General features: G+C 37.4%; 2 protein-coding genes across 4 annotated transcripts; one reads left to right on the top strand and one right to left on the bottom strand.

Moving 5' to 3' along the window:
- The first annotated feature begins 21696 nt into the window (after positions 1 to 21696).
- LOC131164881 (uncharacterized) lies at positions 21697 to 23446 on the top strand. Of its 2 annotated transcripts, XR_009139364.1 has the most exons (4): positions 21703 to 22050; positions 22167 to 22211; positions 22310 to 22544; positions 22730 to 23446. XR_009139364.1 is itself a non-coding variant. In XM_058122406.1 (3 exons), exons 1-3 carry the CDS (start codon positions 21780 to 21782, stop codon positions 22456 to 22458), a joined length of 465 nt encoding a protein of 154 aa, XP_057978389.1. In that variant the 5' UTR covers positions 21697 to 21779; the 3' UTR covers positions 22459 to 22690. The 2 variants fall into 2 exon arrangements, 1 of the variants encoding a protein (XP_057978389.1); XM_058122406.1 differs by lacking the exon at positions 22730 to 23446 and having other exon boundaries at positions 21697 to 22050; positions 22310 to 22690.
- A 7309-nt stretch (positions 23447 to 30755) lies between these two features.
- On the bottom strand, positions 30756 to 56946 carry LOC131164880 (binding partner of ACD11 1-like). Of its 2 annotated transcripts, XM_058122405.1 has the most exons (6): positions 56551 to 56923; positions 39476 to 39579; positions 39312 to 39387; positions 32495 to 32578; positions 31850 to 32417; positions 30756 to 31102 (listed from the first exon to the last, which is right to left on the bottom strand). In XM_058122405.1, the coding sequence occupies exons 1-6, from the start codon at positions 56554 to 56556 to the stop codon at positions 31098 to 31100; spliced, it is 843 nt and encodes a 280-aa protein (XP_057978388.1). In that variant the 5' UTR covers positions 56557 to 56923; the 3' UTR covers positions 30756 to 31097. The 2 variants fall into 2 exon arrangements, with proteins under 2 accessions (XP_057978388.1, XP_057978387.1); XM_058122404.1 differs by lacking the exon at positions 30756 to 31102 and having other exon boundaries at positions 31660 to 32417; positions 56551 to 56946.
- Between the last annotated feature and the right edge of the window lie 15143 nt (positions 56947 to 72089).

Below are 72089 nucleotides of genomic sequence, written 5' to 3'. Positions count from 1 at the left end.
AGGCGGCTCTAGAATGGCTGTCTGGGATTCGTGGCTTTTGTGAAGGAAATGTCAGAAAATGAATTGAAACTTATCAATACGCCTGTGGTGAAAGAATTTATGAATGTGTTCCCAGATGAATTACCAGGTCTACCACCTGATTGTGACGTAGATTTCCCTATTGATCTGCTTCTAGGTACAGCGCCGATCTCTAAAGCACCATACCGAATGGCGCCAGCAAAGTTGGTAGAATTAAAAGATCGGTTGTAGAATTTGCTTGATAAGGGCTTCATACGACCTAGTGTATCTCCGTGGGGAGCTCCAGTACTGTCTGTGAAAAAGAAGGACAAGTCTATGAAGATGTGTATAGATTACAGAGAGATTAATAAAGTAACAATCAAGAACAAGTATCCACTTCCCCGTACAGATGACTTATTTGACCAGCTCTAAGGTACACGGGTATATTCTAAGATTGACCTCAGGTCAAGTTACCATCAGGTAAAGGTGAGAGCAGAGGATGTATCGAAGACAACTTTTAGGACCAGGTATGGGCATTACGAGTTCCTCGTTATGCCATTTGGCCTGACGAATGCTCATGCAATATTTATGGATTTGAAAAATAGGATCTTTCATCCATATTTAGATCAGTTTGTGGTTCTTTTTATTGATGATGTACTGGTCTATTCGAGGAGCTATGAGGAGCACGAGATACACTTGAGGCAGACCTTATAGATGCTTAGGGAGAAGAAGTTGTATGCAAAATTCAGTAAATGTGAATTTTGGCTCGAGAAAGTTGTGTTTTTAGGACATGTTATCTTGGGAGATGAATTTCTATAAACCCTAGCAAGATTGAGGTAGTAGTGAATTGGGCTAGATCGAGGAATGTCCAAGAGGTCAGGAGTTTCTTGGGGTTAGCCGGATATTACCGTTATTTCGTTGAGGGGTTCTCAACTTTATCAGGGTCTCTGACATAACTAACTAGGAAGAATGCTAGATTTGAATGGGATGACAGTTGTGAGCAGAGTTTTAAGGAATTGCAGCAGAGACTATTCACAACACCAGTACTGATCATCCCATCTATGGGTAAGGGTTATACTATCTACAGTGATGCGTCATTGAAATGACTTGGATGTGTATTGATGCAGCATGGCAGGATAGTGGCGTATGCGTCTAGGCAGTTGAAAGAATATGAAAAGAACTACCCTACCCATGATCTTGAATTAGCTGCAGTGGTACACGCATTGAGAATTTGGAGGCATTACCTATACGACGAGCAGTGTGAGATTTTTTCTAACCACCAGAGCTTAAAGTATTTCTTCACCCAGAAGGAATTGAATATGAGACAAAGAAGGTGGTTAAAGTTAATTAAAGATTTTGATTGTACTATCAGTTACCACCCAGGGAAAGCAAATGTGGTAGCTGATGCACTGAGCAGGAAATCTAGGAAACCAGCATTGGCAGCTATGGAGATCTAACGTCCGATCATGATGGATCTAGAGAAACTCAGCATTGAATTGATGGAAAGTAATACTCCAGTATGTATCGCCAGCCTAGTGGTACAGCCTACTTTGTAGGAAAGAATTAAAGCCGCCCAGAAAGAAGATCCAAAATTGGTTAAGGTAATGAACAGAGTGCAGAGTGGTCAGGGAGAGGAATTCTGCATTTCAGATGACGGAGCTTTGCGATTTCGTTCTAGATTATGTGTTCCTGCTAATGTTGACATTAGGAGGATTATTTTAAAGAAGGCTCACAGATCCTTGTATACGGTCCATCCGAGTAGTATGAATATGTACAGGGATCTGCGAGAGTTTTACTGGTGGAATGGTATGAAGAAAGAGATTGTCGAGTATATAACCCAATGCTTGACGTGCCAGCAGGTAAAAGCTGAGCACCAGAGGCCAGCGGGTCAGTTGCAGCCGCTATTTATCCCAAAGTGGAAGTGGGATCATATATCTATGGATTTTGTCTCAGGGCTACCGTCGACATCACATGGCCAAAATGCAATTTGGGTGATAGTACACCGGTTAACTAAGTCCGCCCATTTTCTCCCTATCAAGATCAGTTATTCCCTCAGTCGATTGGCAGAGATTTATGTCTAGGAAATAATTCGATCTCATGGAGTGCTAGTATCCATAGTGTCAGATCGAGACCCGCGATTCACGTCACGATTTTGGATGAGCTTGCAGGAGGCTCTGGGGTCTCAGTTATCGTTTAGCACGATATTCCATCCTCAGTCAGACGGATAGACTGAGAGGATGATACAGATACTAGAAGATATGCTCCGAGCATGTGTTTTAGATTTTGGGGGTAGTTGGACTCAGTTCATGCCGCTGGTAGAGTTCGCATATAATAAGAGTTACCAGTCCAGTATTGGCATGGAACCGTTTGAGGCACTGTACGGTAAGAGATGTTGAACTCCTTTATATTGGGATGAGATGGGTGAGCGAAAGCTGAGAGCTGGCGAAAAAGTTATGCCGATAATCGTCGCATGAATTTGGAATTCGACATTGGTGATCATGTGTTTTTGAAGATAGCTTCGTTAAAAGGAGTTATAAGGTTTGGTAGGAAGGGTAAACTTAGCCCTAGGTTTATCGGTCCATTTGAGATTTTAGAGAAAGTGGGACCGGTGGCCTACAGGCTAGTTTTGCAACCTACACTATCCAGGATGCATGACGTATTCCACGTATCTATGTTGAGGAAATACGTCCCAAATATTTCTCATATTATCAGTTATGGTGAATTAGAACTTAGTGACTCGCTAGTCTATGAGGAGGTACCAATGTAAATTTTGGATAGAAAGGAACGGGAACTACGTAGTAAGAAGATTCCTCTAGTAAAAGTTCTATGGAGGAATCATGCGATAGAAAAGGCTTCTTGGGAGCTCAAGGAGCATATCAGACAGAAATATCCACAACTATTCCAAGAAATTTAAATGTAATTAGAGAATGTAAGTAAATATGTAGTTTTCTTTTGTAGGTATATGTAATACTTTAGTTAGTTTGTGGTATTTTAGTTTTGGGGAGAAATTTTCTTTTGGTATATGTACTCTCCCAGGACTGGAAATGTAACCACGGTATTCCTCTATCATAAGTGAGGGTAAGTAATAAAATAGGTAGACCATTTTGCCTAATAAGGGATGATGAATTACGTGAATAGTAAATTTTGAGGACGAAATTTTACAAGGAGGGGAGAATGTGACAACCTGAATAAAAATGGTAATTAAAATAATAAAGAGAAATGAGAATTACCAGAGGCCTCGTCGACGAACACAGGGGATTTGCCGATTGCCGACGAGGGCATAAGAGGGCCTCGTCGATGAAGCCAAATTTCGTCGACGAGGAAATACCAAGAGAGGTTTTTGAGCCGACTGAATTTCGTCGATGAAGAGTGGGCTTCGTCGACGAAATTACTGAAGGACTCGTTGACGAGATGATGTGGCTCGTCGACGAACCCAGTCCTATAAATACTAAAAATTCAGATTTTAACTTCACAATTAGGCAAACACTCACCCTCTCTCTCTCTCCCTTCAGCTCCTTCTCCTTTTTTCTACGATTTCGGGAGCCGAATCGACAATCCAAAGCCACCATGACGCTCCTGGGGAAGTTCTCTCCAAATCTGCCAAAGCGAATCGTTGGTAAAAGCAAGTTGGAAATCATCCCTGAGTTGAGGTAAGACTTTTTAAGCCAAATTTGGTCTTGCAGTAGTTATAGGAAATGATATAGACGCGAAAATACTGAAGTTTACTATTGAGAGTTTTTATTTTCAGGGTATTGATCAGGAAATTCTATGGGTGTTAGACCAGATATTTTAAGGGCTTTCTCGGTAGTTAGGTAAGAGAATAAACTAAAGCGGTTATCTTCCACGCAAATTATTATTATGTATGAGTAAATTATTTTTAGAAAAAACATGTATTATATATGGATATTATGGAGTAAATGTATATTTGGGAAAATATTGTTGTATACAGGAATTATGATTTTAGATGGAACGTAAGATTTAATTCGGCATTGTGTGGCATGAGTATTATTTTTCATGAAATGTATTATGTTACAGCAATTTTACGAATAAGCATGTTTTCAGGAATTACGTAATAATGCAGTGTATGATGATTTTGAAATACTTGATAATTGATTTATTTTCAGAATGATATGTATGAAATATTCGGCACGAGGCCGTAATTATGAAATATTCGGCACAAGGCCATAATTATGAAATATTCGGCACAAGGCCGTAATTATGAAATATTCGGCACAAGACCATAATTATGAAATATTCGGCGTGAGGCCGTATTTATGAAATGATCGGCATGAGGCCGCTATAATATCATGTATTATATGTTATCAGAATCCAGATGTTAGTTTAGTTCAGTTTCAGGAGCTCGGTATCGTAACTATATAGATTAGATATCTATGTTCAAACTTGTGCTAACCACCCCACGAGGGGGTGGGAGATGGATAGTCGATGTGGCTTTTAGTGTAGAGTTGTAGAAATCCACCTGGCAGTTCGGACTAGGGTACGGCGGGCCCATCGTACTTGCAGACATTTTTGACTCTACAGTGGTCAGCCAGCCATTGTCGGGTCCCGCCTTCGGGCTGCACAACTCGTCATAGGGGATAATACATGACATTAACTAGCTATTGATCTTGGGTATATTTTCAGTATTATCAGATATAACAGACGATTTATGAATGATATGAGTTACTAGAAAAATATGAAAGTATATGATGACTCATCATATTATGAAGAATGTTTACAGATATATGAAATGTATTGTATATGTATAACTGCATTATATACTCATGTTGCCACACAGCTGTGTTTAGTTTATTTTCCCTTACTGAAATGTGTCTCACCCTCGAACTTAATTAATTTTTCAGGAGACTCTAAGAGACCGGTGGGTCGTGATTGCAGTTGAGTGAGTTGAGCTTCCCTGCTAGAAGGGTAAGCTTTGATATAGGATCAGGAGATTTTTGTTGTAAGACCCTAGGTCTATTTTGATGTTTTGAAAGTTGTATATAAATACTATATTTTGATGATGTAGTAAACTCTAGTATTATGTTCTATGGTTGGATGTTTGAGATTTTATATACTTACTGTTGCCTAGGTTTCCTATAACGATCCAAAGAATAATGGTATTTAAATAATAAAAGAAAGGAAAATGGAAACCGAAAACAGAAGAAGGTAATCGACGACATCGCATTTTGGAAAGGATAAATCTCGAGGAAATTTTTCAGCTCCTCATTGATGAGGGTACAATAGGAGCTCGCCGACGAGGCTAGAATTCGTCGATGAGAAGATATCGAGAGAGATTTTGGGTAGTCTGAATTTCGTCGACGAGGAGTGGGTTTCGTCGACAAGGTGATGTGGCTCATCGATGAATCTCGCAGTATAAATAGGGATTAAACGTAATTTTCAGTCATTTTTCCTATGCAGATCTTTCCACTCTCTTTCCGTGTAGTCCTTCTTCCTTCTCTCTTCGATTTTGGGCCGGATTTCTACCGGTTTGATGATCTAAAGCAACCACGACGCTCCTCAAAAAGTTCTCTGCAAATCTGCCGGAGCGGATCGTTGATGGGGCTGATGTGGAAACCATCCCAAATCCAGGGTAAGGCTTTCTACTCAATATTTGGATTTTTGACGGTTGTAGAAAGTTTTATACACGTAGAAATACTGAACTTTAATTCTGGGGAATGTTGTTTCCAGGGTGTTGAGTTGGGAACCCTGCGGGTGCGAGATAGATTTTTTTAGGGGCTTTTCAGGAATCAGGCAAGGGGATAAACTAAACTAGTATTTTTATGAAAAATTTGTATATTGTTATAGCATTTGATTTCAAGAAAATAAATATATTTATATATGATTTATATTTGGGAAAATACTATTGAAAATGATGATATGTTGAATATGCGAAAAACCTGTTAGTGTGGCATGAGTAGAAATTGTTATGAAATACTGTTTTCTGGGAATGTGTTAATGATACGGATTTTTATAATAGAAAAACTGACGTATGGGCCGAGATTTTGATATATTTTCTGGCATACGGGCCGAGCTATGTGTATAATTTGCCAGCGTACGGGATGTGCTATGATTTGCCAGCATACGGGCTGAGCTATGGATATATTTGCCGGCGTACGGGCAAAGCAATGGAAATGATTTGCCAGCGTACGAGCTATGCTATGATTTGTCGGCGTACGGGCCGAGTTATGGTAAAATGTGAAATATCGGCGTATGGGCCGATGATTTTCATAATATACGTATATATGCAAAATGACATGATTGATTTGATAATTAATGATATGAAATATCTATGTATCACAGTTTCAGTATATGTTATATGATATCAGAACCTGGTTGGCTTGGTCTAGGCTAGCACTTGTATGGTACCGTTGCTATGTGTCCATGGTCTTCATGATCATGATATTTGTGTTAACGCCGCTGTACAGAGTGGTGTGAGATTGGATGGTCGATGTGGTTTATAAGAAGTGTGTGAGCGCCCCTGGTGTACGAACTAGGTCTGACAGACCCATTAGACTTATAGACTGTACTTTTGACTTGGCAGTGGTCGGCCAACCATTGTCAAGTCCTGCCTTTGAGCCACACGACCCAGTCATGTGGGAGTAATACATGACAACAGCTAGCTAACCTACTAGGAATGTTTTTGTATTTTATTTTATAAGATGAAATATGGTTATGAGAATGCAGTATGTTCTGCCATGTTATGATGATATATATGTTTTCCTAGATATGACATAATAGTTGATTAGATATGTTTCTATACGATATATGTATAACATAGAATACTTATGTTGCCACATACTAGTATTAGTTTATTTCCCTTACTGAGAGGTATTTCACCCCAAAATTTTATAAATATTTCATGAGCCCCTGATAGGAGAGCGGGTAAAGCCCCGTTGATCTAGTACGGTAGATCTGCCCTTCCAGAAGGGTAAGTATTTTGATAGGGTCAGATATATTTTTGTGGAAATGGCCTTAAGATATCTTTTTGGGTTGAGTGTTGTGTATATATATACAGTGATTGTAGTAACTCTAGTATTATGATGTATGGTATGATGAGATGTATATGATTATATGTCTCCTGCTGCTTAGGCTTCTGCTATATGTTTTGATATATCTCTGGTACCCACGGGTCTAAGTGGATTATGATCTGTTGAGTTGGGATTTATGATATTGTATTTATTGAAAAAAAAAATGTGGAAATTAAGCAGGTTTTCACAGTTTGGTACCAGAGCCTAGGTTGCTAGGTTCTATAGACTTTAGAATGCAGCGGAAACAATACCAGAGTTTAGAAAATGATTTAAGGTTGTTCTACAGTATAGAGGCAAGACTTCCGTGGTAGTTTCTATGTTTTTCTTGGGATGACAATTTCAGGAAAACCATAGCAAGCTATTGACGGGTTGTGTTCCTAGAATGTAGGATTGAGGATTAGAAATGAGTAGAAATGTTGAGATAAGTGGTGAGGATAGGTGGGTAAATTATGAGGATAGGATTACTAAGTTGCAACTGTTATTTTTCAGGATGGATCCAGGAGGAAATAGTGTCCATGCGAGTGGCAGTGATGGAGCAGGACTATCAGGTGCAGCTGGGACCGACTCTAACGCAGTATTATGTAGTGTGGCTCAGCAGGTTATGGTTGAGATTGCTAGGAGCTCGAGGGAGCAGAGTGGTCCATTTGCAGGCCATGGGTGCACTATAAAAAAGTTTGCAAAGATGAATCTTCCAACATTCTCAGGTGGAGTTGATCCTGCAGCTGCCGAGAACTGAAGATAGGAGACCGAGAAGGTCTTGGCCGTGTTATAGTGTACTGAGGAACAAAGAGTCCTCTTCGCCACCTATAGATTGACAAGAGAGGCCGAGAGGTAAAGGACTGCGGTGAGACTGTCGGAGCAGCAGAGGGCGACTCCTATAGCCATGACATGGGACCGGTTTAAAGAATTGTTCTTCGATAGATATTTTCCAACTACTATCAGGGAGGCCAAGGTATAAGAGTTCCTGAGTCTGAAGCAGGGACAGCAATCCGTCCAGCAGTATGCGCCGTGTTTCATCGAGCTCTCTCGTTTTGCCCCGTACATTGTTCTCAATGAAGTAAAGAAGGCGAGGCAGTTTGAGAGAGGCTTGAGGCGGAGTATATTCAAGTAGGTGGTGGTGCTGCGAATCCAGGACTTTGTTGAGTTAGTTGACAGGGCAGCCTTGGTAGAGATTGGTGAACGTCTTGATGCAGAGGAGCAGGGACAGAGGAAAAGATCTGCATCTACCGGCTACCAGCAGGGTCATAGACCAGGTCAGTGAAGGAAAGGAAATCATGGCAGAGGGCGGAGACAGGAGGCGGGAGGACGCGAGGTGCAGGCAGGGCAAGGTCCTCCATTTTGTCAGACTTGTGGTAGAAGACACTGGGGAGAGTGTCAAGCTGGTGGTGTAGTGTGCTATCGCTACAGTAGATCGGAGCATATGGTGCGAGACTGCCCTACCCCACTAGATGTAGTTCCAGCTCCCAGACCATATCGGGAAGGTTATCAGGCGCCACGTGGGAGCCAGCAGAGGAATACGACTCCAGCCAGGGTGTTTACTCTAACGTCGGGTGAGGCTGAGACGGCAGGTTACATGGTGACAGGTATGGTTATTATGCTTTCTTTTAAAGTTATTGCGTTGTTCGATTCAGGTGCTACGCACTTGTTCGTGTCTTCAGGGTGTGTTAAATTATGTGGGGTTGAAACACAATCATTAGATGTTAAATTTTTGGTATCTACACCAACTGGGTCGGCAGTGAGGTGTAGTAGGGTGCTCCGAGGTTGTCCAGTTGATATTCAAGGAAAGACTTTGTCTGCTGATCTGATAGTGCTAGACATGCACAGGTTTAATGTTATATTTGGCATGGATTGGCTAGCAGCTAATTTTGTCAGCATAGATTGTCGAGCACGAGAAGTGATATTCAGATCTCTGGGGGAAGCAGAATTCAAGTTCGTAGGGTCGCGAGTGCAATCCCTACCTCAGCTAGTTTTAGCTATTTAGGCTAGAAGACTACTACTGAGTGGTTGTCAGGGGTTTGTGGCTGTTGTGAAAGAGATGTCAAAGAATGAATTGAAACTTGTTAGCACGCCTGTGGTAAAGGAGTTTACAGATGTTTTCCCAGATGAGTTACCAGGCTTGTCACCTGATCATGAAGTAGATTTCCCTATTAATCTACCTTCCGGTACAGCGCCGATTTTTAAAGTATCTTATCGGATGGCGTCAGCAGAATTTGCAGAATTAAAGAATCAGTTGCAGGATCTGCTTGATAAGGGCTTTATACGACCCAGTGTATCTCCATGGGGAGCTCTAGTCTTATTTGTGAAGAAAAAGGACGGGACTATGAGAATGTGTATAAACAATAGAGAGATTATTAAAGTGACAATCAAGAACAAGTATCCTCTACCCCGTATCGACGATTTGTTTGACCAGCTCCAAGGTACATGGGTGTATTCGAAGATTGACCTTAGGTCCGGCTACCATAAAGTAAAAGTGAAAGCAGAAGATGTCTTGAAGACGGCCTTCAGGATCAGGTATGGGCATTACGAGTTTCTCATTATGTCGTTTGGTTTGATGAATGCTCCTGCGGTATTTATGGATTTGATGAACAGAGTCTTCCACCAATACCTAGACTAGTTTGTTGTTGTTTTTATTGATGATGTATTGGTCTATTCGAGAAGTTATGAGGAGTATGAGACGCACTTGAGGCAGGTTTTACAGACACTCCAGGAAAAGAAGTTATACGCCAAGTTTAGTAAATGTGAATTCTGGTTTGAGAAGGTCGTGTTCTTGGGGCATGTTGTATCTGGAGACGGTATTATCTGGAGACGGTATTTTTGTGAATCCTAGCAAGATTGAGGCGGTAGTGAATTGGGCTAGACCGAAAAATGTCCAAGAGATCAAGAGTTTCTTGGGGCTAGTTGGCTATTATCGCCGTTTCGTTAAGGGATTCTTAACTTTATCAGGACCTTTGACATGACTGATGAGGAGGAATGTCAAATTTGAGTGGGACGACAGCTATGAGCAGAGTTTTCAAGAACTGAAGTAAAGATTAGTCACAACACCAGTATTGGTTATCCCATCAGGGGGTGAGGGGTATGTCATTTACAGTGATGCGTCCTTAAAGGGACTTGATTGTGTATTGATGCAGCATGGCAGGGTAGTGGCGTATGCGTCCAGGCAGTTAAAAGAATATGAAAAGAACTACCCTATACATGATCGTGAGTTGGCTGCAATGGTACACGCATTGAAAATTTGGAGGCATTACCTGTATGGCGAGCAGTGTGAGATTTTCTTCAACCACAAGAGCTTAAAGTATTTCTTCACGCAGAAGGAACTGAATATGAGGCAGAGAATGAGGTTGGAGTTAATTAATGATTTTGATTGTACCATCAGTTATTACCTAGGAAAAGCAAACATGGTAACTGATGCGTTGAGCAGGAAATCCAGGGAACCAGTGTTGGTGGCTATGGAGATTTAGTATCCAATTATGATGGATCTGGAGAGACTCGGCGTAGAGTTGGTAGAGAGTGATCCTCCAATGTGTATTGCTAGCCTAATAGTACAGCCTACTCTGTAAGAAAGAATTAAATCCGCTCAGAAAGAAGACCCAGAGTTAGTAGAGGTGATGGACAGAGTACAGAGTGGTCAGGGGGAGGAATTTAGTATTGCAGATGACGGAGTTTTGCGGTTCCATTCCAGATTATGCGTTCCTACCAATACAGAGATCAGAAAGACTATTTTAGAGGAAGCTCACTGATTTTTGTATACAGTTCACCCCGGTAGTACGAAGATGTACAGAGATTTGCGAGAGTCGTACTTTTGGAGTGGTATGAAGAGAGAGATCGCCAAATATGTAGCCTAGTGTTTGACATGCCAGCAAGTAAAGGCTGAGCACCAAAGGCTGGCAGGCCAGTTGCTGCCGTTATTTATTCTAGAGTGGAAGTGGGATCATATATCTATGGACTTTGTGTCAGGACTTCCGACGGCATTACATGGCCAGAATGTCATCTGGGTGATTGTTGACCGTTTGACTAAGATCACCCACTTTATACCTATCAAGATCAGTTACTCCCTCAATCGTTTAGCGAAGATCTACATTCAGGAGATAGTTCGTTCTCATGGGGTGCCAGTATCGATTATGTCGGATCGAGACCCGCGTTTTACATCACGTTTCTGGAGAAGCTTACAGGAAGCTTTAGGGTCTCAGCTATCTTTCAGCATGGTATTCCATCCTCAATCAGACAGGCAGACTGAGAGGACAATACAAATACTAGAAGATATGCTTCGAGCGTGTGTATTAGACTTTGGGGGTAGTTGGACTCAGTTCATGCCACTAGTAGAGTTTGTATATAATAACAGTTACCAGTCCAGTATTGGCATGACACCATTTGAGGCTCTTTACGGTAGGAGATGTCGTTCTCCTTTGTTTTGGGATGAAGTGGGTGAGTGGCGAGTAGTGGTGCCGGAGCTTGTGCAGCAAGCGTGTGATAAGGTTCGACTTATCAGAGACAAGATCAGTGCAGCTCAGAGCCGATAGACAAGTTATGCTGATAATCGCCGCAGGAATCTGGAATTTGTTGTGGGTAATCATGTGTTTTTGAAGATAGCTCCGATGAAAGGGGTTACACGATTCGAGAAGAAGGGTAAACTTAGTTGTAACGCCCCGAACCCTTAAATCCGGGTTTGGCGCGTTATACCTGATAATCCATAATCCATAATATACACAGCGGAAAACATAACCATAATCTCCATATAACATAATACCAGAGTTTACTAATTCTAACCACCAACCATCATAAATTATCCATCACCTGCATTTCCATAAATCTACATAACTCCCAAAACATTTCAGTATGTTCACAAACTTTCTTTTCTCCACAGATTTAAAATATAAGAACATAAAATATAAATATTTGCATCCCCAAATTAACATACAAATATACCCTTTTCTTTTTCTATTTCCCAATAATGTTATAAAAACCTCGAGCTCTCAAAGCTCGACCTCGAGGATGTCCTGAAAAGGAAATACATTTATATTCAGGTGAGACACATCTCAGTAAGGGAAGAACCAATATATTAAACTCAGTGTATGACCATCATGAGATTATACATATCATTTTATAATATTTGCAAATCATTAACATAATACTGAAAGTCATTTTCTAAACCTAACAATCACATGCAAAGGTTTACCAACAAGATTACCCAAGAATAAGGGTGATTACTCTCCCATACAAGTAGCACCCCTCTGTTCTGATACTTAGATAACCCGAAGGTCACTACTGAAGCATACTAGAGCACTCACCCTACTCAGTAAGCCCTCAAGTGTTAACTTGATCTCATACTCACGCATTCAACAACAGTTTATCGGTAAAGGTCCTAAGGATAGGGAATTCTACCCACCCATATAAGTAGGTTCTCTCTACCCTAGTGCGTTATGCAGCTACTGCCACATCTGAAGCTACTAGTGCACTCGCCTTACTCAGCAATCCCTCAGGCGTAGAGTATGCCTCGCCCAATTGTAACATGTTTTACATACATAGATACTTCTAATATCATAATACATCATTCTTTCCATCGTTATTCAATCATTCACATTCTTTCATGTTCATAACTTAACATTTCCTTGTATTTCACTTTAAGTGACTCTTTCTCATTTGTATCATTCACATTTCACATTTCATTTCATTGCATTGTCATTCCTTGTCATTTCATTTCATAACATTTACATTTCATTCCTTTCTACTACAGCCGCTCTTTAACATTTGTTAGTCCACATAGAAATGCACTAGAATCTGCTACAGTTAGTTCATATAGAAATGCACTAGAATATGCTACAGTTAGTCCACATAGAAATGCGCTAGAATCTGCTAACTCGGCTTTCAACTGTTGTACTTTTACATTGTTGCATTTAACATACACAGGCAACATTGTCCATATCATATTTTTTTCTCATTGTTTTACTTACTTAGCTTGCATCTCATACATTTAACATATAATTTGCACAGATTCTCATGCCACATGATTTAATAATAAAATTCATACATATTTCTCATAAAATAAGTCAACCCACCTTTAACATTTATATGCTCAAAATACATTTCATTTGTTATTTAATTCATCATAAAATTCTTTTCACTTTCATTTGTTCACTTTCACATATACATAACTATATCGACAATTCTAGGTTCAGAAAACATAAATTTCATGGCTGACATTTTAATAATTCACACCAAAACATACATATAATATAACATAAATTATTGCCTTTAATTTCATAAAATCTGATTTAATATATAATTTCCCCTTACCTGAATTCTCGAACTACATCGATAGGGACTTCGAAAAAATACCTGCAGCGCTCACCCGAACCCTGAATCAAAATTTCTAATTTCATGTAATTATTCCTAAATAAAATACTATTTAAATATTTTTTTTAGGGCCATAATTTTTAAATTAATAGTTATACCCGTAAATTTAACTAATTTGCCAATTTCCCAAATCTCACTCTCACTTTGGAGTAGGGCATAGAAAATCCCAATTGAAAATTTATTCACATCAAAATGACGGAAATCGCGACTAAGACCACGTGGTGTTGTCTGATCGTCGATTTAACAGCAGATTTTAAGCAAAATTGAGAAAATGGGGAAAAGTTACCTTTCCCCAGAAGCAGTGCCTAAGCCGTTCCCATGAAAAATCTGCTCCAGTAGAAATGTCGGCAGCGGAACCAGGAATCCAACGGCACCTTCCGTTTCTCGATCTACAGCAAACTCGTCGAGAAATTGAGGGAAGGAGAGAGACGGAGATGGAGGTGGCTGGCCGTAGGAAATAAAATTCAAGGGGGGCGAGCCTTCTCTGTTCTTCTTCTTCTTTCTTCTTCTGCCTTCTTCAATTACTTAATCTATATATATATATATTAAACTTTAACTTATACTATTATACATATATAGATATATATATATATATATATATATATATACATATATATATATATATATATTTCTCTTATGTCAATTAATTTTTTTTTAATCCAATGTAATAATGTTTAATTTAATAACTAATTATTTAATTATTTAATTTATCTTAATTTAATTTCTTTAATTTTAATTTTTTTTCTTCTTTTTTCCACGTCATTCCTTTTATTTATTTATTTGTTATTTTATCTATATTTATTATTATTATTATTATTATTATTATTATTATTATTATTATTATTATTTCAATCATTTTAATTTTTCGGGTCTTTACATTAGTCCTAAGTTTATCGGTCCATTTAAGATTCTAGATAAAATGGGATCGATAACTTACAGGCTAGCTTTGCCACCTGTGTTGTCCAGGATTCACGATGTATTCCATGTTGCTATGTTGAGGAAATACATTCCAGATCCTTCTCATGTAATTAGTTAGGATGAATTAGAGTTCAGTGATTCACTGGTGTATGAGGAGGTAACAATACAGATTCTAGATAAGAAAGTACAGGAGCTACGTAACAAGAAGATTTCTCAGGTAAAATTTTTGTGAAGGAATCATGCAATTGAAGAGGCTTCATGGGAATCCAAGGAACAGATGAAACAGAAGTATCTGCATCTATTCCAAGGAGCCTAAATAGGTAAATGTAAGTAGTTAGGTAGTATTTCTTTTGCAGATACATGCAATAGTTTAATTAGTGAAGTATTTTAGTTTTGGGAGAATTTTTCTTTTATTTATGTGTAATCTCCCAAGACTTGAAATGTAACCACGGTATTCCTTCGCCATAAGTGAGGGTAAGTAATAAAATAAGTAGACCCTTTTCTTGTTAAAGGATGACAAGTTACGTGAATAGTAAATTTCGAGGACGAAATTTTATAAGGAGGGGAGAATGTAACGATCCGAAGAATAATGGTATTTAAATAATAAAAGAAAGGGAAACGAAAACCGGAAACAGAAGGAGGTAGTCGACTTCATCGACGACATTGCATTTTGGAAAGGATAAATGTAACGACCTCAAAATTCATACTATTTTTTTTTTAATAAATATATATATATACCTAAGCAGCGGAAACACATATCATGCAACCATTTACATATTTACTATGCAATACCAGAATTCTGTATATATAGACCACAGTCATAAAAAAATACCCCTCCAGCATCATCTACTCAAAAATACTTAGCTCTGACAAAAACTCACCCTATAACCAAGGTGATCAAACTACTTTCTATTCGTGAGCCTGATCTGCTCGCCTAACTGGCTCACCTGAAAAATGGTAAAGTAATGGGGTGAGTCAATGCTCAGTAAGTGGAAATATGTTATTACTAGTGTGTGGCAACTAAGTTAAAGATACTTTTAAGATAGTAACTGAACTGTAATGCATTAAATCATCTGTATAGCGTATCTTTCTTTCACAATTTAAAATATACTATATCGTCTGTTTTTCTACTTTTCATACTGATAATATCATACTATACTCATCATATACTGTAAACTTGTATATATATACATAACTGTACTTTATCCTTGGGACTCTGTACGTCATGATTTGACCCCTCATGACAGGGTTGTGCGGCCCTTAGGCGGGACTTTACTAGTCGGCCCTCCAGATAAGTCAATATACTCTACACTACCTCAGTTCGGCCAAACTGCATACACTCCTAAGCTCGGGACTAGCTGCTACCTCGTCAAACCGGCCCCCTCCACCCAGTGAATCGGGGATCTACATATTCTCCGAGCACGGTCGACAGTACCCACATACTATCTGAGATATGTGGTTGCACTCTATTTGTATCTAGCAACGGTACCGTGCTCTGTAAACTGTATCTATCTGTAATTTTTCCACAGGGATCTGATACTATATATACATATATACTTTTTTACTGGTTTCATCATGTTTTCCAAAATTACCATAACGTTATCTTTATGTACTGTAAATATTGTAATCTCCGTATACTATATCTGTAGCATCTTGATGCTACCTCTGTATCTCTGTCTATATACTCTGTATGTTATGGTAATAGGAAACATGGCATGCTATAGCTTGGCATATACTGTTCTGTATAAAACTGTGATATAATACTGATCTGAATAAAACTATATACATGTATATGCATATATATACGTCTGTTTCATGAACTACTCATATAAAAACTATATATGCATGTAAATTTCTATGTATAATCTCTGTGAATATATATCTCTATCTGTATATTCAGTATAGTATGATACATTATAAAAATTGTATACATTCTCCATCACATGAAAATCTACTCAGGCCACACAAGCATTTAAACTCATAATCTGTAAAAACTGTATAATAAACTGGTATAAATATGTGTCTATGAAATCTCTATTAACATCATTAAAATTTCTAGCATAGCATATTTCACGTACCTTAACTTTGAAAAGCTTTTGTATAATTCTGGCCCTATACCCATAAGGTTCCTAACTCAACATCCTGAAAACACAATCCCCCAGAACAAAATATCAGTATTTTCTTACCTACAACATTTCTCATAACTGAGGGAAAGACAAATATTGAATAAAATGTCTTACCCTAAGATTGAGATGAAATCCAACCCAACTTTTCCAACGATCAGCTCCGGCAGACTTGCAGAAAATCTCGTCAGGAGCGTCGTGGTAGCCTCAGATCTTCGATCCGGTGAGAAACAGGCCCGGAAACGAAGAGAGAAGTGAGAGAGAGTCATAGAGAGAGAGAGAGAGGGGCGCGGATAAGTGATAAAAATCTGAGTTTTCCCCTTATATATTGCGGCCTTCGTCGACAAGACACGTCTTTCTCGTCGACGAATTTCAGGCTGCCCCATAACCCCTCTCGATTTTTCTCATCGACGAGGCCCTATATTTGTTGACAAGTTTCCTTATGTACTCGTCAACGAAGCCCTGTATTCGTCGACGAGTTTCCTTATGTACTCGTTGACGAAGCCCTGTATTCGTCGACGAGTTCTGGTAATTCCTTGAAATTATTATTATCATTATTATCTCCAAAATGCAATATTGTCAACGAACGCTGAGCGTTCATCGACGAAACCTATTGCCCCTTTCTGTTTCTGTTTCCATTTCCTTTCTATTTAATATTTGAATATCAATATTTTCTAAGTCATTACAATAAATCCCAAGGAAATTTTTCAGCTCCTCGTCAACGAGGGTACAATAGAAGCTCGTTGACGAGGCTAGAATTCGTCAACGATAAGATACCGAGAGAGATTTTGGGCAGTATGAATTTTGTCGACGAGGAGTGGGTTTCGTCGATGAATTTTCTACAGGACTCGTCGACGAGGTGACGTGGCTCATCAACGAATCCCGCAGTATAAATAGGGATTAAACGTAATTTTTAGTCATTTTTCCTACGCAGATCTTTCCACTCTCTCTCCCTATGATCCTTCCTCATTATCTCTTCGATTTCGGATCGGATTTCTACCGGTTCGACGATCTGAAGCCACCACGACGCTCCTAGGAAAGTTCTCTGCAAATCTGTTGGAGCAGATCGTCGATGGGGCTGAAGTGGAAATCATCCCAAATCCAGGGTAAGACTTTCTACTCAATATTTGGATTTTTGACAGTTGTAGAAAGTGTTATACGCATAGAAATACTAAACTCTAATTCTAGGGAATGTTGTTTCCAGGGTGTTGAGTTGGGAACCCTGCGGGTGTGGGACAGATTTTCTTAGGGGCTTTTCAGGAATCAGGTAAGGGGATAAACTAAGCTAGTATTTTTATGAAAAATTTGTATATTGTTATAGCATTTGATTTTAGGAAAATAAATATATTTATATATGATTTATATTTGGAAAAATACTGTTGAAAATGACGATATGTTGAATATGTGAAAAACTTGTTAGTGTGGCATGAGTAGAAATTGTTATGAAATACTGTTTTCTGGGAATGTGTTAATGATACGGATTTTTATAATAAAAAAATCAGCGTATGGGCTAAGATTTTGATATATTTGCCGACGTATGGGCCAAGCTATGTGTATGATCTGCTAGCGTACGGGTTGTGCTATGATTTGTCGGCATACGGGCCAAGTTATGTGTATGATTTGCCAGCATACAGGCTGAGCTATGGATATATTTGCCGGCGTACGGGCTAAGCTATGAAAATGATTTGCCAGTGTACGGACTATGCTATGATTTGCCGGCGTACGGGCTGAGCTATGGTAAAATGTGAAATACCGGCGTACGGGCCGATGATTTTCATGATATACGTATATATGCAAAATGACATGATTGATTTGATAATTAATGATATGAAATATCCATGTATTACAGTTTCAGTATATGTTATATGATATCAGAACCTAGTTGACTTGGTCTAGGCTAGCACTTGCACAGTACCCTTGCTATGTGTCCATGGTCTTCATGATCATGATATCTGTGTTAACGCCGCTGTACGGAGTGATGTGAGATTGGATGGTCTATGTGGTTTATAAGAAGTGTGTGAGCGCCCCTGGTGTACGGACTAGGTCTGGCAGACCCATCAAACTTACTAACTGTACTTTTGACTTGACAGTGGTCGGCCAACCATTGTCAGGTCTCGCCTTCGGGCCACACAACCCAGTCATGTGGGGGTAATACATGACAACAACCAGCTAACCTATCAGGAATGTTTTTGTATTATATTTTATGAGATGAAATATGATTATGAAAATGCAGTATGTTCTGCCATTTTATAATGATATGTATGTTTTCCTAAATATGACATAACAGTTGATTAGATATGTTTCTATACGATATATGTATAATACGGAATGCTCATGTTGCCACACACTAGTATTAGTTTATTTTCCATACTGAGAGGTGTTTCACCCCAAAATTTTATAAATATTTCAGGAGCCTTTGATAGGAGAGCGGGTAAAGCCCCGTTGATCTAGTACGGTAGATCTGCCCTTCCAGAAGGATAAGTATTTTGATAAGGTCGGATATATTTTGTGGAAATGACCCTAAGATATCTTTTTGGGTTGAGTGTTGTATATATATATACAGTGCTTGTAGTAACTCTAGTATTGTGATGTATGGTATGATGAGATGTATATGTTTATATGTTTCCTGCTGCTTAGGCTTCTACTATATGTTTTGATATATCCCTAGTACCCACAGGTCCAGGTGGATTATGATCTGCTGAGTTGGGATTTATGATATTGTATTTATTGAAAAAAAAATATGGAAATTAAGCAGGTCGTCACATTTCCGCTGTGATTGACAGGTGTCCTTGTTACCCACGGGTTCGGGTTGACTTTTCTATTTATTATGTTACATTTTATATTGAGAATTTGAGGTCATTACACGAGCCTATATTTTTGTGTGCAAAAATCATTTCAAAGCTTGTTTTCAAACAACTTTTGTGCTTGCTACAATAAAGAAAATATTTTTGAGTTTGTTTGAATATTATTGTTAACATATTTGAAACCCTAATCTAACATTGAGATTTAGTTTATCTAATTTTCAAAGAATAGCTTGTTTGATATACACTTTTGTGCTTGATTGGATAAAGTCATTATTTTGAGTGTTGATTGCACACGTAGAGCACTGAACTTATAATTCTTACATTATTGAGGTGCATTGATTATATTGTATTGAATCGGTACATATCAGTTTGTGTAAGAAGCGTCTGTTTGTACGCATATTTTTATGTTATTTGTATTCCAGGTGTGGGCTTGAAGAGGGAGACAAGCCCGATTGAATAGTCCCGGACTGGCTTAGACCCGATTAAGAAAGTTAAGTGTGTCATCCTAATAAGGCATGTTAGTTGAGATCAGTCCCATGAATTGACTTGATTGTAACCGGTGTCGCTCCACCCGTTAAGTGAGAATTAGTGGAATCTTTGGGCTTGCGAGTTAGAGGCGGGGACGTAGGCAGTATTGGCCGAACCCCGATAACATATCGTGCGTGTGTTTCATATTTCCGCAATTTATTTTATGTACTTTCATTTTTAGCACATGTATGTTTTACGTTTAATTCATTATATGTTGCACTTGTGTTAATTAGGTTTATGATCATATAGAAAGATCCTAAGTTTGTATAATACTGCTACTGGTTAATCTGACATAGAAGATAAATTTTTAAATACTCAATTCACCCCTCTTTTGGGAATACACTAAGGCTAACATAATTGTAACCAAACTATTAAAACTAATTTATTCCTAAGAATAGACATTTCACAAAATAAACATAACTTTAATATTTAAGTAAAGAGGGGATAATATCCAAAGGGCCGAACTCGTCATTTCCATAGTTAATTCATAAGATCACCCCATTGGGCAACCCCACACACTATTGTATAAATATTTTGCAATAAAAAGTTGTTTAAAGGAACTTTGATTAAAAAATATTTGAGAGAATTTTAAAGTTAATCAAAGTTACTAATTTAGCTTATATGAGGGGTATTTATAGAATTCTAGAAAAACTGAACGTTGAGGGACACACTCGCCATTTAAGAAATATTAAATTAAAGAGTTAATGATGTTTTAGCGCTGGAAATTAATCCAACCCGAGAGGTTCAGTCGACTGGTGTTGGCATTGGTCGGTTGAACACTCACAACGATTTTGAGATAGTGTCTTATTTAGAAAACTCAAAGGTGTTACTAAATTTTACATTTAAATTATTTAAATATTTACATGTTCCGAAATCACGCATCTATATTAATTATATTAAAAATTATAGGTACCTTACAATTGTTTTACGATTCTTCCTAATAACTCATTTTTAGAATGAGCCAAACAAGTTTGACAATATTCTAATTATTGTTGTGAAGACTTTTAAGATCACGTAACCTTTATAGTTCAAACGTATGAAACTTCATTACTTCTTATGAATGAATTATTTTACCTCTTAAAAAATATCTTAATAATTGAATTTTAAGTTGTGAATATTAAAGTTTTTGGACCTTAACTTTTGGCAAGAATGAGAAGAAACACGAAACAAAAAATAGATCTACGTGTGAACAGATCAAATATAAACTTTTAATCATCCTGAAAAAAAAAATAAAATAAAATATTTTGCCCAAATGTTAATTAGTTGAAATAAATTTATGGATATGGTTTAATTCTAAGTCTCTGAATTTCCTCATTTGCAAATTTATAGCTGTTTGAACTTATTTTTAGGGTAAAAATAATATTTTTATTAAATGTTTTTTGCATTATTTTGTTTATATATATATATAGCATCGGATACCATCAATGGCTGCCGTGCCCACCGCACTGACTTTAACGAAAGGACCGTGCCTGCGCGCGGGCCCCACTCTTTAGCTATCTCAACGCCAAATAGCCGTTTAAAAAATTTATTGCAAAATAAAGATTCGAAAAATGTATAAACCTTACGAGAATTTTGTTTTTTTTTTTCGTCAAATATTAAAATATTTTCGCCGGATAATTTCTTAAAAATTTTATTTTTACATATTTTTAAAATAAAGTTATCGTGTGAAATATAAATTTTTTCAATTAATATATACGTCCATTTATAAAAATATGCATTTATATTTAGAGATATATTGCAAGCGTTAATAAATTAATATGATATTTTATGATTTTTAAATTGCACGTGAAGAGATATTTTCTTGTATTTTTTTTTGGGAAAAAACTAATCAAAACGAAACATTTACTTTATTTCCCGTATTTTGTCGGCTTGGCAGAAGGGCATATATGGAAATTTGGCATGGAAAAATAAAAACAAAAACAAAATCCATTTGCTATTAAAGCTCTCAACAGCTCAACCTCACAGACTCGCACTGCTCTCTCTCTCTCTCTCTCTCTCGATCTGTGGTATCCGCGACTTCATCTTCACAGACCATGCAAAGACAGTCTCTAGGTTCGCCAGGTTCGAAGCACCACCACGGCCATGGCGCAGTGGGACTTGGATCGAAGGATGAAGCTCTCGCAGTCGAAGATCTGAAGAGATTCGAAGGGACCTCGTCTCTCCCCGACGAGGAAGAGCGCAAGCCTCAGAAGCATCTCCGCTCGCCTCCATCTCCTCCTCACAAGCTTGTCCACCTCATCCCTCTCCTCACTTTTATCTGCTTCTTCGTCCTCTACCTTTGCTCGCACGATCCCTCCCGATCAGGTACCAACGCGCCACAGTCGATGCACGATGCTCGCTGTCGTTTTTTACTTTTTACTGTCCATCTTCCCTCACTCGCCGCCATCACTCTCACCGTCTCTATGTGTTTTATGATGCAGATTTGGCTAATTTCAATGGATTCAAGCGATCGGCGATGGATTTAGGTATAATGCGGGTTGAGAGTGCTAATTTTCGGCGTCTTTCTTGCAATGTCCATGATATATGTTTTGTGTTGATTTATTTGCCTAATTTTTGTGCGCAGATTCAACGGAGACGCGGATAGGCGAGTTCGGACGATTCGTAGAGTTGGACAAAGGCGATGTAGTAGCGATTCGAAGCCTCAGGAAGCTGCAACAAATCGGCGGAGAGCCTCCAATATTTCGCCTGCACAGAAAACTCGGCGATTTCTAGGCCGCATTCTAGGCTTCTCTGTTCCTCTATGCTATTCTTTCCATTCCTCCTCCGCGCTGGCACGCAGACTCCGCGAGGAACCGCACGTGCGTGGGCGATTGCTTTGCAATTTGCATGCGGATTTGTTGTTTTCATGTAAAAAAAAAAAAATTACATGTGTAAAAAAAAAATTACGAGTCTTCAGAGACCAACAGAGAATAAGAGAAAGGGCCGCAACTTTTTTATTTTATTATCCTTAATGTTTTTTTTTTATATTCTATATTTTTTTTAGGGGCGTCAGAGTGCAGTAAGCTAACGTGCGCTTGGTGGGGGAGGGGGGTGGGAGCTCAGAATAGCAGAGAACAGGAGAGGATGCGCAGGGACTGGGAGGCAGGGAAGGGGGAGCGTTGGATTCCAGCTGGTGGCTGGTGGCTGGTCAGTGGACGCCGTGAGTGCACATCGGGAGGAGCGGTTGGGTACCAGCTGGAAAAGTACTTTTTTCTTAATAATGGTAAATAATAATTAATAATGATCTGGAATCTGGTGCTATCAGCCTGTTCCCTCGTGCCTGCCCAGTGCCAGAGTGGCGTCTTTCTCTTCCCATTAACTGCCGTTTAATGAGACAATGATCCCATCACCGATCGATGCGTGCTTTTTGCGTGATGTGTGGTCCTGCGGAGCTTTGAAAAATATAAACAAGCCAGCAAATTATTCGGAGCAAGGTCCGAGAATGCCAGGGAGTCATGCTCAAATTTATTAATCCTGTACAACCTCAAGCCGAATTCAAATTGCACTTCAATAATTTTGCTCAGATTTCTTAATCATACAAATAAATATTTTTATGAGTCCTTATGGACTAAATTATCAAGATTTAGTGCAATTGATTAAAAAATTAAATGTTTTTTAAGTAATTTCGGAAGTCGTGTGTATGTAGTGAAAAATATTATCCTTCTGATAAGTATTTTTATTGTTATTTAAAATTAATTGTATTAGTAAATATTTTTACTTATATTATGCTTCCAAGAGGGGTAACCTTTCACCTTCTTGACCAAGTCTTTGCATACATGTTATTTTTACCCCCATCAAATGTTCGTCACTCCTAAGCCACGGAAGTCACTTTCTAGTTTAGGAGTATTTTACAAGGAAATCACATGCCTTCTCTTCCAAGCCATATTAATTAAACCCAAGTTGTTTCCCTAATCTAAACAACCCCTAGCCTTTTCTCTAAGTTGGGCTTGACCTTTATAATCATCCAAGCAGAGTAGAACTCGATCTCTGTCTAACTTGAGCAAATGAGGTCAAGCAGATTGTGACAAGTGTATTAGACCAAGCAAACAAAGTCGAGCAAAGTAGGCCTTGGCCTATAGTTCAAGCCGAGTAAACCTCAGCCTTAAATCCAAGATGAGCATACCTCGCTCAGAATATAAGCAAAGTTTAATTTGAATGGAGCTCAAATGTTTAAGCAAAGATAAATTTTTATCCTAATTAAAGCTTGGTTGTTTAATATTAGTAGAGCTCAACAATTAATTTTAAACAAAGTTCAATTGTTTAATCTGAATAGAGTTCAAATGTTTATTCTTAGCAAAGCATAGTTGTTTTGCAAATAGAATGGGGTAAGAAATGAATAAAATGAAATTTTGAATGAAAAGCATGATAAAATCCAATAATGAATATGATCTCATTCTTATTCATTTCATTTCATTTCTATATAACAAACTCACAAATAGAAAATACATTATACATTTTGGGACATCACTCCCAACTAAGTTTTTCAAGTTAATGAAGAAAAATATATGTTCTTCTTCATCTTTCTTTTTAAAAAAATCGAATTCTCTTGTAGTTTTTTACGAAAAAGAGAAAACAGATTCGTTCTCTTTCTAATTTGACTACTAAAAATGAGAATTGTTCTTCTCTAGTTTAACTGTTCAAGAAAAGGGGGCTGTGAATACTTAGCTAGCAAGATTGTGGACAATCTATACTCCAAATAATTGAAGTAATAATGAAAGGATTTAACATTGTCATCATCATCTCAGCCAACTACCTCACCTCACCCATCACCATCTTTTTCTTTCTTCTTTCTTCTTTCTTCTTTTTCTATTCATGAATTTGGGATTAGCCCCTTCCATTTTAATTTTGGAATGGTCCCTCACTCTCCCTTCCTTCCTTGGGGACAAAAGTTGTGGGCCCCAATGTCACTAGCTGTGTGGGCCCCAATGTCACTACCTCTGTGGGCCCCCATGTTCTCGTGAATGTTTACGGCCTCATCTTCAATTGGCCCCTCCTGCGTTTTCACAGGCCTACTTACTTGACTTCATTTTATGCAACAATGATGTATATTTTTTTATGTATTAATTGGTCCTTTTAATTGTTAAAAAATAATTTCTATTTTTTATTTTAAAATTTTAAAATTATATTTCATTTTTTGATTCGATAACACTTATATACAAAAATTATAAAATAAAAAAAAAAAATTTACCACTGTTGATTCGTGAAATTTTTGCTTTCAATTTTTTGACTAATTACAAAAAATAATATTTCAAATTAGAAGTAGTCAAAAGATCAACTTATTGATAACAATTTACACAAGGATTAAAATTCTCAAGTAAATTGAATTTTTATTTTTCCTATTAGCTACTTATCGAATTTACAATAATGTTATGATACAAATTTATTGAATTATATAGTTTGAGTTTAACCTTTGCTTCAAACGAAGAGAGAAGAATAAATGCTTAAAAAATTAAATTAAATTTAAAATATTTTATGAACATGTTAGGATTACAGTTTTACCTAAAAGATTTTTTCTAAGAAATTACTAATTATTTCAACCAACAACAACTTATAATATACAACAAAGTTGAACTAATTCTTGAAAATTTTATAATTTATATTAATCAATCTTCAATAAATAATATATTTTTTGAAACTTAAGAAGACATTTTCATAAACAAGTTTTTATTTAACCCTTCTTCCCAATCTTGATCGTTATTTTGAAACCCTAAAAAAAGGTTTATCATTCACATGCAACCATTCGAGTGTAATGCCCATGAAAAAAACATGTTAGGATTTGGGTTGCATCATTGGAGGCATAGAGCCTATAAAAATGGGTAGAAGGTTGACTAGCATAGCAATAAGGGTGATAGCACGAAGCAAGTTTGGTGTACGTGTTTTTTTTGGTTTGAACAGGAGGACTATGCCACGCTAATGTGCTGGAATTGTTATAAAAAAATAGGGGGTCAAGCTCCCAGGACCCCACTATTCGTCGTATTTTGCATCGTTCTTTATACCGATCAAGGTTGGTAGTTCGTCGATGGCTCGGCTATCCTAGCTAGCCGAGCCAGAAAAAGTTTCGTACACCATTCTCTTCCTTTTTTCTTAAAGTTTAAACTAAAAAGATAAAAAAAAAACTATAAAATTTAAAATTATAGATAAATATAATCTCAATGTAGAAGATGATTGCTAGAAAAATGTTTTTTTTACTAATCAATTCGGCGACTACTTTAATTATTATTATTATTATTATTATTATTATTATTATTATTATTATTATTATTTTAATTCAAAATAAAAGGACTAATGTGTAGGCCTTTCTCTCGAAAATATATAAATAAATAAATAATTAAAAGAAAGCTTGCACCAGAGGGTCACTTTTTTTTTTTCCCTTATAAAAGGTATTGTCAAAACAAAGCTAGTAATTATGTTCCCTACTTAGGAGGTGTTTGGTAAACATGTTTCGATATCTGATAATTAGAGGAATTTTAAGTAAATTCAGAATGTCACCAAATACTCTAATATTGTTTAACTGGTTCATTTATTTAGTGAATTAGTTTAAACGTAACTTTTATTTAGAGGTCATTCAGTTTGAGCAAACACTCCTTTAACAAGAAAAAAAAAATATCTCTTTCTTTTCATTTTTAAATAAAAAATGTGAATCAAACAACAAATACATTTGCAAATAAGTTTAGCTATTATGATCTCTAGCTTTTTCACTATTAATTGGGGCATAGCAGCAATACAAGTTTAAATTTGCAAATCATGCATACAAAATATGAGTATTACGCATCAACACGGCAAAAAAAATTTCAACCTACATGAAGGTCTCATTTGGAATTCAGAAAATATTAGGCAAGAGAAAGGAAAATACCAAGGAATCCTAGTGTTTTATGTTTGATTATCAAGGAAAAAGAGAAAAAAAAATAAAACATATACCAAACTTACAAACAAAATTTTTAATTTTACACATCATTAGTATTTAATTTTTCCTAATTTTTAGTCATTGTAAAACAAACTTTTATTTTTGATAGTATTTAATAGAGAAGGAAATATAAGAAAAAATGAGTGTTCACTTTATTTCCTATCCTATCCTTTTAAAACTCTTAATCCAAACCTTCCCAACAACAAAACTATGTTTAATGCTAAACAACTTTCAAACCTTTTCCTTCCTTAATATGTTGGCTATTACACAGTAATTAGGCTGCCTTGTGATTAGGTGGGGTTAAGTATTAGTGTTAAATTACTTTGTGTTTAGTATATGATAATCATACCTACTTTTAAGCTCAAATTACTCTCATGATTAAGCGTGGTTGAGACTTAGTGTTAAATTACTTTGTGTCTAGTTACTTTGAGTTGAGTATATGATAATTATACCTACATGTAAGTTCAAATTACTCTCTCTCTCTCTCTCTCTCTCTCTCGTCCAATAAAAGGCGTCTCTCATAATTGGAGTCAAAATCATCCTTATAAGTCTAACATCTCCCTAATACGCATCCAATGTGAGATTGTGTCATGCTCTCTCATATTCGATTTCCGACGCCCTCGACTTACACTTTTGTGTATGATCCACCCACATGATAGTATTGGTAGGATATATTTGATACCAAATATATTGACTTTGGACCCAACTCTGATGAGATATTTTCTGTTTTGATCCATTGATTTCACGAGTTTGTCCTATAAAAAAGTGCCTCCCATAATTGGAGTCCAAACCATCCTTATAAGTCTAAGATCTCCTTAATACACATCCGATGAGATCATAACACCATGCCTACTAAACCCCACAAAAACTAAATAAATAAAAGGTTGTGTTTTGTGTTTTGTATGAATTTGAGATTTTAGATTCAATTTTTGTTAATTTTGATGAAACTTAATAAAGTTTTGTACTTTATTTTATCTCTAAGTAAGGTTCCTTCAATTTGGACACAAGTAGAGGACTGATCATATGCCCTACCACTTTATTGAAGGGGAAAAAAAAAAAACCTAAACTACTTTTAACATTTTAGATAGTGTTTTCTTTTCTGCCTGCATTGACTTTATATTTGGGAGTATGAAATTCGAACTTTTGATTTAGATTTGTAAATTTTTGAATCAAATGTAATGCAAAATTGTATTGAGCCTTTTTCAAGTCCACACAAATCCAAATTCACGCCCCGAAATTCATACCCTCACTTAAGAATTTTGCTTAAAAAAAAAGAAAAAAAAAATGTCATTTTTAATTGTGTTTTCTCTGTACATTAAATATTAATTTTCTAACGTAATAAAAAATTAAGAGATGATAAATTATTAATCATGTATAAAATTAATCTTTATTCATTGATTATTTTGTATTTTTTTTTCTTACCTTTCCTAAGAATCAAACATTAAAGAATACTTTTAAATATATTTTTTTCCCTTCGGTATTTCAAGCTCCAAATGATGCCTTGGACCTTACGAGATTTACCAAATTTTATATACGTTACGTGCAGTTTGGCATAAACTAAAGTTAACAAGGAAGGGTTACAATTATTAATCATATCAATACATTGCATGAATTCTCAACCCAACAAACAAACTACTAATTTTCAATTCATAAAAAGGGATGATGATTGATTCAAGGATTAACCTAATTATTAAAGAAAACAAAAAGTCAAGGATTAACCCACCCCTAAACCTTTACACCTTCAAGACTTGTGGAAAGGTTCAAAATTGTAACCCTTCCTTGTTGAAACTACCAAAAGGGTTTAAACAAAGAATAGACAGTAAAACATTAATTACCCAGAACAAAAGAAGAGCTTTCAAACAAAATCACAGTTTAACTTTTCAAACATGGTAGACAGAGGGAAGCCCAGCCAACTTGCAAATGATAATGGATGAATTCTATTTCCCAACTTGCAAATTAAGAGAGCAGTAGACACCTGATGCATGCATCTCTCCGACTCTCCCCAAGTATGCAGATGATTTTTTTCTTCTAGAATGATGACAGAACAGTGAAGCCGCAGGGTCAGTTCTCCCCCAAGTGAACAGCCATCAAGGGTCAAAAGGCTATTCTAAGAAGCAAGCTAGTTGATAAAAGCATGTTTTCAATCATATAATATTGCAGAATACCATCTCTCTGTTTTGTTCTTAACCCTTGAGGCTGAATGATTCCAGGTTGACTTGCTCCTAAAAGAACTTTGAAAGAGGAAGGTTGTTACGAATTCAGTCCTTAGCAGCGAGGTTTGGAGATAGACAGCACAGATTTAACTTTGTAAATACCCCGTCTTACCTTAATCTAATTATAATATTCATTACAATCCGCAATCACATACTAATTATTTACTTGATTAACTTTTAATCTCACAATTGTTTTTGTAGGAGTCGGATGCTCAGCGCATGCGCGGATTGATTACGAGACACAAGGTGACTCTCTTGACCAATTATAGAGAGATTTGACTCGGTGAACTGGAATCGAGATTCGTTAAGGGCAACCCACTCTCCTTAACTTTTCCTTAGCTAGTTCAAGTGCTATTCATGTCGTGTTGCATTTCATTATTCTTTCTAGTCACGTGCCGCTCTACCATTGAATAACTCATCTTACTTCCAATTGGCTGAAATCTCATATACAATCACGATCATCCCTACCTAAATAATAGTTCCGCTCTTCTCGTCGCATTGGGAATCTATTGGCCTTCATTCTCCCTAAAGACCCTCTAAACTAAAGTCTCTCTCTAAAATCATCAACATCTACGCCATTCTCCTGCCATTTGACACTCGAACTCCTAAAGATTCCATGATTCTCCTCTCTTGGCAATCTCTACTACATCCCATTACTTGAATGCAACACTGCCTCCCATCCACATCAAAAATTCCGCATTTTGAAACTTTAGAAAAACCCTCCTTAAGGCAGACTTGCCATTACCAGTAATGCACTTGAAGAAGGATCCCTATTTTAAAGTTTAGTTTAGTTTGCGGAATGCTTACCGTTAAAGAATGAATTCTTTTCCAAACCCAAAAGTAGATTGGAGGAGATTTCATTGACCAAATATTCTTAGGTGGTGTTTAGAGGCATAAATTTCAAACTTTAGATTTGAATTCGGGTAGATTTGAACAAATTTCAATACAATTTTATACTACATTTTATTCAAATCCAATACAACTCCAAATCTAACGCCTTTCTAAGGATAGGATTATTTTTCAATTCATAAGAGAGAACAAAGTTTTTTTTTAAACAAAAAACAAAAGGTGGGGTATGCAAAAGTCATAGCATTTTACAACAAAAACCTGATTTCAATATGAAATCAACCTAACATCCAATCCTCCAAGAAAATATAAATCTTCCAACTTTAGCCCAACTAACTCTACATCCACCAACAGAGATTCAACCATTTGACCAAATATTTTGTATAACTGCCTTATAAATGCATAAAAAAATGCTCATAATTCAAGCTGTAAATCACAAAAGAAAATTTTACAGGAGTTGCTCACAATCTTTAATTCATTCCATTTTTTTTTTTTTTTTTGGAAAGGAAAGAGAAGCCAATTTATCTCATAGACAGAGAAACACCTACAATTTAAATGATTTCTTGTTTTTGCAGCCTTCAAGGATCCCATATTCAAAAGAACAGACGTAGAGGGAGCAGATTGCAGCCCAGCTAAACCATAGAACAAATTAGAGGCATTCTGGATAACTTTCTTGCGACATTCGCATCCCAATAAGGAAAAAATAAATTAAAAGATCCAGTGATCTACAGGGTACTAGTTAATAATGCCTAACATGGTGCACTTACCATGAAAGTTTAATCTCCATTATATCATTGCTTTTCAGTAGGGCAAATCCTTTAGGTTGATGTTTCCCCTTAAATCAAAATTTCAACATCCTTTTTCTTCATTATTCTTATTATGCATTTTTTTTTCTTATTAAGTGTCAACATGAAAATAAAATTCTGAAGTAGAAGGTAACTTATTAATTGATGTTCCTTATTAAAAACAAAAAACAAAAGCTACCCACAACTTCAATAAAAAAAAAAAGCGTCCATAATTAACAATTATGAGCCCATAACTTCTTAAAATTATCTAACAATGAAAAGTTGTGGGCAACATGTATATATAAATACAAAAGGATAGGGTCATACCACAGTTCATGCATATCTAATTGCAAACACAATACCTATGCATATCCCATAACTCAATGTTTGGCATGCTAAAATGGAATGAATTACACGTGAAACGGAATGAAATACAGCAAAAATATAAAATTATAAAAATCAATTTCATTCCATTTCATTGCATTCTTACGTTCCAAACAAACCATAAGATCTGTAGGTTGACACCCTCTCTCAAATTGAGTGCGCACTAGGAAGCACTTGCAGCTTATCTTGCCTTCCAGTAGAGAGATTCCGCGGAAGGGGCTTGGCGGAATGTTAGCAAACTCATCCTTCATTGAGATATGAAACGAACTTAGATTGGGCGTGGGGTAAAAGTCCCACCCAAATAGGTAATACTCAATTCACCAAGAAGAAAAGCATAACTAGATGGTTTCTAACTTTCAATGGGAACATACATTGGCCAAAATGCCATAGTCGAATCCCATTAAAGAGCAATTGCAGATTTTTTCCAAGCCAACTAAGAAATTAGATCATTACTAAGCAAATTTGCTTGTTGCTGGAGTGACGATCGTTGGGGCACTCTACCCCATTGGCATCAATCAGATAAAGTTTGAAGAGATGGTAGAGACAACATGAGGGTGAACCTTTCAAAACCTAAAGGTGAGGGATTCAAGTCCCAAAAACAATCTCTTCAAGAATGGAGATAAGACAACATATACCATGTCCCCCAAACCCTCGATGGCAGGAGAGCCTTGTGCACTGCTGGTTCATGGTTTAGAAGAACGTGAAATGAGTAGACAATGGGACCAAAGCAGAGCCATGCAGTTAAGGGAGTTAAACTCTCCAGGGCAACAAATATTCAAAATCCTAATAAGAAAACCAAGGAGAACCCAATAACCTCATATTGTTTTGACTTATTGACATTTTACAATTTCTAACTTTGAATGCATTCCTATCCAACTATAAGGAACAATATTCCAGCACTCACTAGTGCCGTAACAAGATATCAAGAGAATACAGAATCCAAAAAGTATAGTAAAGGATATTTACAGTGGTTGCGAATCAGAGGATCAAACCTTGCACAGGTGCTGGCCTGGAAGGCTGTGGCTCACTAGGTGCAGAAGCTTTTGGAGAATCTGATAGATGAACCTGAGCAAAGTCATCGACCACTTTTCTCTTCTGTTCCTCTTCAGCCACCCCCACTTTCTCTCTTGTTTTCTGGCCAATATCCCCAGCTGCCTTTGCAACCTTACTGAATGCACCAGTTACTGATGTAGCAACCGTAGATACAACCCGATTCTTCATAATGGCAGACCCAGTACTACTAACCTTCTGCTCTGCAGTTGTGAATGCTGATTTTGTTTTCTCTGAGACCTGAAATTTCTTATCCACTTCTCGTACTTTGTCATTTACAATGGAAGTTCCGACACTTACTTTCTCAGTGAACTTAATTTTTTTGTCAAAAGAATTCACTTTAGCGGAGGCTGTTGAAGTCAACTGGTGCTTCTCGTCAAAGCTTTTTGCTTTGTTGACTGCACCTTTGCCTAAGATTAATCCCTTGGCAAGCACACTGCTGACAACTTCCTCTGCCTTTTGAAAAGCAGATTCAGCACCACCAGAAGTTTTAGCTTCCTTTGCCTGCACCTGTGTGGGGAAACTATCATATCAGACTTGACTCATATGGTTAAAGTAAAGACAGAAGCTTTGTGCATTTTTCTTACTGGGGATGGTGCTGAAGGAACAGGTGGCAGCTGGTAATCTGGAACAAGAGCTATTGAGACAGACATATCGACAATTGTTGCCCCCTGAGATAAGCATGCAAGATTTTAAATGAGAATCACTTGAAAATAGTAAAGCAAATATTGTTTTAGATTGTAGTTTCTAATTGCTTGATGTGTATGCTTACCAAAAATCTTGTAAATACGAAGACTATAATTCAATAAGACCAAAAATATTAACCAAAAAATTCCTCCTTTCCCCTTGGTTTAGTCTCAAAATCTATTATAGACTAACATCTTAATCACCTAGAATGCAGATACATGATGTTACTGTGGAATAAAGGACCTAGGGTGTTAAAGCTACTCCCTCTTAGTTCAGTATCCACTTCATACAGTCAATAGACATCACTCTTACAAAAATGGCGAAGCTATTTCCTATGGCCTTTCTGCACAAAAAAATTAATCTTTTATATGAACCAAATCCAAAGACGAGAAAGAATTTCAGCCATAGGTCCCATTAGGTATGCTAAGTGTCATGGGGTAGCAAAATCTAGAGGCCAAAAGGATTACCTATGTGTCATGATGTTACGTTCTTGTAAATGTGACACTTGTCGAATGGCTTGTCAAGCAACCTTGGATGGTTATTCTCGTTGTATGGGTTATGGAATGAACCTTGGTTAACATGGATTCAATTATGAGATGTCATAAAACGTATTCGGAATATCATTGTGACGTTGTAGAAGATCCTAACAGTTGCCATGGTGGCGTTCTTGGGCTATGGTGTATGACCTTTAGGCAACCCATGGTTGGTTACTTGTATATGTAAATAAGAATGCGTTGGAGAAATTACTATTGAATGAACACTAGGTTAGCGACCCACCTACCCGGGTATCCTCTTGGGTACTAAGCGAGCATTTGGAGAAGAGCTTAGAAGCAAGCACTTGACATCCAAGGGGTATCTTGGGCTTCCAAGTGAGAATGGGAGCCCCATGGACGACTCACTAGAGAATGAAGTCATGCGGTACTCTCAGCTAGGAGATTAAGACTTGAACTCGCATTGGCCCTTGTGTACACTCTAGGGCAGTGTCCTCTCAAACTCATTTAGACTATCGAGGGTATTGACCCTTCGTATGTTTGAATCAAGTAGCATATTGCATCCCTTCCGTTAGCTCCGACTAATGGATGGTAAGTGATAATTACTCTAGCATGAGGATTGTACTGCGGGGATGAGAGTTTTGCTTAGTGCTAGTGGAACTCTTTTACTGTCTGGATCATGGTTCCTCAATGATAATTTCAAATGGGACAAGATCTATCATAGTTTACATGAATGAGGATGAGTACAGCTGGCGAAGACTTGATGTAGTCATGTCGTTGTACGAGTGTGACTTCGTCACATTTTAGGCAGATTAAGGTAAGGCAGATTCCTTGTTGCCTTGGGAAATTGACACCCCATGATACTTTGACTTCATTTTTCAAAATATGTTATAAAGCCACATTCATGAAGTGACAAGACTACACCACATGCCATCTAGTTGCACTCATTAAAATACATAAAAATGATCCTAGATCCATTCAATGGTCAAATATCATGGCATGACAGCCCTTGACACAACTGATGGTCATTGAGGAACCAGACCTGAATGAAAATGGTGTTGTGTTTACATCCCACAAGCATTGAAACTATCAGACCCCACAGCACGACCATTGTATAGATGTACCTGCCACTAAACACTCATAAGCCAGAGCCAAGAGAAGTGACATTTTACATACTTGAGGCAAATATATAAAGCTTCATCATCCCTTGATAATCTAATTGGGCATAAGACAACACCTTTTCAGGGTAAACCCTACGGCCATTGCAAATGCTCACCCCAACCTCCAAGTCAAGGTGACACGCAACACCATTCTTCAATAGGTCATCCATAGGCTTCCCAATCCCACATTGAAGCTCAAGAATCCCCTTGAGAATGTCAAGAGCCCACCCCTAAACACTCCTCAGGGTGTCCACTCAATCCCCCAAAGGACAATGAGTGTGATAGGACACACACCTTTCTGTATCATTCTTGCTCTAGCATAAGTAATTGAATGCAGGACTGAGGAATCATGCTTCACCCAGCTAAGAACACCACTCCAATAAATATACGAATACGCCACAAAGCCATGATGATGCTCAAAGTCAATCTATGATTGTATGACATCGGCATAGTCAATTCCATGTTCACAATAGTTATTCCAAATTCCAACACAGCCACATGTCCATCATGTCCTTCTAAGGTTGCCCATTTAGACATCCTGCATTTGTCACAAATGCAAGAACATATGGCCACAACATGTTCCCTTATTCAAATATCCTTGTTGATTAAAATACACATATTAGTCTTCCATTAACACTTCAACAAACTCAAGGAAAAAACCACTCGAACAATAGGTTTCAAGCCAAACCCCACTTGTACATAGCCTGCTTCATTGTCTTGAATCAGACCAAACATGAGCTTTCATAAGACCCTTTTGGAGCACATTCCCCAAAAATCATTCAAGATCAGTCCAAATTGATCTTCAGTTTCCTATGAAAACAACCCCTCAATCTCCAATTCCTTAACGAAGTTGCCACATTTATGGACACTCATCCGACCCATTCGCCATCACAATCCTTAATACGAATCCATATATCTTCCTTGTACCTCAATAAACCAAACTCGCTCGCAATCCAAGTAGTAGAACACCTTCCCAATGATGACCTCAAATCCTAAAAGCAACAGAGATACACTAGTTCTGACCCTAGGAAACTCAATTCCAAATGCCATTCAACGGACAACCCCCTACCACAATCTACACTTCAAGATCCTTAAATGATCCTAGCACTTGGAGATTACTTGACTCTTTCCAGTTGAACAAGTTCATTATAAAACCCCTCTCCTTAAATGACTGTTATATCAAATACTACACTGTTTTTTTCTAGTGTTTGGATTTTCCCTCTTCTTTTTTTTTTTGAAAAGGTAATGAAGCTTTACTAAATAACAAAAGAATTATCAATACAATGACTAAGAAGATAAAGACTAAAGTAGCAGCAAAAAGCTGCAAATGAAGATAAATAAGCAAAGCCCAAAGGCCCATTAGACAGCTAAAAGGAAGATAGTTGCAGAAGTCAAGCCAATTGTTGAACTTCAATTCTTTAATAGTCTTGCCCCAGTGGAAAAGATTGAGAAGTATCTAAGAATAAACTTGGGTTGAGCCCATTTGTTCGCATGAAAAAACATGTCTGTTTCTTCCCAAGTATCCAAGCCAATTGTTTGGGTTTCACTCTTGGTAAAGGAGCCATATCATGGAGTTCCACGCATAACCGATTCTATTATAGTTGTAAAGTTTGTTGCATTAGATGCCACAAGCAAGGAAGTCGAATGGCTTAAAGGTTTGTTAGGAAAATTCCCATACAACCTAAGCCTATGCCACTAATTTCTTTACATTGACATAGTTTGAGCAACTATGGCAAGGGCTTATAGTCATGTTTACAACGTTTTAAGTCTAGTCATATTCGTCTTAAACGTAAGTATGCAATACAGTTGATGCAAGATGGAGTTGTAATGATCAATTTTGTTAGATCAGGCCAAAATTGTTTAATATTTTTACAAAAGAACTTGCAATGAATATGGTTTATAAGACCTCTATGGAGATAAACTTCATATTTAATATCCAATGATAACGGAACCTCAATCAATTCATGAAAAATTCACATCTTTGAGTTCAGTAACTGACAGTATATCATATAATTAACAACAAACACTATAATAAATGCCAGTGCTTTGAAAAGCAAAGGTGTAAGATGGGGTGTTTAACCTTTATAAGGCAAGGCGTAAGCGTTACAGCATTGAGGCATGAGCCTTTCTAGTAATTTTGTATTTAAGATTAAAATATGAAAATAAATTGCATATTTCTATAAAAAAAAATTAATAAAATTCCAAATAAAATCAAATATATTCTGTAAACTACTTGTTGGTATTCAAATATTCTAAATTGAATTCATTTAAGTGGATCATGCCAAGAGATAGTTATAACATTATAAAGTTCAAATTGTTTTTTGATGATCTAAGATGAAACTCTCAATTACTTTGGAAAGGTCGAGATTTAAGAGTTCTAGAGATCAACTCATATTAGGACCTTCTGGTCATAAAAACAGTGTCATCAAAATTTTCCAACCAAGTTTAACTGGAGACAGTGGATTTTTCCAAAGCAGTGAAAGAAGAGTGGGCCCGGAAAGGTATCTGTGCCAGCAACAAGAGGAAGAACACTTTGTCCCTCATCTCCCTTGCCATCTTTTCACTTGTGTGGAAGGAAAGAAATGAGAGAGCTTTTGGAGGTTCGGCCTCAACCACTCATGTTACTAAAGACCAATGGTTTGTTACTGTTAACCAGATGGCATAATGGTTTATTTTTCGGTTGGCTTGACACCCTGCAGTGCAGGTGATTTCCCTCGTATGCATTGGCCTTTTTGAGATCTGGTATTTTACTGTCCTGCAAAGCATTTTGGACATGGCTTATCTTAAGGCAAGCCTTTATCAAGCCTTCCAAGACATTGATAAATACCATCCTAAAGATCAAGTGTTTGTGGGTGAGTTATATGCTGATAATACTAATAGGGGCACTTGATTTATTTCTGTCTAGTATTATAGTTCCAAGAATGCTTTAAAGGTCCATCCTATATTCCTATGTGCATGGAAATGATCCACTTCCAAAAGTTTTTTGGGCATTAACCCCAAACAATCATGAACAATATCGACACTGGTCTTAATAGTGTCATGTAGTGGAAGGAGCACTTTCAAGTTTCAAGAGATGGAGGACTTTGTATGGAACATATATGGATAATAAAACAAAACTGCTAGCTCAAAGGCTTGTCTAATATGCTACAACAACAACAACAACAAAACCAAGCCTTAAGTCTCACTAGGTAGAGTCGGCTACATAAATCCTTTTCCACCAATTTATGCGATCATGGACAATTTCTTTTGAGAAATTCAGGGTCATTAAATCCTTACTCACTATCTTATTCCAAGTTATTTTAGGTCTACCCCTACCCCTCACAACAACTAACTCACTCTTCCTCATTGGCAGGCTATGCGGACTATGTTGCAAGAGCTCAAACCATCTAAATCGTCTCTCCCTTATCTTATCTTCTACAGGAATTACGCCTAACTTACTGTAAATATGTTCATTTTGTAATTTATCTTTCAATGCTATGCCATCCATTCATTTAAGCATTCTCATAGGCTTGTCTAATATGTTATTTCTAACAAAATTTTTGATGTGTTATCACTAATAAAAGCTCTAAGGCATGAGATACCTTCACTTATTCAAAGTAGTTCCAAGATTGCCCTTATTTGATTTACGTCAAAATTTTCCAAATTATAATTGTCCTGTTTTTATTTTATTTATTTTTATTTTATTTTTATTTTTTAGGACATTGGCTTTGTTGTGCATTACAAAATATTCACTTTTATCAATTGCACACTAAATGTGTGGGAGCGAATAAACCCTTAAGGAAAGTGCATTAGTTGTATGCCTTAAAGCTACTTTTTGCTACATCATATCATCTTCTCAACATCATTGTTTTAGCATTGAACTATGGTGAGAAGTATTCTTTCAAAAAGGTTTAGATCGCCAACTAAAAACATTTTAAAAAGGATTGAAGTGTAGTTGATAATGAAAAAAATTTAGGCAACGAAGTTTTAAAGGTGGTGCCTGTGTCTTTGTAGACATGTGCATACATGCATCCAAGGGCACACAAAGTGCACACTCACACATGAACGCACATGATGCTCATGTCATTGTAGACATGTGAGTACATGCATGGACAAGTGCGCAAAATGCGCACTCACTCTCTATCAACATCCATGAATTCTAACATTAAAGAGAAAAGCTACTTCTATCATCAAGACAAAAAAAGGGAAAGGAAATAAGAGATATTATTAGGTAGGCACAACCGCACAAGATATAGATTTGATGTGCTTGACTTACAACCTATTACCAATTGCCAGCACTAAGCAAACTTCTCAGTAGTGCAACAATATAATATTAGAGAGAAAAGCTATCCATTAGACAGAAGGGCAGTATGTGGGTAAGTTTACCAAAAGGATATCTACGGCTATCATATATCTGTAGATAGTAAATACTGTACGTGAAAATTGGATGCATCTTCGACCAGTTGAACCTTTCAGGGACACCAACCCCAAGGAAAAGAAAAATAAATAAGACAGTACTCACCAAATCAACCAGGTACAGGAGTGCCACTATGTTAAGAATAGAAGAGTTCCTACTCGGTGTCAATGAAAAATTTCCACCCATCTTGACTCATATATTCCTGTCCACTATATGTATGTGTATATATGATAAGCATATCAACAGAGCAGAACCCATTAAAGATCTTCAGATGTAGAAGAGAGGTACATTATACAACTAAGAAAATTCTTGAGGGTGCAGGAAGAGAGATACCAACAATAAGGAGACTGCTGGAACTGGTAAGCTTGAGTGAGAAAAGGAGCGTGCCTATAGCATTTAGGTACCCCTCCCAATATTTTGATGGAAAGCAGTTTACTTTCAGAATATAACCCCAAGACAATAGACTCTGTAACAATGCATTGACATACTCTTAAGGTAATAGAAAATGATATACAACAGCAGACTTCTTTAAGAGGTGTTGGTACTGGAATAAGATATTTGGTCATGACAATGGAACACATTTACAATCCACTGGTGCGTGAAGCAATCAAATGAATTTTCATATAAGAACTATCAATTATTAAAAATATATATTGAGTAGTGAATTCACCGAAAGGAGGACTGCAGTCTCTGCTCCTTGTGAATCCTTGAATGTAACATAAGCAATTTGAGATCGCTCACTCTCACTGCACATGCATAATATAAGCTTGACCTTCATTTAATAAAGAAAAGAAAATGAGGAAATACAGATTTGAAGTACTGAAGTTTACAAACCTCTTCATTTCAACACATTCAATGTCCCCAGAAAAAGAAAAGAACTCCTTAATGTCCTGCTCAGATGCCCCCAAGGAAACGTTGCTGACTTTAACAGTTTTTATCTGCAATAAAAGATTACATATATTAAGCAACAGACTTTGCAGGAATATCAGGCTTTCATCATTCACCCATAATTTATGAATTCAACAACTTCTGAGTCATAAGAACAACAATGATGAAAACGGCAACGACAGTATCTCAGACAACATGTCATCATAATTTTAGTTTTTGAAATCAACAATTAAACCTTGGTCTGAGAGAAATTTCATACTCACACTTCAGAAAAAAATAATAAACTTTTCTTTTTGTCTTAACAAGGCACTAAGGGTATGATAAAAAACCAGGGAAAAAATTATAAAAATATTCAGCCACTCAATGAGGCATGCGGTAAAGTTCTAACTCCTCCAAATTAACTCAAATTATCTCTTCTCCTCAAGGCTGACCAAAAAAAACTAGCACAGTTTATCAAGCCTGTAGCTTCAGAATCTGGAACTGCAAACATGGGCATGAAGTATGTTGGCACAGTAGAGAGAGTGCTGCTGTTAAGGTGAGTCTGCCTCACTTAGAATGGTGTTTGTCTTTTCCATCCAGCCAGCCCCTTTCAAGACTGCAATGAACAGTGTCATAGGCCGAATATTTCACACCTTTGTGAAGGGACCATGCAATGCTAGCTAAAGTACCCTTGTTTAACTAACCAGCCTAGTGCTTACCACAATTCACCAATAGAACACTTCCATTGTCATCCAAGCAAACATAAGCGGAAGCAATAAGCAACTTATGAAAGCAATGAAACTTAAGCAGTAAACATTGGAGCAACATAATTCATTATCAACACCATTAATAATGAGTGTCTAGTGAGGGGGGCAAGTAGGCTAAACACGTTGACAATAGCTAGTGATTTTTACAAGTTGATGAACACTCACCCTCCCCTAAAGAACTTTCTATGCTATTCTCACTCTGGCACTAGGAAACATCAATATGACCGAGGAGTCATACTCCCCTTTTTAGCCTAGGGAAAAACTATCTCTGAAAAATAACCCTACACTAGTATTTACACGATGGAAACCCATCCCAAACCTACGAGACAAGCGGTCACAAGCAAGCATAATGCCTTGAACAAGCTCGGCACATGACGCTCCCCCACTTATGTAGTCGACGTCCTTGTAGACTTTGATGCTAGGTACACTTCAACTTTGTCCACGAACAGTTGCATACTTCCGCATAAACTCAGCTGATTTCTTCGTCACCAAGGCCTTTCCACTTCACTAAGAACTCCTGCCGCTTCTTCCTTGAGGATGTGAACTTTTTGTTTGCAAGGATGTCTTCAACTTCTTGTCTGTCGGGTTGCACTGTCTTCAATTCTGCTCTGGTTGATTGACTTTTGCTTGGATCTTTGGTGTCGGCATTGAACAACTTGAGGTAGGTGGCGTGAAACACAGGATGCACTTTCAACCAAACCAGAGGGTCAATTCTGTAAGAGGCCTTCCCAACTTTGGCCAAGATAAGGACTGGTCCTTCATATTTACGAAGTAGTCTCCTATATCATCCCCGTAGTGACCTAATCTATTCAAGATTAAGCTTAACAAGCACCAAGTCACCTACGTTGAAGTGTTGTGGCCTTCTCCCTTGATCTGCCGACTTCTTCATTCGCTTAGAAGCTTTCTCTAGGTAGGCTTGGGCAATCTCTGGGACTCTTTCCTCACGGCTCATCCACTGTGTGAGGTAACAGCGACTGCTGGCCTATAACAAGCTCAAAAGGACTCTTATTGGTTGTTGAGCTCTTTTGGGCATTGAAACATAACTAAGCCACATCAAGTAGTTGCACTCAATTCTACTGGTTGGTGTTGACAAAATGGCGCAATTACTCTTCTAGTAGCTCGTTGAATCTCTCCGTCTATCCGTTTATCTGTGGATGATAGCTCAAAGAGATGTCAAACTATGGATCGAGGATTTTGAAAAGTTTTGTCCAGAAGTTGCCGATGAATCTTAAGTCTTGGTCATTGACGATATCTTGGGGAACAACCCAATACTTCACAATATTCTTGAAGAATAATTGTGTCGTCTCCTTTACCAAATAGTATAATTGTGTCGTCTCCTTTACCAAATAGTACTTTGGTGCGGATATATATGTACCGTATTTCGAAAACTTGTCAATAACCACAAGTATAGACCCTACATCTCCCACTCTGGGCAGGTTGGTGATGAAGTCTCTAGCAGCCTTGCAATCCTCTTTTGCTCCACCTTATCTTGTTCGCAGGTGAGCCAAGTCCTGGTATAATCAACCACATCATCACACATGTGTAGCCAATAATACCTCTGCTTCAATAATGCCAAAGTGCATTGTCATCCTAGATGTCAGACCCACATGGTATCATGACACTCTCTCAACAGTATCTTCCTTAGATCTCCAGCTCGTGGTACAAAAAGTCGGCTACCATGGGTCATCAGCAATCTGTCTTCCATCCAAAACTATCGTGCTTTCCCCTCTTCTACCAGCTTGATGAGGTTCTACACAACTGGATCTTTGGCTAAATTCTCTTTAATGCGCTCCCACGTCGTCGTGATAATAGTATTCACTGTCAAGTGTGTTACCATCTCTAAGGTCTCCAACTCGACTTTCCTGCTCAGTGCATCAGTAACTTGGTTCAAGTGCCCCGCCTTGTGCTCAAATGAGCAATCAAATACTACCAAGAATTCTTGCCACCGGCCCTGCTTGGGTGTCAACTTCGGTTATGTGAAGAAGTGGCTAACACCCGAGTTATCCGTTTTCACCACAAACCTTGAATTAAGTAAGTAATGTCGCCACACACAAGGACAATGTATCACCGCTAGCATCTCCTTCTCTTAAGTTGTGTACTTTCGTTCCGCTTCACTAAGCTTATGACTCTGGAACACAACAGGATTTCCCTCCTGTAACAAGATTCCTCCAAGGGGGTAGTATGATGCATCTGTTTGCACCTTAAAGGGTTTCATGATGTCCGGAAGAGCAAGTAATGGATCTCTTATCATGGCATCCTTCATCAAAGGCTCCTTGGCACTTCTCTATCCAATTCCACCCCTGACCCTTCTTTAGTAGTTCAATCAAAGGAGCAGTTCTCCTCGAGTACCCCCCTACAGACTGCCTGTAATAGTTGGAAAGATCAAGAAAGGAATGTAGCTCCTTCACTGCCGTTGGGATCTTCCATTCTTGAATAGCTCTCACTTTCTCCATATCCATCTTGATATGACCTTGTTCAATCACATGACCAAGGAATTTGATGCTCCGTTAAGCGAAAGAGCACTTCTCTTTCTACCATCCAACACAACTTGGATGGTTGTAGGCACCAGCTCTTGGCCTACTTCTTCCTCTACCACCACCGTGGCGAGATACGTCTATTAACCCCTTCTCCATCCCTTCTTGAGTTGCATAACCGAAAGGATCTTCTCATTGTCTCCTTTCCTTGCAACGAATTGCACCATGCGAGGGTGATCTCCCATCAAACATAAGGAACTTGCAAAAGGCATTGGCACTGCCTTAGTCTCACTTAGGAATTCCATTCCCTTTTCCTACATGGTTAACCTACTAGAGTGTGCAGCGTTCACCTTGCCTACCCCTTGGTGTTTGGCGTGACACCCTGCCTACCCCTCCTGGGCGCTTGGTGTGGCACCTTGTATACCCTCTTAGGCACTTGGCATAAACCATTACTCTTTCTCCTCAAGATTAACTTACCAAAGCATGCAAAATTCACCCTGCCTACCCTTTGGCACTTGGCATGACACCCTGCATACTCACAAGGGGGATTGGTGTAAACCAGTACCCTTTCTCCGTAGTGTTAACTTATCAAAGCATGCAATGTTCACCATGCCTACCTTTTGATGCTTGGCGTGAACCATTACCCTTTCTCTGTAGCGTAGTGGAAGTCCAACAACTCCAACATCAAACCATGTTGATCTCTTTGAGATTCACTCCAATTAATCAACACGTTCCCTCAGTTGGGCCCTTACTTTGGCCACTTTGTTGGCTGATGACTCAGCCTATGCTCCCAGCACATTAATTCTCTAGGCATTGGTTGGCATGGTCACTTATCGAAGCTTTACCAATCCCACAATGAAGGCAAATGAATTCACGAAGCAACAAACCAAGCTCTGATACCAGGTGTCACAGGCTGAATATTTCACATCTTTGTGAAGGGACCGTGTGGCGCTAGCTAAAGCACTATTCTTTAACTAGCCAGCCTAGCGTTTACCACAATTCACCAATAGAACACTTTCATTGTCATCCAAGCAAATATAAGCAGAAGCAAAAAGCAACTTATGAATGTGGAAAACGTACTTCCAACATGTTCTTCAACCAAACACATTCACATGTAGTGTAAACGATGGCCCTACACTTTGACTTAGCACTTGAAATGGCCAACACTACTTGTTTCTTACTCTTTCAAAAAAACAAATTACCACCAACAAAGATATAGTACTCGATTGTGGATCTTGTGTCAGAAGGTAACTCCACTTAATCTGCATCAGTATATCCATGAATATAAGCATGACCCCAATCCTGATGTACGATATCTCTCTAGGTGCACCTTTGAGATATCTCAAGATACATATATTGCATCCTAATGACTTGATCTTGGAGAATAAAGAAGCTAACTCACAACATTTGTTGAGAAAGATATATCTAGTTAAGTGACAATAAGATAATCCAAGTTCCCAACAAGTATCTGTTATCATCTTGGGTCAGGCAACAAATCATTTATATATGGCACTAGCTCCTGTAAGGATCCATAGGTGTATCAACAGGTTTGCATCCCAACATCCTAGTCTCATCTAAAAGATCAAGAACATACATCCTTTGTGACAAGGCAGTTTCCCATATTAGATCTCGATGCTTCTACATCCTAGAAGTGCTTCAATGGTCCCAAATCCTTATTATGCAACTTAGTCTATAGGAAATGTTTTAGACTTTTAGGCTATGGGTACCTTGATCATCATCACCAATAATCACAATGTCATTCACACGCACAATAAACAAAATCCTACCAAATGGAGTATAACAATAAAATACAAGGTGATCTATTGCACACTGTCAAAGGCCAAACTCAAGTACTATATACGAAATCAATCAAACATGATCTAGGAGATCGTTTTAAATCATATAATGATTTCTTGGGCCGACGCACTAAGCCTAATTCCCCCTGAGCAACAAACCAATTGCTACATATAGACCTCTTCTGGAAGATCACCATCTACGAAAGCATTTCTTCACATTTAACTAATGTAGACAACACTGACAAGTGGTGGCTAAGGAGATGAAGAAACGTACTAAGGCAAGTTTGACGACAAGGGAGAATGTGTTTGAATAATCCAAACCATACATCTAAGTGATATCCTTAGTACCAAGGCAAGCCTTCAATCAAGCTACGAAACCATCTAGATTAACCTTCATAATGTACACCTAGAGACAGCCAACCACCAACTTATCAAGAAGAAGGAAGAGATACTAACTCCTAATTATCATTATCCTTTAGCCCATGCATCTCTTCAATCATAGCATTCCTCCACCTAGAATGGGATAAGGCTTCAAAATAGGCTTTGGAAGAGCAATAAAAGATAGGGTACCAACAAAATAGTAACATAAGGGTGACTAGAAATCATAAAAAATAAAATTAGATATTGGATGTTGGGCACAAGTGTGTTCAACTTTTTGAACAACAATAAGAGGATCAACCACTTGGGAAAGAGGATCATTTGAGGAGAGAACTAAAGGCGTAAAAAAGTGGAAGTTGGAAGAGGCTCTCCTACCTTGAATCGTAATGTGTACAAATGCAAATTGGGACTGCTCAACAACGAGAGGGGCTCAAATTGGATGAAGATGTAGGAGGAATGGGCGGAGATTGTAGGTTAGGATTTGGAAGGCTGGGTAGGGGAGGGGACTCATAATCAATAGAACTCAAGGAATCAAAATAGTATGGCGTAGACTCAAGAAAGGAGACATCAGCAGTGCCAAAGAATCAATGTAAATTAGGGTATAACATCAATACCCTTTTGGGTATAGGAATAGCCTACAAAAATACATTTGACAACACAAGGATCCAACTTATCCATTCATGGATTTAACTAATGGACAAATGACACACAATCAAATATACGAGGTGGAAGGCAAAACAAAGGAGCCTTAAGGAAGATAACTGAATATGGGATTTTGCTACCAAGGACACAGGATGGCATTTTATTGATGAGAGAGCAAGCAGCAAGAACATCATCACTTCAAAAAACTTTGGGGAGATTCATTTGACACAATAGGGTTTGAGTGAATTCCAAAATGTATCTCTCTTTTTCCACTCTGCAGGTCCATTTTGTTGTGGAGTGTGGGCACAAGATGACCGATGGATTATATCAAAGTTAGTCAAATAGGTGGCAAATTGAGTAGTGAAGTACTCCTTATCATTCTTTAAAAGTATAAGCACTAACATATCAAACTAAGTCCTTGTATGAGAATAGAAGGCACAAAAGATATTGAACAATTCATAACGGTCTTTCATTAAATACAACCAAGTCATTTTGGAGTAGTCATCAACAATTGTAACTAAGTTCCAAAACCACAACTTAAAGTGACATGACTAGGACCCCAAACATCATAATGGAACAACATAAAGAGCTAACTACCCTTATATTGACTTAAGAAGCAAAGGGAACACGATTATGATTTCCTAATTGACAAGACTCACACTCAAGATTAAACACAAGATTCAAAGTAGGAACTAGTTGTTTTAACTTGTCCAATGACTATTGACCAAGGTGACAATGATTGATGTGGTGTAACAGTGGCACTACAAGTAATAGGAGGAGAGAGTGACTCAAAGTAGAAAAGCCCACCAGTCTCACATCTTGTGCCAATCGTCTTCCTCGTCACAGATCTTGAATAACAACAAAATCAAGAGAGAAATTTACATGACAATTAAATGACTTTGTAATTATACAAACGGACATGAGATTAAAAGAGGATTTAGGAATGTACAAAACCAAAGGAGAGATTGAGGAAGTATGATTTACTGTTCCTATCCCCTTAACTATAGTAGTAGATCCATCAACAAGAGCAACTTGAGGGTATTTTCAAAAAACTAGAGGGCGAAGTTGGTGACACTTGTCATATGGTCAAAAGCAGTAGAGTCGATAACCCAAGCACTAGTGGGAGAGAAACCAAATGACATAAAAAACAATAGGATTTACCTTCTTGAGAAAATGGTACAATGTGATGAGATGCTTGTTGGGATGCCTAATACTGCAGAAACCTAGACTATTCCTCCTCTTACACAATTATAGTACTTTGTTCCCAAAACAAGTGAATAATGAGGGAATTCCTTTAGTTATCTCTTGAAATTATACCACTCATCTGTATTAGCATTTTCATTTCCACAAACTACTATTTGGATATATTGTCGTGCAATTCTAATCCATATTGCATATTAGACATGTAATCATCTAATAAAATTTTCCTTTTAATTTTGATGGTCACATGACACGCCCAAAGTACTTCTCCATTTTATCCAATATGCTAAAACTTTACTTATCACATCTCACTCAATTCTTGTGTAATAGGCCTAGGGTATTTTCTACTAGAACTAAGAATTTCTTAACCATCAAGTTTAATATACACTAATATCCTCCTAAAAAAAAATTGTATTCCATGTATTCCATCTTGCTTCTATTTATCTTAAAGCCATTCTAAATATTTTCCTTATAATTTCAACTGAGATTCCACTCCACCTTGAGTTTCATAATTAAGAAAATATCATCTGCAAAAGAACATACGCAACAAACGTCACTATGGATAGGCCTAGTAAGTACATCTAATGTGATTGGAAATTACCTAGACTCTCCACTATAATAATAGCCATTAGCCCATTGTACGTATTCTTAATGACATTTGTATACCTACTAATTTCTCCTTCTTTCCCTAAAACCCACCATAAAACATCCCCACATACTAAAGGATTTCTTTGTGTCAACACAAATCATGTGTAAGTCCTTTTACCTTAAAATTTTCCATTAATTATCTTAATTTAGCTTTTAAAGTTGATTTCTCAAGCATAAAACCAAATGATTTTATGAAACCCTCTTTTCTACCCTCATTTGTTCAATTATATTTCATCCTTAGCTAAAAGTATCACTGCATGACTCAAGTTTATTTCCATGATAGTTAATGCACTACTGAATATCTCCATCATTTTTGTATCTGGACAATAAAGTGATTTTCCGCTATTCTTTTTCTTCATCTGCACCTTAAATTTTTTTAATATTTATAATTTTTTTAAATAAAAGTTAACCATATTACTCCGTTATCTCCTAAGCACCTCTAGTTTTTCCATTTTTCATCTTCTATATTACTAAACTTCATGACTCTAATTGCAGATAAATCTCAATTTTTATTTTTTTTTTTGTCTTTTCTATATTCGTTAATCCAATTTCAAACCTTCTACTTGATTTTCATCAAAATAGCTTATTGAAAAAGAAGTTCACAATCCTTTTTTTTTTTATGGTCAACTTCTTTGACTAACAATAACATCTTCATTTTTTATACATTTGATATTACTTCGATCTCTACCATTTCTTTCTTTGGATCTAGCAAGTTTAAATATCTCTTTTTTCCCCTTCCTTAGTTCCTATTCTAGAGCATCAAATATACTCCTAAGTTTAGCTACTTTAGCTCCACTAACCACTTTTTCTGCATCTTTACACTTTTCAAAGTTTCATATTTCTACATTGTTGCCATGCCTAAAATTGCATTCCTTTGACCTTACTTGCCTTTCAAATGTACTGATCCTATCACCAACTATCTTTTACTAGTCATGCATCTTCCTCTAGATTCACCTAAAACCATAGTCTTAAACACGAAATTATCAAAGTTTTCGTCAAAATTTCCATTTTTCATCACCATCGAAATCAAAATGTCACTCAATTTCAGTCTTACATAATTGCTGTCGAAATTTTAACAAATCATCCAAAATTTATTGAAATCTTGAAATTTTAGCAGAACTTGTCAAAATTTAACCATAGAATGAAATGACCTTGCAATTCAAACGTAAGATTTAGATGCAAACTGAATTTTCTCTCCTAATTTTTCTTATTTTTATATTGAAACAAAATATTAATACAAGGACTTGAATTATATGAAAAATATTAAACTTACAATAATGTTTTATTTAATCATTCATGTATAAATTATATATATTTGTAAAATAAGTAATATTTAGTTGATTTATAAATTACATTTATATCAACTGAATATGTTTAATACATATATTATCTTACAACTATTGCATCTCAAACACAACATAGATGTATATAATTTGTAACGTACTAGTCCTAAAACTTATATTATTATGTTTGTTAACCATTTCTAAAGTTTCATAAAAGATTACCATGCTTTACTACTAAGTTACATGTCTTTAAAATTTGAAAGCGAAATTGACAGCGAAATTTGAAATTCTTGCATAGTTTTTAAAAATCAAAATCGAAATTGACAGCAAAATTGAAATTCCTATTGAAATTTTCGTGCTTTTGGAGCTTTGAAATTTTAGTCGAAATTGAAATTTAAGACCTTGCCTAAAACAATTTTTACTCTCTCCCCAGTCGAACTACCCATCCTGTTCTAAAGAATGTTTTTATATACAGCATCTCCAACCATCTAGTCACCTTTTATCATTTTATCTTTAATTTTATTAATATTTTCTCCCTTTACGTTCCACCACTAGTTCTCTTACATTGATCTAGTTATCCTTTCTCTTCCATTTTTTTAATACACATATATAATATTAACACTGCATGTTATGTAGTTAGACTCTCATTTGGAATAACTTTATAACCCATACATGATAAGCTATCTACCCTCCTAACCAAGAAAATAACTATTTGACTATTATTTTGTCCAACTCTTGAGAGTTATTAAATGCCTTCTCTAGTCTTAAAACACTTATTTGTTGTTAGAAATTCATCTAACGTAGCAAACTCTAAGTTATGATGACACTCATTTTTGCCCCCCATGACCTTTTTTTTTTTGTTAGTCAGCAACAAGAAATTATATAAAATGAGGCATCAAGGGGATGTCACCCAAGTACAAAGAAACGACGAGAAAGAAACACCCCTTATTGAAAAGTATCAAGAAAATCATGGACTACAAAGGGGTCCCTTTCAACTAGCCTAAAATTCCAACTAGAGATCATAGCAATCCAATGGTCCATGACAGCCTGAATAGGAGAGATAAATCCTTGAAAAGCCCTTCTATTCCTTTCTCTCCGCACAATCCAGAAAATAGCAAGGGCAATAAGGGAGAGAGATATTCTCCCTTATTATATCTGATCCCTTTCCAAGCACACAGTTCACCTCCCACTGTAGCTGCAGCAACCCATTTCTGATTTACAATGGAGATGGCTAAGTTTCACAATTTCTTAGTCCAAGAACAATGCAGGAGTACTAGATCAACCGATTCCTCTTGCTCCAAGCATAAATAGTATCTATTGACAAAAGGGAGACCTTTTTTTCTAAAGATTGCCTATAGCAAGGTTTTTTCCAAGAGTAGCTTTCCATGTGAATAATGCAACCTTTGAAAGGGCTGCCATTTTCCAAACGGAAGTTAGTGCTTCTCCCAGCCAGGGAACTAAGGTGTCTATAGAGAGAGCTGACAGTGAAGTTCCCATCTTTCCTCAAAACCCATTTGGGCTCATCGAAACAGGCCTGACAATGAGACTTATAGAGACTGCTGAAAAAAATCTGTAAAAATATCACGTTCCCAATCAAAAGCATTTCTATTCAAAGGAATATCCCAAACAATCACTTGACTGGTAAACTCCAAGTGTTGGCTAATAAGAGCATCTTTGTTGCTCGCAAGTCTGAAAATGGAAGGGAAAGAGGAGCTGAGCCATGAATTACCACATCAAATATCATGCCAGAAGAAAACATCAGCTCCATTCCCCACATGGAAATAGATGACAGGGAAGAAATTCTCCCATCCCTTTCAAATGTATCTCCAAGCACCCATCCCACGAGCTTCCTTTGAAACTTCAGAGGTCCAACCACTGTGATAGAGACCATACTTGACAGCAATGACATCTTTCATTTATTCTCTCATAGCCTTCGCTGCCTTTTTCTATGCTACCATTCAAAGGCTCCTATGAATATTTCTCACTGCCTGATATTCCTTTGATAATATTATTATTCTTCCCAAAAATTGCATCTTAGGGTCTTTTTCTAAGCCTAATTGCGGCGCATAAGCACTAACGACATTCATTTTCTCTTGTCCTAAGACCATCTTAATTTTTAAGATTCAATCCCTTACTCTTTTAACATAAACAACATCATCTTTTAGGTCTTTGTCTACAATGATGCATGCCCCATTTTTTATTATGGGAATATCTACTTCTATCCTATTCCATGTTTGACGGAATAGCACCGCAAAATTTTGTGCCGCCATATGCTTTTTGGTGACAAATGACAACATTTCTTTTGTAGGATATCAAATACATAAAAGAACAAACATTCTACAAAATAAAGGTAGCCTTAGTTTCTTAATGCCAAATTATATTAATTTTTCTTCTAATCATTATGTTAACTACCTCCATGCTTTTACTTATAACAACTTGGTTTCCAAGTTGCTAATCCAACCCTATCCTCCTAAACTAACTTCTTTTTTAGATAGAAAAAGAAAAGATGTTTTTGGAAGAATAAAACTGTACATACAAAAAGATAAGAAAGCTTCCTACAATGAAATAAAAACAAAATAAATAAATAACACAAGCAAGTTGGTAACGCATGTCAGTCTCATTGGAAATCCACCAAAAAAAAAGTGTTCCTGAAAAGCACATGTTGCAAAAGCACAAAAGAGAAGCCATACACCATCTCTTGTCCCAAATAAAAGATAAATCAACCCCTTTGCAATGAAAAAACATGCATTCTTTCCAACCAAATCCCCCACAAATAGTGAACACCACAAATTGCCACAAACAATCAGCATTTTACTCCTTCCCCAACCCCTAAAAAGGAATAGCCAAAAGATTTTCAAATAATCTAAACATCCTATCTACATGCCCTAGAGAACAAACAATTTTAAAAAATGCGATGCAACCTCTATAACTGTTAAGCACAAAGTACAAACATCTAGGGACAATGCCTTGGAACTCACGCACTTTGCAACTGATTGTTGGTGTTAACTCTATTAAGAACCAATCAAATGAATGCTTTAATCTCATAGGTAACTTTGGAATTACAAATATGACGATTTATCGGAAAAGACTATTAGATCTAATCAAATGATCAAAAAATATTTACAAGAAAAAATTCCCAAGACACCAATCCCAAGCCCTAAACGTCCCTCCTTTTTGAAGGGACACAATCCTCCGACAGTGAAAGCAAAGAAAAGAGCTCCTCCACCTCCCCATCATTTAAATTTCTTCAAAAATAAAAAACTCAATTGAAAATATTACAAACAGAGATAAATGGGAAAGAAATGACAGCATTAAGGACCATAGAGAGGCAATAATGATAGTGAAAGTACTAAATAAGGCAGAATCCACCAGCCAAATATCCTCCTAAAAGAAATTATGAGAACCATCGCCCAGATTATAACTAGTAAAAGGGATGCACAAAGGGTAAATTTGCGAAATAAACCTCCAAGGACTGACAATCAGGTAAACTGAAAACCTATGAAGAATATGCAGTTTATCTCACCCTCTCCTTCCTTCTTCAACTTTCAGCTGAAATGACTTACAAATCAGGTACCAATAAGAGTATGTATGAATTTTGTTTCTCTTTTCTGTTTTAGATATTCAATTTTTCATTCTTTAAACAATTCTCTTTTTTCTTCAAGAGCTTCCATGGGAATTATTTTGACTTTAAGGGCTTCTTGACTTTGAAAATTAATCACCCATATTACACTATTCGTATAATAACAAAGTATAAAAATAAAAAATAAAAATAAAAAGAACCCCAGGGCCTTCATAAGCATATCAATGGAACATCAAGATAGAGACCTTCATAAGGGCTAGTTTGAAACCAAAGAAGATGTTGAATATAACATTAATTTTGAAGAAGGTGACTCAATCATTCCTTATTTCTTCCAGCATCCAGGAAAACAGAGAGGCACTGGGAATATGAAAATGCCGCTCCCCTCTAAGGACAGCACTATTGTGTCTCATGTCAATGTTTTGTTTTCACGACAAACAAACACTATTTCAACAGAAAAGAAATAGGAAATGAAACTTTCAAAAATACAAAGAAAGAAAATAAACCAAGAGCTTGAAATAGAACAACTAAAAAACAAAAATTAGATGCTAGGGCACACCAGACATTACAGAACAGCATAAGAAACGCATCCAACAAAGAGTAAATGTTCACCACTTTTAATGCATTAATATTAAAATAAATTGAATTCAAAAGCATGTCGTTTGAAAATATTTTATATTGTTGGAAATCAAACAGGGAAGTGATAATAGAAACACAGAAACATGAATCGAACTTACAATAAAGAGAAAAATACTATTTATTTACAAGCAGAGAATTAGAATGTATTTGTTATCCTGAACATTTGAAACTCCTGAAACCATATCCTATACATAATACAAAGTGGTGCATACCAATACCATGCTGGTTGTTGTAAATTATTTCTTCTGTAATTGGAGGAGTGCCAGTTGCTTCCAAATATCATTAGAGTTCTCACTACCTTCAGCAGTTGTTCTAGCACCCCATAAAGAAGGCACATAAAACTCTCTTGCCAGACTTGAGCATTGGCCAAGCCCAGGCCGGGTTCAGGCCAGGCCAAAATATGCTCAACCCAAGGCAACTTATTCACAAGATATTAGACACAACACACACACTATTTAGTGGGCCAGGAGGCTCAAGTGCACTGCCATCAATAAAGAAGAAGTTCACCACCTCTTGCTGCATTGTCATTTCCCATCTTTGACAGGTTGCATTGGTCTGACAATGTTTTGTTTTTCTAGATGATGCCTAAATAGTTGTCACTCTTAGTCTCTTTAGGCCATTGTTAGCCAATGTTTGATACTTTGACAAAGAAGTATAAAGGTATCCCAGGACTAATTTAAAATCAAAGGCCACATATAGGTGGTTTGAAAGACATGTGAGCTCTCACGATATCAAGAAAATTTTAAAGGAGAGGAAGCACTGTCTTTGCTAAAATAATCATGATATTTCATGTTAAAACACTCTGTGTTCACTGTGAAAAAAAAAATTAGTAATTCCTTTTCATTTCTTTAAAAACCATGCTCCCCTGTGACAAACTACAATATTATTGCTAAGGATCCCCTAAAGAGCTCATGCTAAATTTAATTTATATAAAAGCTTTATAATTTTCCAGGAATAAGCAAGGGGATTGTGTTCTTATTTAAAACTTCATATGTGCCTCAATTATTAAATCCTTATCTGCGAAGAGCAAGCAGTTCCCCATGCCTACGCCCACATCAACTTCTGCTTGATACTTCTAAGATCATGATTTGTGTTAAATTAGTGCCCATACTCACAAAACACTGTAACAGCACAAGTTGTTTCTTCTTGATGATTGAACATATATATCTGTGAGATTTCATCCGTTCAATCTTCATTCATTTGACCTTATGTGCAAGATTTAAGTTCAGTATTAAGCTAGTAAATAAAAACTAAGTTTGGAAGTTTGGACTTTCAAAAGAAGGAAAGATAAAATAGTCATATTTAGAAAGAAATATTTTCCAATTATGCTGTCTAAAGATGAGGTAGAAAACATTAATAGCCAAATTAATTGCCTTGAGATTTCCAGAGTTGACGAAATCAATGAAAAAAACTATAAATGAACTACCCTTAAATTTTTAGACCACTCATTTCAAATTCTCTTCTTTTTCTCTCTTTTTTCCCCTTTTTTAGAGCTTCAAAATTTCTCTTTGATGTTCCCTTGCCAGAAAAATTTGATGAATGCCACTAAAAAAATAGGAAAAAAATTACGAGAGACTATATCATTAAGGGTACCAAGAAATTTGATAACCTTTCTTAGGACGAGGTCAAAACCAATATGCTACCCAGCTGGCTAGATGCTCCATTTGATATAAAATAATAAACTGTAGGAATGAGGAGATTTAAAAGTATTCCAGAATTATTACTGCTGTAACATAGAATTAGTTATGCTGGGAATTATTCTTTTGAGAGTTCTACCTCAAAAACAGTAAATGCCAATCAGAGAATTATTTCAATCGATTTTATAAATGCATTGTGTCTTATAGATAAGACAGTTATTGCTACCAGACCAACTGATCATTCCACAGCAAGCTATACTCAAACAATGACTAGCCAATTTTGTGATAGACTTCTAAACCCCAAATTCACTGGGCCAGTATATTTACTTGGAAATCTATCAAGCCAGGATATATCCATTGCAGCACATATACCAACATTAAGGTCCCATCCCAGTGATCCCACCAACACATAAAACATTGTACACCTTTGTCCAATTGTGTAGAATTGCTTACAAAAGTCATTTCTAGCTTAGGAGGAATGATCAGCTGAAAATTTGACATTAGACAGGTTATCATAAATTACCTTCCATTGGATGCCCGACTTAACCTAATTCACCCAAGCTGCATAACTACTTAAGGCTACTAAACAAATCCTTTATTTTCCCTTCAGCTCTATATTCTTTTGTTAGATCAAGTAATTGTGTCCATTCTCATAGCTTTACCTTGCATAATTTTTAAGTTGACCCCTTCTCCTTCTAGCTCACTCAACTTGAAACAGACAACTGATTATCTTTGGACTTGCGTATTTATAAAAATCATTGACTTCCTCCCATTAAATCTCAACAATTAAAATAAGGACTCTCCTATCACTCCAACACAGTGGAATACCCAAGATACAAAATAAGTTTGATTTAATCAGTCATAAACCAACTGTCACAGAAGCAGCAGAGTCAATCTCCCCTTTATCTATTATTCTATTGGTTTGAGTTGATGGTAGAAATTAGACAACAGACACTTCTTAAAAGAAAACTCAAATCCTAGTTAGCCAAACATTACTCAGGAGCATGAAGAACTGATAACTCAATAGCTGGCATATATGCATACAATTAATTTACAGAATATTAAACATTTCAGTTATATGAAGCATTCTCAAGTTGTAGGCATGAACAATCTTCCCAATGAACTAATAAGGCATCAACAGACAATCCACCTACATAATGTGTAATTCAAACGAGACCAAACTTTACAGGAAACTACAAGAAGCTGAATCTCTCTTTTAGGGTACCAATTTGCATATACTGGCCACCAGTCATAGTTGCCAACCCTTGAGATGGACAAAATTGACGTACTAAAGAGCAAACACTATTGTCGAGACAAGAACTGCCGGAAACAAGAATTCTAATCGAAACTATTCTCCCCACGCGAATCCTAATCCAAACAATTAAAATTACAAAGAAACATAGAAAAGGATTGGAGAGATTTGTACTACAACAGAGCGCTGCAAGTCAACTATCAAAAAATCAACCATATAGCACGGTTCAAGGATCAACCATTCACAGGCCATCTTTCTTTCAGTATGAATCTTCCCTCCACAATAAAAAAGGAAAACTGCAAGTTGCATAAATCTCACACTAAAGCAAGAAAAACAAAGTTTACATGGTGGACAGATGAAAATTCAAAGAGATCTATAGCTGTTACTGAATCAAAGACGAGACTTGATGTCAACTATCAAAAAATCAACCATATAGCACGGTTCAAGTATCAACCATTAACAGGCCATCTTTCTTTCAGTATGAATCTTCCCTCGACAATAAAAAAGGAGAACTGCAAGTTGCATAAATCTCGCACTAAAGCAAGAAAAACAAAGTTTACTTGGTGGATAGATGAAAATTCAAAGAGTTCTATAGCCGTTACTGAATCAAAGACGAGACTTGCTCGAGAAGCGATCAATAAATCTGAGCGACAGATAACACTGGCAATCATTCAAGCAAGAGTTGACAACTCCTGAACAATCGAACACACACAGAGAAGGTGAGAGGGAGAGAGATGATCGACACATACCGACATGGCGACTGCCTTCGAGAGATGAAACAGGGGATCTGGAGTTGCCGGAAACCTCAAAGCAGCGACGGAGCAATACTGGTTGACGGGAATGCAGAGAGAGAGAGAGAGAGAGAGAGAGAGAGAGAGAGAGAGAGAGAGACTAGTTCCAAAGAAAAAGAGGAGATGCGGAGTGGGGAGAGAGAGAGAGAGAGAGCGGGCACAGGTTTAAGACAACGCGCCAGTAGGCTTCGCCGGCAGTCGTCGCACGTGGGGGAACCGTCATGCAAGGGCAATTTTCCGGCTCGAGCGTGTGAATCGGCGTGTTTTATGGGCTTATGGCACGTAATTGAAGGGTCGGAGGGCGTGACCAGACCTCTCCTCTATGGTCCGCTCACCTTTGAGTCATAGGAGACGGGCGCCAGGGGCTATACGTTAGGCCGGTAAGATTGAAATAAAATGGAATTTATATTATTTAATATTTTATATTCTTTATTTAAATTTTCATTACGTTTTATTCTCATTTAATTTATTTTACAAACTAAACATTTGTTGTTCAAAAATAACTTTTGTTATCTTTTCTTGGCAGTCTTTGAAAATATAAATTTATTTAGATTTAAATTTATAAGAAATTTGATAATAAAATAGTCTAGTATAATTTTGAAAATATATTATTCATCTTGTTCTATTAGCTTCAATTTTTTTTTTTTTAATAAATAGCACCTAGTAATAAGGTTAAAACTTAAATCATCCTTATATGGTTGACTTCCTTCCTACATGAAACTTTGATTATCTCTTTCATTCGATCTCTAATACCTTCACTAGAGTAGCCTACACTTGTATTGTATGTGAGACGTAAACATTGTGTAAGATTTGTTAGGAAAAAGAGATATGAAGGTGATGCTAAAACATAATAACCTAAAATAATCTTACACTCTTGTTCAAAATAATATTAAGTAGAATAATCAATTATCAAAAATTAAAAACAACATAAATCCGCACGCAAGTACGAAAAGACACCAAAATTTACACGAAAAACACTTTGATAAGAATAAAAGCACGAGATAGGAATTCCCCTTGTTTCAATCTTCCATGATATGAAAACTAGGTTACAACTAGTCTTCTTTAGTTGAAACTAGAGGCAGACATCAATTACAATCATTAAAAATATTAAATTTTTGACATACAAAAATATGAGTTAACACCAACCATACGGAATACAATTAGAGTGAAAATGGAGAAATCTCACTCAAAAAGAAAGGATGATTTCCAAACTTTTATGTTTATAGAGCTCCAAATTCCAAATGACAACCAAATTATAAAAAATGAATAAAAATAAATCATAAACAAATTATCATAATTTCAACTTAATTGAGTAAGAAATCGCTCATCATGATCAAGCTAATTGCACAATGTTTGTCCTGTCTTCATGCATACCCTTAAAGAATGGTGACAGTGGACGAGTCAAAGAAGTCACCCAAAAAGTTATAATGAAAAGTTTCTTAAGCAAAGTGAATTACTTTTCATCTAGGTGACCCACGAGTCACCCAAGCAATGGAGGCTAGCAAGGCGATGATGGCCGCCGAGTCATAAGATGAAGATCCCCTAGACACCAGGCAAGGTGAACAAATTATTGCCAAGCCACCTTAAAGGAAAAAAGGAAGGTAAGGCACTCATTGCTCAAGCGCTCCCCAAGTAATGGAGGTCACCCAATCATAATAAGACAAAAGTTGTCCAATCATTTAGGAATTGCTCAATAGTCAAGTGACAAGATGGAAAGACATTGGGTAAGCCAATTATAATATTTAGGTGTTTAATGTTTAAAATAGTCTCAATTTATGAGAAGGCTTTTTAATATTTAGAAATGGATTGAATTTATGATTAGGATTTATAGCATAAGTTTATGAGTTGTAACTTTTGAATTTATGCAAGTTTGAGTTCAAAGGAACATTAAATAGGGGCATAACTATCTTGTGAGGGATATTTTAAATTGATTCAATACAAACAATGCAATAGTCCAGTGCTAGAATAGCCCTAATGCCTTTTATCCTTTTCTCTTTATCCCTCGCTTCCTTATATCTTAATTTATCCCTTCCTATCTCCTCCCCACACCCCTTCTAATTTAAGTCCCTTCACCTCCCTATCTTTCTCCATCCTTCTACAATTTCTACAAATTTTATGATTCTATCCCTATCTTTGTATCTCTAACATTGGTTAGCATAACGAGTCCATTTCACCCTTTCTTCATATAAATTTTGTTGACTATATGAGTCCTAACCCGTTTTGTTAATGACAAATCACTCTGTATCTTACCTGTGCACTGAGCATTTGAACAAGATTACTCTTAGCACGCATGGATGGTAAGGATACGATGGAAGCCATAAGGACCTTGAAGCACACACCACAGGATGGCATCTAACGAAGCAAAAGGAATGAAGACCATATTTGTCAATTGTTATTGCATTATATTCTTTGGGTCTGTAATATTTTTTATAGTCTGTAATAATGCATTGCATGCATGATAGGGATTAATGCTCAAAGGTCATAGATTGACCATAGGTTCCAAAACCCTTTAAATTAAAGTGTCATAACTTATTCACACAGGGTTGAAAAAGTTTAAGGAACAAAAACATGGCAAAATATTTAAATTTAAAGAGCCCCAGTCAACTGGCCTACACATATTAAAATCACCTCAGCCGACCGAACTTGCCTTGAGGGAGAAGTTGTATTTTTGGACATGTTTGGCTGATCGACCCCTTATTGAACTAAAATGCCCAGCCGACCGGCCATGCATATATGGCTCTTATTTAAAGCCTCGGCCAACTGTCCTTTTAGTTTAAATATGCCACAGCTAACTGACTTTGCATGAATAGCCAAAAAACCTTGTGCTTAGGTCGACCAAACCTAAGAAGGGATCAAAATCTCCTTCGGGCAGCTGACTGGCAGTTTCCTTGGCCAACCAAGCCTTTTAGAAAAATCAAATTTTTGACTTGGCCCGATCGACCGGCTATGTCCTGGGTCAACCGAACCTCTCATGTTGCCTAGTTTTTACTACGCTAATTAGTGTTAATTTTCACTTAAACTTTTTCTTAAATTACCTCCGTGTCCCAACTGGTCAAAAATCTTGAGAATTTTATATATACCCTTTCATTACTTCAGATTAAGAACTTATTAGCAACTTGATTAGTAAAAATACTCTTTGAAATTATTTGTGCTCTTATTGCTTACACACTTTGATTTTAAAGCATATTATATACTGTAGCAACCCAGAGAAATTATAGTATTTAAAGAAGGAGAAAAGGAAATAAAAAAAAGGGCATAGCAGGTCTTCATTGACGAGAAAATACTAAGAGAGAGTTTTGGGTGATTTTGAATTTCGTCGACGAGTTGTCTTCATGACCTCGTCGATGAGGGTTAGTGTATAAATGGGTAAAAACCTCTTTTTGGCCGGAATTTCAGTGCAGATTTTCTCTTCTATCTCCTCTTTGATTCCCTACACTTCTCTCTTAATTTCTGGGTTCGTCTACTGCCGGATTGACGATCCGAAGCCACCACGACACTCCTGGGGAAGTTCTCTACATATCTACTAAAGTGGATCGTCGGTGGGTCGAGTTCAGAATTCATCACATGTTCAAGGTAAGGTTTTCTACTCAATATTTGACTTCCCGATAGTTGTAGAAAGCATAGTACACGTAGAAATACTGAAGTTTAGTTTTGGAAAATATCATTTTCAGGGTGTTGAATAAGGAATCCTGCGGGTGCAGGATTGTTTTCTTAGGGGCTCTTCAGGAATCAGGTAAGGGGATAAATTAAGTTAGATATTTTATGAAAAATAAGCTGACAGTACTGCATTGCACCAACAAGCAAAGAGTTTTATATGCCATATTTAAACTGATAGGGGAGGTTGAGTGATGGTGGTCTGCACTGAGGCTCCTGGAGGAGCAGAGGCCTATACCAGTAACCCTGACTTGGGGAAGGTTTAAGGAGATCTTTTTCGACCACTATTTCCCCGCCTCCATTAGAGATTCTAAGATGGAGGAATTTCTGAATTTGACTCAGGGTCATCTGATAGTACCACAGTATGCTACTAAATTTGTGGAGTTGTCCCATTTTGCCCCCTTCATGATCCCAGATGAATTCAGGAAGGCGTAGAGATTCGAGAGAGGGCTAAGGCAGGAGGTGTATGAGCAGGTGGCGGTTTTGAAAATACAGGATTTTTTCTGAGCAGGTGGATAAAGTCACTATAGCCAAGGCCAGTCAACAGAGGGCTACTGGAGAACAGAGTTAGCGAAAGAGGCCTATGCCTCCTAGTTTTCACGCAAGTATGACTCAGGGTCCAGGGTGGGGACATAGTAATAGTAGGGATCAAAGACAAGAGATGGGAAATTGGGCATTTTAGGGTAACCCATCATACCCTATTTGTCCTACATGTAACAAAAGGCATGGGGGAAAATGCCGAAGAGGAACGAAGACTTGTGATCGGTGCGGTAGACCCGACCACTTCGCAAGAGAATGTCAAAGGCTGTTGAACAACGCACCCCTACTAAATCAATATCAGGGAAACAATCAGGCACCTCAAGGCAACCAATAGAGGAATACTGCCAGGCATGGGTTTATTTATTTACCCCGGGAGAGGCAGGAAATGCCAGTGACATGTAACATTTTATATTAAAGTAAGCAATAATCTTGTTTAATTCTGGAACAATTTAGTCATTCACATTTCTGAAGTGTATTTAAATATGTGAGATAATAACTTAATTAAAAATGCTATTTATTTATGGTTACACCAACGGGAACCATAGTAATATGTAGAAAAGTACTAAGAGATTATCTAGTGGATATTTAGGGAATAACACTACTCGTCATTTTGATGATGTTTAACATGTATAGATTTGAAGTAATTCTGAGGATGGACTAGCTAACTTCTAATTATGCCAGTATTGACTGTTATATGTAGGAAGTGGAGTTCTGACCACCTGGGGAAGTGGGAGTACAAATGTTTTGGGTTGTGTGTGCGTGCCTCACTACAAATATTGTTGGCCAGATAGACAAAAAGGCTACTCCTAGAGGGGTGTCAGGGATACTTAGCTTGTGAGAAAAGGCATCAAAGGGAGAAGTAAAGTTCGGGGATATCCCAACAGTGAAGCATTTCCCTAATGTATTTTCGGAAGACTTAGCTGGGTTACCTCCCGACCATGAAGTTGAATTTGACATTGATCTATTCCTAAGGATGACACCAATCCCTAGGGCTTCGTATAGAATGGCTCCAACAGAGTTGAGGGAGTAGAAAGAACAATTGCAGGAATTAGTGAACAAGGGATTCATCAGACTTAGCGCGTCACTTGAGAAGTGCCAGTGCTTTTTGTGAAAAAGAAAGACGGGTCAATGAGGATGTGTATCGACTACCGGGAGATAGATAAAGTGACGATTAAGTATAAGTACCCACTACTTCGTATTGATGATATTTTTGTCTATTCAAAGAGTCTTGAGGAGCATAGGAATCATATAAGGTTGGCATTTTAGGTACTAAAACAAAGGAAATTTTATGCTAAAGTCAAGAAATGTGAATTTTGGCCAAAGAAGGTTGCATTCCTTGGATTTGTGATATCTAGGGATGGTGCTTCTATAGACCCAAGTAAAGTAGAGGTTGTAATGACCCTAAGAATAATGGTATTTAAATAATAAAGAGGAAGAGAAATGGAAACAATAATAGAAGGAGGCAGTTGACTTCGTCAACGACATTACATTTTGAATATAATAACCCAGGGGATTTTCTCATCACCTCGTCAACGAACACAAGGGATTCGTCAACGAGGGTACAAGAGGGTCTCATCGACGAGGGCAAGTTTCGTCGACGAGAAGATGTTAAGAGAGGATTTTTGGAAGCCTGAAATTCGTCAACGAGGGTGCAGGTTCTTCGATGAACTTTCTACAGGACTCGTCGATGAGGTGACGTGACTCGTCGACGAATCTCGCAGTATAAATAGCCCTAAACTGATTTTAATCGCAAAAATTCGGCCATTGTCTCTCTCTTTCCTTTCCTCTATGGTTCCTTCCTCTTCTTTCTTTGATTTTGGCTCCGACAGTCGCTAGATTGACGATCTAAGGCCACCACAACGCTCCTAGCGGAGTTCTCTGCAAGTCTGTCGGAACGAATCGTTGGTGGGACGAAATTGGAATTCATCTCAAATCCAAGATAAGGTCTTTTATTCGAAATTTGACTTTCCAATAGTTATAGGAAATGTTGTAGACATAGAAATTGTGACGTTTTGTTCTAGGATATATGGTTTTCAGGGTGTTGAGTGGAGATTTTAGGGGGATTTTAGCATAAATCAAGTAAAAGAATATATGCTATGCTAGGTAGTTCTAAAATGATTTTCAGTATGAAATGTATATTTTTACTAGGTTATTATTCACAATAGGACATTATATAGTTTATTAATTATGAATATTATGTATTAAATTACTGTGTGGCTTGAGAATATAAATATAGTACAGAAGTATGTTTTACAGTATTTTTAGGATATGTTTTACATAATATACAGCCATTGGATATGTTTTATAGTAATTATAGAATACTATGATTATACAATTTTCAGTACCATAATTATATAGTTTTCAGTACCATGACTTACATATTACAGTTCAGTTTAGAAATATAGTTGACCCAGTTATAGTTTATTTGAGTGTCATGGTTAATACATTTATTCCAGAATCATGGTAAATCAGATAGTTGTATATAGAAATATATTATATAGTATCAGACCCTGTTGGACCATACAGCAAAGCACGATACTGTAGCTTCAGATATTCAGTTCAGAGTGCAACCACCTATTCAGATAATACGTGATAGTAGGCCGATCATGGCCAGACGTAGACAGACACCCCATCAGATATGGGTTGAGAAGTGGCCGATCTGACTGAGGGAGTATAGTGGTTTACCCTAGTTGGCCAGCCAGGGTAAATCTCGCTTGCGGGTCGCACAACCCTATCATGAGGGGTTAAATCATGACATACAATTAGCCACAGGGAAGTTTTCAGTTATTATTATGTATATATAGATTTACAGAGATAGAGAATATACTTATGTACATTAAAAGTATTTTGAGTAGAAACCTAAAGTATAGATATGTTAAGCAACCTAGAAAGGATGGTGGTTTATATTACATGTATTGTAATTACAAATTCAGTTATACATGATTATATAGCAACAAATTTTCATAGTATTGTAACTCATTTTCCACACACTAGCAATAGCATATTTCGTCTTACTGAGCGTTGGCTTATCCCATTACTTTAACATTTTTCAGGTGATCCAGGTAGGCGAGCAGACCAGGCTTGCAGATAGAGGGGTCTCAGTATTGCCTTGACAGTAGAGTGAGTATTTTTAGGAGTATTTTTATATAGCCCTAACCAGTTGAGGGTATTCTGGGGAACAGTCATATACGTATATTTTGGAAAACATTTTAGCACTCTGGTATTGTATATAATTACATATGGTTATGTTTGTTTGATTTCTGCTTCTCGCTGCGTAGGTTGATGGGTGGGTTTAATTCAATTTGGTATCAGAGCATTATAAATTTCATAGTATATAAATAATAATAATAAAAAACCCCAGTTAAATAGCAGATGGTTACAATTTGGTATCATAGCCTAGGTTGCTAGGTTCTGTAGACTTTAGAGTGCAGCGAAAGCAATACCAGAGCATAGGAAAGGATTTGAGGTTGTTCGGTTGTTTGGGTATAGGATTTACATGATTGTTTCTGTGTTTTTCCTGGGGTGACGATTTCAGGAAAACCATAGTAAACTATTGTTGGGTCATGTTTCTAGGTGACAGAACTAGATATTAAGTAAGGTCAGGGAAGATAATTAATTTTGAATTGGTATAGGATAGGTATGTATAGGAGATAAGGTGCTTAAGCGTGTTTCTTGTTTCAAGATGGACCCGGGGAAGTAGTGGTACGAATGCTGGGGAGGATATGCCAGGACCTTCCAACATAAGTGGAAGAGATACAGATGTTGTGATGCGCAGTGTCACTCAGTAGGTGATGACTAAGATGGCTAGGAGCTCTGGGGAGCGTGGCTGTTCGATCGAGCAGTTTATGTGGATGAAGCCCCCATCCTTTGTTGGAGGAGATGACCCGATTGTATCTGAGAATTGGGTCTAGGACATCAAAGATACGTTGGCAGTGCTTCCTTGTACGGATGAGCAGAAGGTAGTATTTGCAGCATTTAAGTTGACACGGGAGGCGAAGCGCTGGTGGAGATCAGCGCAATTGATAAAGGAGCAGAGGCCGATTCTAGTGCCAGTGACGTGGGACCGATTCAAGAAGCTGTTCTTCGATTGGTATTTCCCTGCTATCATTTGGAGTGCGAAGGTAGCAGAGTTTATGCACCTGGTACAGGGGTAGATGACAGTATCTTAGTACGTGGCTCAATTCATCGAGTTGTCACGTTTTGCTCCATATCTAGCACATGATGAAGAGAAAAAAGGTAAGGAAGTTTGAAGAAGGACTGAGGCAGAACTTATTTGAGTAGTGATTGGCTTTAGAGCTCAGACATTTATAGAGATTGTAGACAGAGCTGTGATCATTAAGAGTGGTATTCAGAGGGGTATAGCGGCTTAGAGTCAGAGGAAGAGGCCTGCGCCTCAAGGCTTTCAGACTAGCTTCAGCAGGGGTCAATGGAGAGGAGGTTGTGATAGAAGAGATCATAGGCATATGACAGGACCTCGTGGGAATCAGGGCACGCCAATTCATCCGGTACGTCAAATGTGCGAGAGACGTCATTTGGGGGAGTGCCGGGTAGGCAGAGGTGTATGTTATCTTTGTGGGAGACCCGACCACATGGTACGTAAAAACCCAGGTCAGCCAGACCAGGTCCTAGCTCCCAGGCCTTATTAGGGAGGTTATCAGGCGCCTCGTGGAGGACAATAGAGGAATGTGTCCCCGACAAGGATTTACACGCTGACACCGGGTGATGCAGAGGCTGCTACGAATGTGGTGATAGGTACATTTACTGTTTTATCACATTCCATTATTGTTTTATTTGATTCATGTGTCACTCATTCCTTTATCTCTGCATCCTATGTTAAATTATCTGGAAGTGAGACCCAGTCATTAGATATAAAATTGTCGGTAACTACACCGTCAGGGTCAGTGTTGCAATGTAAAAGGGTACTCAGGGGCTATCTTATAAAAATTCAGGGGAGGGTATTACCAGCAGATCTGATTGTGTTTGAGATATGTGGGTTTGATGTGATACTGGGTATGGATTGGTTGGCAGTTAATCATGCTAGTATTGATTGTCATAAGAAAGAAGTAGTTTTCAGACCCCCTGGTGAGTAGGAATTCAGATTCGCTGGTTCACGTGTACGTGCGCTATTGCAGTTGGTATCCGCTGTGCAGGCAAACAGATTACTTCACGATGGAGGTCAGGGGTTTATGACTTTTGTAAAAGAAGTGACAGAGAATGAATCAAAGCTTGACAGTACCCCAATCGTACGAGAATTTCCAGAAATTTTTCCAGAGGAGCTACCAGCGTTGCCTCTCGAACGCGAGGTGGATTTTTCCATAGATTTACCTCTAAGGATAACACCAATTTCTAAGGTTCCTTATTGTATGGCTCCCTCTGAATTAAGGGAATTGAAAAATCATTTGCAAGACCTGTTGAATAGGGGATTTATACGACCTAGTGTATCACCATGGGGAGCTCCAGTGTTATTCGTAAAGAAGAAAGATGGGTCTATGAGGATTTGTATCGATTACAGAGGAATAAACAAGGTTACTATTAAGAATAAATATCCTCTACCCCGTATAAACGATTTGTTTGATCAGCTCTAGGGTACACGGGTATATTCCAAGATCGACCTCAGATCAGGTTATCATCAGGTGAGGGTAAAAGCAGAGGATGTAGCAAAAACAGCTTTCAGGACCAGGTACGAGCACTACGAATTCCTCGTTATTCCGTTTGGTTTGACAAATGCCCTAGCTGTGTTTATGGATTTGATGAATAGAGTCTTTCACTAGTATCTGGATCAGTTTGTGGTGGTTTTTATTGATGATATACTGGCCTACTCGAGGAGTTTTGAGGATCATGAGGTGTATTTGAGGCATGTACTACAGAAACTCAGGGAAGAGAAATTATATGCCAAGTTTAGTAAGTGTGAGTTCTGGCTTGAGAAGGTTGCATTTTTGGGCCACATGATCTCAGGAAACGGTATATCAGTGAATTCCAGCAAGATCGATGCGGTAGTGAATTAGGCCAGGCCGAAGAACGTGCAGGAAGTTACAAGTTTTTTGGGACTGGCAGGTTATTACCATCGATTTATGGAGGAATTTTTGGCTTTGGCAGGACCACTCACGTGGTTGACCAGGAAAAATGCCAAATTTGTGTGGGATGAAGAATGTGAGCAGAGTTTTCAGAAATTAAAGCAGCGGCTCATCACAGCACCAGTACTGACGATTCCATTAGGAGGTGAGGGTTATGTGATTTACAATGACGTGTCTTTGAGAGGACTCGGTTGTGTACTGTTGCAGCACGGTAGGGTGGTGGCGTATGCATCTAGACAATTGAAAGAATATGAAAGAACTACCCTACTCATGATCTCGAATTGGCTGCAGTGGTTCACGCACTAAAGATCTAGAGACATTACTTATATGGTGAGAGGTGTGAGATATTCTCTTATCATACGAGCCTAAAGTATTTCTTCACACAAAAAGAGTTGAACATGCTGGAGAGGAGATGGTTGAAACTCATTAAGGATTATGATTGCACCATCAGTTACCACCCAATAAAGCAAATGTGGTGGCTGATGCTTTGAGCCATAAGTCAGAGGATACAGCGCAATTAGCAGTAGCAATTTGGCACCCGATTCAAATGGACTTGGAAATACTCAGTGTGGAATTAATGAAGAATGATCCTTAGGTTCTTATTGTCAGCTTAGTGATACATCCTGCACCGTATGAAAGAATTAAAGCTGCTCAGAGAGATGATCCAGAGTTAGTGGAGGTGCTTGCTAGAATAAAGGATGGTCAGGGAGAGGAATTCAGTACTGCTGATGATGGGGCCCTCCAATTTCGCATTAGATTGTGTGTGCTTGCGGATGTCAATATTAGAAGAACGATTCTAGAAGAGGCACACAGATCTCTATACACTATTCATCCTGGCAGTACGAAAATGTATAAGGATCTGCGGGAGTATTTCTGGTGGAGTGGCATAAAGAGGGAAATAACAGAGTTTGTGCGGCAGTGTTTGACGTGCCAGTAGGTTAAGGCTGAGCACTAGAGGCCTACTGGTCAATTGCAACCACTTTTCATTCCTGAGTGGAAGTGGGACCACGTATCCATGGATTTTATTACTGGGTTGCCACTAGCGCCGCTTGGTCAGAATGCCATTTGGGTGGTGGTTGATAGGTTGACAAAGACAGCGCACTTTCTGCCCATTAAAGTCAGCTACCCTATGAACATGTTAGGAGAGATTTATATACAGGATATTGTTTGACCCCATGGAGTGCTAGTATCCATAGTCTCAGACCGTGACCCTCGTTTTACATCACGATTTTGAAAGTGTCTGCAGGAGGCTTTATGTAGAGACCCGAACCTTCATAAATTGGGTTCGTCGACTAAGGATCACACTCGTCGACGAAGTCCTTCAGAAACTCGTTGATGAAATTCAGAGCCTCGTCGACGAGAGAATGCCGAGGGGTTTTTGAGGGTCCTTGGGAAATACTCGTCGACGAAATTCATGGCATTGTCAACGAATTTTGTGGTGATTTCGTCGACGAAAACGCCGCCTCGTCGACGAATTGGACCGGGTCAAAGGTCCTATAAATATCTAGTTTGGTTGCTTAAGGGTTAAATTTCACCAAAAAGCTCTCTCTCTCTCTCTCTCTCTCTCTCTCTCTCTCTCTCTCTCTGTCTCAGCTTCGAATCTCTCTCTCTCTCTCTCTCTCTCTCTCTCTCTCTAGGATTCTTCGCTGTTCGTCGTACGTTTCCAAAAATGGAGGGTGCTGCGTGGATCAGAAGAGAAAAATCTACACTTTTAGTGTATCGGATCGTCGTTTCAAAAAGTTTCGAGTTTTCTCAAAAATCAAGGTAGGGATCTGATCTTAGTTTTGATCGTATATTTGGATAGTAGTAGAAAAGATAGTAAGATTATGTTCTGTGGTTTTAGGTTTTCGGAATCTCGGGTTGTCGATTTGGACCGTTTTCGTACGAAGTTTCATTTTGAGTATAAGGTAAGGGGAACTTGATTACAACAGCTATTTTGGAAAACTAAACCGCTAAAAAGCTAGATTATGTTATTATGTGTGATTTAACTGCTTATTTGTGAAATTCTATAGAGTAGAAATGCCAATTTGACGATTTTACGATTTTTGGTAAAAACGAGGATTTTGACGTGTGATTTCCAAATTTTACAAACATCGTTTATTTGTGTTTATACTATTGTATGAGAGGCTCGAATCCTTTATTTATTCAATTAAACTATGTATATAGAATTTCTATCATTTAGCGGGTTTTTGTATCAAACTTGTGTGATATATGTTGATATGGGAATGAATGGATTTTCTGTACTATTGATATAGAATATGGGAACGAAGTTCCAAATTTGTTATACTGAGAATGTGATAAACGGAGGCTGGTGATACACCGAGCTGCATCAGTAAACAAAGAGGGGTAAACTGAGTGGAAAGATGCCAGTTTGAACCCAATGCTATTATTTGAATTTGTGAAAAATACTAGAATTGCGCAGGTTATCATATTTGTATAAATTGAATTTATGATACACGGAACCACAGCTTGAGAGTCCTGGGAGGGTTGAAAAATACTTTCTTTGCAGAGTTGAAATAAACTACTGTTATATGATACAGCACGATATCGTAGCTAGATGTACACGTGCAACCACACGTATTAAACGATGTGGGTACCAAGATGGTCGGCTAGCAGGGTGAAACCTTTGGCTGACATTGGGCCAATGGAGGCAGTCGGATCGTATGTAGGTACTCGGCAGTGTCTGCACGAACAGGGCATTGGACGAGTATCAGTGCACAACCCAGGCCACAGGGTAAAACTTGTTATAGGGATATTTTGCTGTTGGTCATCTAATAAATCATTAAATGGTCGAAAGACAGATGTGGGAATTTTGTAATATGAATTATACCTGATGCATTACTGTATTGAAAATATTTGATTTATATTCCAGATATTGAATGAAAATATGCATGTATGCAGTCACACACTGTTGTAACTCCTTCTTCCTTACTGAGAGGTGTCTCACCCTATCATACAACCTTTGTTTTCAGATCCGTTAGTGCATCAGTCCTAGTAGATAAAGGGACTGGGGAGGTTATTTTGGTTAGCTTATGTAAGCATCTAAATCTTGTATTAAACTTGATGAAAGTCCTTTTTGGAGGGTTGTAATATGACGATTATTCGAAGTCCGAATATATGTAAATTATGGATGTATTAATGAAGTCTAATATAAGGCTAGTAGAAATCCCAATGGATGTTTATGTTTTTCCGCGACATTTACATCATGATTATGTATGTTTTACACCCATATGTCCCTATTAAGGGCGGGTTGTTTCCATATCTTGAACAGGTATAGGTATTATATATGAATGAGTGACACCTGGGTCCGTATAAAGGGTCGGATCGTTACACTTTGGGGACTTAATTAGCATTCAACACTGCTTTTTACCCTTAGACTGATGGTCAGATTGAGAGAACAATCCAGATATTAGAAGATATGCTTCGTGCCTGTATGCTAGACTTTAGAGGTAGCTGGATTCAGTTTTTGCCGCTAATTAAATTTGCTTATAATAACAATTATCAAACTAGCATTGACATGACACCCTACGAGGCATTTTATGGTAGGAGATGCCGATCTCCCCTTTTCTGGGATGAAGTAGGTGAGAGGCAAGTTTTGGGTCCAGAGATAATTCAGCAAGCGTGTGATAAAGTACAACTTATTCGAGACAGGATTAGTGCAGCGCAGAGTTGGTAGAAAAGCTACGCGGATACTCGCCTCCGAGAATTGAAATTTGAAGTGGGTGATCATGTATTTATGAGAATAACTCCACTGAAAGGGATCTTGAGATTTGGGAAGAAGGGTAAGTTGAACCCTAGGTTTATTGGCCCATTTGAGATACTTGAGAAAATTGGGTAAGTAGTGTAATGACCCGAAAAATAATAGTATTTAAATAATAAGAGGGAGAGAAATAGAAACAGAAACAGAAGGAGGCCGTAGACTTCATCGATGACATTGCATTTTAGGAGATAATAATAATTTTAAGGAAATTACCTGCATTCGTCGACGAATACGGGAGTTCGTCAACGAGTGCATAAGGAAATTCGTCGACGAATACAAGGTTTCGTCGATGAGAAAAAACCGAGTGAGGAATGGAATGCTCTAAATTTCATCAACAAATACATGGTTTCGTCGATGAATTTAATGAAGGACTCGTCGACGAGGTGACGTGTCTCATCGACGAATCTAGCCCTATAAGTAAAGAAAAATCATATTTTTATCACATTTCGGCGCCCCTCTCTCTCTCTCTCTCTCTCTCCTCTCTCTCTCTCTCTCTCTCTCTCTCCTCTCTCTCTCCTACAAACTCTCTCCCTTCTCTCTTCGATTCTAGCCTCATTAATCACCAGATTGAAGATTTGAGACTACCATGACGCTCCCAACGAAGTTCTCTGCAAGTCTACTGGAGCTGATCATTGGGTAAACGAAGTTTGATTTCATCCCAAATTTAGGGTGTAGACACCCTATTTTTGCCCTAACCAAATAGAACAAGGGGTCTCTTATTATTATTATTATTTTATTAATATTATTTTCCTATATTATTAGTACTTTACTTATATTTTTATTATCATTATTATTATTATTTTTCATTTTTTATTACTAGTACTTTTATTATCTTTATTTTATTTTTACTTTACTATACTTATTTTTATTTTTCATTTATTTTGTTGTTTTTGATATATCATTATTATTATTACTTTTTGTATTATTACTCTATTTTTATTAATTTACTGATAATACTTTATTTTTATTTTTACCATAATTATTTATTATTATTTAATATTAATATAGTAGTATTATTATTATTATTATTATTATTATTATCTTATGGATACTTATATTATTATGATACTTATTATTAATATTATTTCCTTTTTCATTATTACCATAAGAGTAAAAGCATAAAAAAATAAAAAAGAAAAGAAATTCAAAAAAGGGAAGTTTGGTTTTAGGTTTTCAATTCTTTTTTTTATATAAGGGCACAGCGCACGGAGACACAGAAAACACAAAAAAAAAGCCATCTTCTTCACGGCCATTGCACATCTGACCATCTTCTTCTCTCACTCTCTCTCCCGTAGCCCAGGACCCGCTTCCTCACGCCTAGCCTCCATCTCCATCCGCTGCAACCGTCAACGTAGCCTCCTCTGCCCCAAGTACACACACAGCAGTAGCCACGGCCCCGATCCAGTTGCAGCTGCTCCACGGCCAGCTTCTGCAACTCCTTCCCTTTCACCAACGTCCACGGCTCCTCC

Source organism: Malania oleifera, chromosome 9 (genome assembly GCF_029873635.1).
Source record: "Malania oleifera isolate guangnan ecotype guangnan chromosome 9, ASM2987363v1, whole genome shotgun sequence".
Taxonomy (NCBI): domain Eukaryota; kingdom Viridiplantae; phylum Streptophyta; class Magnoliopsida; order Santalales; family Ximeniaceae; genus Malania; species Malania oleifera.
The sequence above is the reverse complement of the archived record's forward strand: the minus strand, read 5'-3'. Positions and strand labels throughout refer to the sequence as shown.

Excerpts from the sequence above, each read along its gene's own strand:
- LOC131164881 (XM_058122406.1), top strand. The coding sequence starts at position 21,780 with ATGCAAAGACAGTCTCTAGGTTCGCCAGGTTCGAAGCACCACCACGGC. Across the intron at positions 22,051-22,166 it reads GCACGATCCCTCCCGATCAG|ATTTGGCTAATTTCAATGGA; the intron begins GTACCAACGCGC and ends TTTATGATGCAG. Across the intron at positions 22,212-22,309 it reads GCGATCGGCGATGGATTTAG|ATTCAACGGAGACGCGGATA; the intron begins GTATAATGCGGG and ends TTTTGTGCGCAG.
- LOC131164880 (XM_058122404.1), bottom strand. Across the intron at positions 32,579-39,311 it reads AGACTGCAGTCCTCCTTTCG|GGGGCAACAATTGTCGATAT; the intron begins GTGAATTCACTA and ends TGCTTATCTCAG. Across the intron at positions 32,418-32,494 it reads TTCCTTCAGCACCATCCCCA|GTGCAGGCAAAGGAAGCTAA; the intron begins GTAAGAAAAATG and ends TTCCCCACACAG.